Genomic DNA, 72,089 nt, shown 5'->3' on the forward strand with positions numbered 1-72,089 from the left:
TCCTACACATTAACTACACAACAAACCGTGTGCCAAAAGTTTGAACACAAAAACAAGAGGCCGTCGCCCATTGACTCTCTTTCCTCCTCACTTATAAATATCCATCCTTTCTTTATCTTTCTTCCCGTCTTCTCAACATATATTCTTCCTTCCAACTCTTCTTCTAAAGCCGTCTATCTTCTATTTCTTCTTCATCCATCAAAACAAAAATAATGTCCGGAATCCAAACTCTTCCGATGAAATCTTCATTTCAGTTTTCTACAGAGTGTTACTTATCAAACAAATCCCCTAATCACAACAAGTCCCAGAGTTCAATGTCTTTTCCACTTAGAAACTCTTTAAAGAAATTCACAATTATATCTTCTTTTTACTCGGAAACTCTACCAAGAACCAACAGAAGATCATCACCGGCGGCATCCAGTCTGTATGAGATTCTTAGAGTGAAAGAAAACGCGTCAGCAGTTGAAATTAAGACAGCTTACCGAAACTTAGCAAAGAAAGTTCATCCAGATGTAGCCACTTCTGAATCGGACAGCCGTGATTTCATGGAAATTCACAAAGCTTATACGACTTTATCTGATCCTACGGCCAGAGCTAATTATGATCTCTCTATTGCACGTAGCTCCGTTCGATATGGCTACGGTATCGGAATGACAAACCAATCTACACCATCCGATTTTATGGTTGTGGGCCAGATGAGAAGGTGGGAAACAGATCAATGCTGGTAGATAAGCTAGGTTTTAGGTAGGCCATAGGTTGGGGTGCTTTGGTTTTTTCACAAATGATCGACGTGGTTGTCTTTCATTGGTGCTCCTGTTTTACCTGAATTTTTGGATGACATGGGAAATGACTCTATCCTGTATCCTTTGATTTACTGTGTACTAACCTAATTAAGAGAGGGTCGAGTCTGATTCAATAGCTGAGATGAAGCTGAAAAAGAATGATTGGATGATGAGCAAATTGGAATGGAATCATTTGTAAATGAATGGAAAATATCTGTAATAATCTGTGAATTGGCTCGGAGACATTACTTTTTATTAACATCCGCTGTTTTAGAGGACTCTCTCCTTGTTGTTTTTTTTCTATTTTGTACCATGTCCATGTAAGAGGAATCCGCATTGTAGACTATGCAAAAACACAACAAAACAATGCAAATTTTGGAGATCGGAAACCCTGCATTGCCTACAGTTCGGTCCATCAAGATTCTTTTTTTCTTTCTTTGTATACATTTCTTTTAAATTTGTGAATAAAGTGTATGGTCGTATTTTTACCATAGTTTAATGCTGGACAACTACGAATTTTTCTACATCGTGCACGTAGTAATGCTGGACAACTACGAATTTTTGTCTTACACTTTCTTAGTTGTGATTCTTGTGAACATGTTGGCGAAAGGAGAGAGTGGGAGAACACAAAGACTTGATCTTATTTTCTTTCATTTTTCCTTTCTAGGATTCCATGCTCCAGAGTATTAAAAAATGAAATATACCCCCAACTCAAAAGACAACTCATTCATCGCAACTGTTTCTTGTACAGAAATGAGTTGCATTTTCAGAAGTGAGGCAGCTAAAATGACACTTTACTGTGTTGTTTAAAATCGACTTCAGTAATAGAGATATAGAAATAAAAGTAATCGTATGCGTATATGAAATATCATTAACACTAATAATCTAGGAAGAAAATTTTTCTTGAGTATTCTATCTCAAGTATACTACACATGACCTCAACCGCTAAACTGAACCAAACACACCAACAAGCCCATTCCGATGAAAACCAGAAAGAAACATAACAAAAATATCAGTGCAACTAAAACATTAATCCCAAAAGAAAGAAAGAAACCAACTCTTGGCCAAGTTCAACTAACCTACTTTACAGCACCACTAATGAACCCTCCATTTCTAGTCTCTTTTCTTCCCTTTTCTCTATACAACCAGATGTCTCCACTATCATAATTCTGCACACGATTTATACTGAAATAACATGAATCATTTACAGCTCATTAACATTGAGTTTATAACGTGCATGACAAGACGGATGTTGCTAGCATCTGCTGCAGTTGTGGTAGGTAGAGTGCGGTGGTGGCTTAATATCTGATACACCTGCTCGAAAATAGGCCTGACATGCATAGCAATCACTGGATCTGCAGGGTTTACCGCAACAGCTACATCCCTCATCCATGCCACCTTACGGCTTGGCTCCTTGGTGATATCACAGGCCAACTGCTGAAGTAGAGCAAGCAGAACTCCTTGGCTCAGAGGAAGGGGATTCATTGACAATATACCGTGTAAATCAACCTGGTAAAACCCAAAACAGAAAAAAGGAACAAACAAGCAGAAGATTAGTAAATAAGAAATCGATAAATTAGAAACAATAGTAGGAAAATGAAAAGTCTTTATGTGAGAGGAATCACAACAGGTTGGGACTTTAAACATACCAAAGTAAATTTTTAAGTTGAATCCAATATATGTCAGAAATTGAAACCCACCTGAGAGCACAGCCAAGATACAATTGAAACATCACTTCTTTGCAGAGCTCCAGTGAATGCTTCTTCAAACTTTTTCTCAGATATCAATCTGGATAGCTCCTTGGTCGGATCCAGTTGTGCCTCAACCTGTTGCAGAGGAAACAGAGGCTTGTTGAAATAAATGCATAGCAATTTCATCAAAAAACAGAATCGCCTTCTACAGTTGGAAAATCACAGACCATCTATCAAAAGGAAACAAAGTACACATGAGACAGCACATACCATCTCGTGAAGACCAATCATAGGTCCATTGCTTAACTGTGTTACCAAGGGATTCACTGCATTTGAGTTTGCACTTGCAGCAGCAAGAGCCAAAATGTTCCGCTGCCCTTCAGCCAATTCCTTATTAAGGGTTTGAGTCAATGATGTTGCGGAATTAATTGCATCCTGCAAAAACCACATTCAGTTGAACAGTCCAAAAATTACTACATGATATACACACACATTATATTTGTCGGTAAGATACTAAAGAACAGTCAAAGTCCATGAAAAGCCAAAAGGACCAGCTTCTAATATCAATAATCCAGTTGGAGAAGAAACATACCCTCAGCTGAAGTGCTAAAGGAGAATGTGTGGACTCTAATTGCTGTTGTGCAGCAGATGTATGCTCAGACATCCCTTTCTGAAATGCAGCATCAACTTGCTCAAACATGGCTTTGCATGACATCTCGAATGCAGGAACAACAGAAGCTTCCAAGCTAGACCTTAACGAGTCCTGAATAAAATAACCCAAAAAACGATTTTATGACAATTGATTTAGAGACGCGAACAAGATAGATCAACCAAGAAGAATTTGCACTCACCTGAATAACTTGTTTGCCAGAAGTTTGGAACTGTGCTTGAATTTGTCTTACGACAGTAGCTTCTAGTTTTGTATAAACTGACTTCTCCAACTGATTCACTGCCTTGTCCCCAACCCCTCTCTGCACAGTATGTAGAATAACATTCCAGTAAGAAAGCCATCTAATAGAAAAGCAAATAGCAAATAAGTGAGCCTAAAGAAGCAAACCTGGAATGACTCCATAATGGCTAAGGAAATGGATTTTTCCAAAGCTGGAGTAATTAAACGGGCCAGGGATTGCGCTAAAGAAGCGACTTCTTTCTTCAACAACTTCTCTAATATGACAGGCAGCTCCTTATTACAGTTTGTAATCACACTTGTTATCTGCTGCATACGTTCTCGTTCTGATTTCTCATTCTTTGCAATCTCTTCTTGAAGCCGTGCCCATACAGCATCAACATTAGCTTTGTTGGTTCTCTCCATTTGTTTGCCTAGAGAGGTTTCTATTCTTTTGCATTCTTTAGTAACCTGGACAGATATTGTTGCCGCCATCTGCTTCTGCATATCTTTTTGCATGGTCATAAACTGCAAGGTAAGGAACAAAATTAACATGTACCCTAGGCCACAAGGAACTGCCGCCGCTGGCTATGGATTAACCTACAAATATCCCCATTGCTGAAGCATAACTCTTACCTGATTAAATGACTCCTGAAAAGACATAATCTGTGCAGTATCCATAGAGGGTACAATCATACTGCTTCCTGGAACATCCAAAGAATCTGCAGAATTAAACGGGCTTGGAGAAGCAGATGATGGACCAGTTACATTAGAGCTCTTCCCCTTCTGTTTCTTCCCTTTTGTCGCCAAGGAAGGGGACTGTGGAACTGATGCCAATATGGCCGACTCAGAATCCTTCCGGGACAAAGTTTCTGAAGAGTCTTGGGCATCTTCTTCAGACGGATTTGCAGGCTGGTCCATTGACCCGGTAACAGCAGCATCTTGCCGAGACTCGTGGTTAAGAGATCCAGTTTCTCTGGCCATATCAACACTAAGATCTGAAGCCTGTGAACAAAAATATTTCTCTTTCCTCTCAGGAGTATAGGATTCCCTCTGATAGTCAGCAATATCACGCTGATTTGATCCATTTTCACCCACAACTTTAACCTCCACTTCAGCATTTTCCACATCATTGCTGACAGCCACATCTTGGATCTTAGCTTCTACTGCTTTTGAATCCTGAGAAAACTGAGAAGTCTCGGAGGATGAAACTGCCCTAGACAATATCTCTGCCGGGGTTATCAGATGAGTAGGGTGCTTGAACGCAACAGGGGGATTCGGTGCCATAGAAATTTCCGCTTGCGGAACCATGTTTCCACTCTTTCTGGTGCAATCATTTGAGGAAGGAACATCTGCCATGTTTGGAGGAATATCTACTCTCCTGTCAACATAATCAAGAACTGATTGGTCAACACCACGATCACTACGCGGGGAACCTGGCTCAAAGCTGTTTGATGGACTTCTGAAACCAGATAGGTTTCTGGACAACCTTGGACTCAAAGGACGGGATTCAACGCGACCACCATCACCAACTGAAGTTGTTGGCAAAAGAATTTGCTTAGATTCCATACCTGGAGTAACCAATTCGTGCAACCTAGAATCAGAACTTCCAGAATTTATTTGGTATCTAGCTGCTGGTACAGTCTCAGGACTAGTTGATAGTAAAGCGGGATTTGTTGCTGGTGTATTTGTATGTCCACTTCCCTGAGATGCCTCAAAAGTAGCAAGTCCATCTGAAGTAGAAGCTTCAAATGTTCGAGTAACATTGGAGTCTGTCTTCTCTAATCCCATATTTTCCATCGGTGGTGGTAAGCATTGAGACAGCTCCAAAGCATATTGTTGGATAGCCTGTGTTTGAACACAGTACACTTGAACCGCATGGTCCCCATCAGGTAAGGTGTCACTTGTTCCAGTAAGACTCAGTATTGGCATTGTCACAGTAAACTCTGCTATGTAATCCATACGAGTTGCTGCTGGATAAGGACCATATTCAACATGCACAGCATATATCGCATTTTTTTTCGCATTTGCAAGTAAAATAAGCCCTGCGCGGGGCAATGCTATAACTTGATTGAAAAATGCATCATCAACTCGGGGTTCAGCCGAACTCCTCAAATCCAGAGTCTGGGTACACTGCCAAGACTCGGCATCACTAGGCAGCAGCCAGCCTTCATCACTTGCTGAGGACCACATTTTAACTTCCCGATTAAGTGGCCCCTGCAGAAACAACGTATAATATTTAATTTACTTACAGACCATTTCTTTTTTGCATATAATCACCACAGAGAAAAATGCTTGAAGATAGTTACTGCACTGTTACATTTTCAGTACTAACAGAAGACATACCGCTGTGATAAGAATAATGTGATCTGGACGGTGAGGTGAGGTCAAGAAAGTAACCGAATTAACGGGTTGACCATCATGAGGCTTAAATACGGCAAGGGGTGATGGCTTACGATCTTCCCATATTTTTACCTGTAATCAAGTCAAATGGTATAGCAAACATTAGACCTTAAGAAAAGAAAGCCTAAGAAGAACAATCGAGCATATTAGTTAAAAACACATACCATGCCATCTGTTGATGCTGAAGCTAGACGAGTTGTCATCCACTGACACATTGATAAGTCGGTTACTTCAGTTTCATGTTTACCGACCAATTGGACACCATCCAGCAATTTTTCAACAGGACACTTGAGAGGTTCGTCGGACGAAATTGTTTGACCCTTTCCAACTCTAGTTGTATCTATTTTTAGGATATGCTTACCAATTGCAACAACCAAAACCTCCTGTGGAACAATCCAAACAAATAAAATACCAAACCAGCTGGATAAACTAATATGCAACTTACTCTAAAGTTGCAAAATACATGCTTAAAAGATCCCAATTCTAGAAAACTAAATTTTGAAACACCATTGCAGTTTTTAGGAATACAATTCTAAATGCATGACATTACTTGTTTATGGGAGTGCCAGCAAACTCGTGGATGAACTGATTCCCCCTCGCCCATTATCTGGATGGCAGTGACAAGTTTCCATGTTATTTGTGGCTTATTTTCTTCATCAGTACCTTCGTTAATCTTCCACACAAAAACCCTTCCGTCTACGCTTGCACTGTACAAGAAAACATACCAAAAAAAATCAAGGACCCCATATAAGCAAATCAAATCCATATTAAATAATAACATTAAAAAAAGAAGTATTACCTAGCCAAAAGATGCACATCTTCAGCAAAGAAAGCCATGTCTGTCACCCTCTGAAAGTAAAACATTATTTAAGATGATCATTGGAGATTGTGCAGAGAAGACTTGATAAGAAACCTTTATGCGTAGCTTTTCCAAGATTGCTACTTATTCCTACTCTAACATGAGAACGCTACATTTTCTCTCAAACCAGAAAAGGGAGAGATTGAAGAAACGAAAGACCTAATACGCACAACTAATTATAACTCTCAGCTAACCAATTCAAATGTGTGTACCCAATTAGATTAAGTAGCATGGTTTTCAAATCGGTCTGTTGACTCTCGTCTAGAATCAAAAGCAAAAAAATGAAAAACATTATGGACTTTATACGGCCCTGTGGTTTCAATTCCCGCCTTAGTGCGTCATTAGGAATGGTGAACTATGGGCCAACAAATGTATTATGGGTTTTGTTCTAATCAGTAGATTATATCAGCAGTAAATTATCTCAGAAATCACTAAGCAGTTTAATGCAACCACAATGATCCAACTCAATAATAACAAAAATTCTTTAAGCAGTTTGACGTATTTTGAGTTCTGTTCTAATCAACGGATTATCTCAGAATTCATTAAGCAGTTGAATGTATGTTGAGTTCTGTTCTAATCACCGGCTTATCTCAAGCAATTCAATCAACCGATTCAACAGTAAACCAAAACAAAATAGCAAGCAAGACATGTAAAACATTTTGAATAATTCAATGAGATATACAGTGACATAATGCGTTAAAACAACCACTTGCGCCTACAGTTATCAATCTATTTAAAAACAGATTACTACGACATAAACCAAAACATATAGCATTCATAGTTAAGGTTCCGCTTAGTCTTATGAAGAACACAACTAACCTGCGTGTGTCCACGAAGCAAAGCTCTTGAAGCAGTATTTATGTTGAGAACCCGAATATTCCCCATCTTTAATCCATAACATATATATGTCCTACTAACCGCAATCTGCCGACCCACAACAAGCCCAGGATCTGAACCATACTTGGTAATTGGTGTGACCTCAAGCTGAGGTTGTACCTCACCAGGAAACCTAACACTAACGTCATAAACAACATGATCCCCAATCAAATGCCTCCCTTTGGGAGGTTTCCTACTAGGCAATCGTGCAGGAGATGATGGCGAGATGGCCATGTTAACAGGTGTTGCAGACGGAATAATTGGTGGATTCAAAGGCATCATATATTCAGAAGTTACTGATGATGATGGTGATGGTGCTGAAGAAGGTGGTGGAGGAATTGAAGTTGAAGACGGCAATTCAACATTGGAAGCCGGATTTGAACCTAACAAAGCCATTATTCTAGCACTAGAGTTAGGGTTTGGATTGGAACCATGAGAAGGAGATTGTAATGGAGGCGGAGGTGGTACAGAATAAGAAATAGGTCTTTGATGGTGAACGTTGGCCATCATTTGTTGTTGTTGGTCTTGCGGGTAAGGATAGTATTGCTGCTGCTGCTGTTGCTGCAGTTGATGATGGTACGGTGAAGTTTGAGGAGGGTATGCGAAAGTAGGTGGAGGATAAGAAGCTGGTGGCGGTGCAGGATAAGAAGATTGTTGTGGGTATGGTAATGGTGGATTTTGATTATTAGGGTTCGGTGATGAACCTGAAGGGTTTTTGAATAACTTCTGCATATCTAATGTTATACCAACTTGATTTTGATTCCCACCAGAAGCCATAACAAATCGAATACAGTAAATCTAGAAATATAGAGTTAAATCTCTATATACCTAAGATTTGATTTGCAACAACAAGTAAAGAGAGAAGAGGAAAGAAGCTTACGAGATCGATATGTGAGGGTTTGAGCAGAAAAGAGGGATCTGATTGATGAATTCGAAGCATCCACCAAAAACCCTAATTACTCTTCTCTCTATCAACTGGAAGAAGCGAAGCAGCAAAAGAGAGAAAGTATTAGTATTATTTTGTTATGGAAAATAAAGGAGAGAGAGAAAATGGATCATACTTTTTATCATTAAAAAAAAACAAATAGTTAACTGGCCCAGTCTAAATTTTTTTTGCCCATTTGCCCATATTTTTTTTACTTTAACCCTTGCGATTAAAACTAGGAGTAACAAGGGATGGATTTATAGCCTGTTTCGATTCCGGAAACAGGCCAGAATGTTTTTGCTTCACAAAAAAGTTAATTCTCTGACTTCTAGAAGTCATTCGGAAATAGTATACCCAACAGGCTATTAATCGGCTTCTCCAGGCTACGGGTAACAGGAACAGGAACAACTAGAGCTGCTATCAAGTTCCGCTCATCGCTCACGGTTCATATTTTATCACGAGATGACCAGAGCTTATATTTCCATTGCTTGACATCGTCGCCAATGGAGAAAATTTCAATGCCATCGACCAAACTAGACACTTAGCTACATACACTAGACTAGATCAGAACAGCAATCAACCACACAGCAGCATACTATACTAGTTTTGTTGCCCATGGTATTTGGAAACAGATGGTCGGTCCCTGTGTAGTGGGTCGCATTCAATTATTAACATAGTACTCCGACTGAGATATTTTCAAGTACTTAATATTTTTTCTACTAGTAGATGACGAGTTTAAGTTAATTAATGATGTGAGGAAGATGTGGATCTAATAATAATAATAAGATTAGATCGGGTTAGGAAATAAAAAAAGTTCTGTATTTGACATTGCATTTTAATTAGAGAAAGGCAAATACAATGTTACTTTAATCTTCTTAGCCTTTTCACATGATCACAGCTGAAGTGTTTGATCGATTTTAAAGGATAATAATTAGATGAAGACCCAGAAGAGAAAAAAATAAATGAAAACTGGTTGGAATGAACAAAATTTATCAAATTTAAAACAAGGGGATAATCTCACATCTGTTACCTCAAACTATTCGTGTTAGAAAGGTGATTATTTTTCTTATTAAAACGAGTAAATAGACCACTGGAGAGAAAGATGAACGACACTGTGTTGGTGTGGAACCAGGGTTCCAAAAATTGTTAGAATAGTATATACATTTACTGTAGAAGGGGACAAAAAGTTCGGCCTTAAATGTGACCAATGTTTATTGTGAAAGGAAAAGGAAAGAATTATATGATACGGATTTCAGAGCTCTTTAAAGTTGGCATGTAATTTGGTGTCGGCGGTGATGTGAGATGGACAGGGAAAGAAGCTTTAAGTAAAATTCAGCACATGTTCCGCTACCTCTCTCAATTTAGTATTCGTAATGATTCGACAATTGCTCCCTGTCCAAACTTCTGTTTGCTCTGTCTTCCTGCACAAACCTTAAACCCGTTTAAACCCTGTCAGAAGCTAAACAGAGAAGCATGATTTGCCGAGGACATCCCGTTCAAAAAGCCAAGAATGCAGATATTATCAAACTATTATTTACAGCACATGTCCAGCTTTTCTTCACGTGAATATGGAAGGCATGATTTGCTAAGGATGTGAAATTAGTGCTAGCGCAAATGGCCATCCAGTGAGTCTCCACGTAATAAATGATCTCCTATAGAAATTTGTTTAAGGTCCAGACAAGGGTCATAAATTCAAGAGCTTCTTATTTGATAACCATGCACCTTATACTCCCCATTTTCTTTCACATATTTCTATAGTAGAATACGAGCGGAAGTAAAAAAAGTTGGATTTGATATCAGAAGCAACTTTGGAATGAGGTGAAAGTTCAAATTAAACATGGAAGACCAATGAGGAGTGTACGTAGCTTACCTTGTATTGTACATCATCGGATGATTAAATTGCATGGTATGTAATTTCGCGAAGTAAAATATGTTCATGTTGTTGGCCGTGTTACCATTGATCGGCCACGTCCACTAGGAAGAACGCCTGGATGTCCAATATCTGATTCCTCCTCCTCTAACAGCTCTGAGAAGCAATACATTTTGGGTAAATGAGAGGATGAATAGAAAGGGTAAACAAAAACAAAAAACAATTGAAACTAAGGGGGAAAACTGGTGCAGCAAGGATTTAATCAGTTTCAGCTGACTCTAGGTTTGGAGTCTATTGACAATGCATAAACGCTTCACTTAACGAAATGAATAATTTTTGATTGAGTTACATGCTTAAAGAAAAAATTCCTCCCACTAAATGTGCTTTCAGCTTATAGTTTTTTTTAGTCCCACACTCCCACTAGATTTTCTCTACAACCTTCTACTGTTCTTAAAGGTGGATCTAGTCACTTTTTACTTGTACAAGTACTCCAAAGTTTGAGCACATCTTTTCAGCTTTAACTTGTAAATTCATCATCTTTTATTAAAGTTCTGTTCCTCGATATCTCTATGTTAAAATGTGTTTTCCTTTCAGCAACTTTTCCTCATATATACAACAATCTACCTAGCCATTATTAGCATGGATTAAGAAAATTCTGGTTTACATTCCTTATGTTTGTGTCAGTTGGATGGGTTATATTGGATACTAAATGCTTACATATTGCATAGAAGCAAGGGGGTGGAAAACAAATAACTTACCGAGCTAAGATGCTAATTTCTGAACACTAAATGAACTATCACTATTCAGTAAAGCTACTCTAAATTGCTCAGTTGAGATATATCTTACCAGAGACATCTTTGCCTAACTGAGGCCCAGCAACCCCAATACACGAAAACAATGAATCCTCATCTATCTTCAACTGATCATATGCTTGGTATATATCCTCAATAGTAGCGGCCTCATACAGCGAAGGTAGGTCTTTAATGCATGAAATGTCCTGAAAATCATTGGAGCACACAATAATATAACATACCATTCACTCGCCACCCAGGAAGAATTTCACAGTCAACGACATCTTCCATTTTTAAGAGGTCAGATCTACCAGTAATTATTTTCTATGTTGCTTTTATCATTTTTCATTTGACAATTTTTTTTCCTAATTATGGTCAAAGCCTATTAAAAAGATTTGAGTACCCTCAAACAACATAACTGAATTAGGAAAATGTTATAGAGAGCAACTAATATTGAGGTCTAAGGATAAGGTACCTTTCTTGGAACAGAAGATGCCTGCAAGTGAGCTAACAATCCCAGCCAATAAGCATTTTGTTTGGTCTCAGCTTCATGTCTCATTAGAAGTGTCCGCTTCGCCTGCCAGAGATTAACAATTAATGCACCAACGCGTCCACAATAGTAACTTTTACCAATAGCCCTTAACTAACACAATAGATCAAATATGAAACTGAATATTGAAATCGAGAAAAGTAACTAACCCTGTCCAGCTCCCTTGGGGCAATCTTGCTGCTCCGCAAACCTCTAAGAACATTCTTACATGCATCAACAGCTTTGTATACCTTCAAGTATAATCCAACCATGAAGAGTAAGGGAAAAGAAATAATAAGCAGTAGCAGATCACAGATATAGACACCATGGCATAAATAAATAATAGGTTGAGGTGCACCTTGCCAGGAGTTGACGTCACTGAAATCACATACCACCCGAGATTCAGCCTATCAAACAGGTTTAACTCAAACGAAACATCGTACGTCAACCCCAAAGAATCCCTCACCGTCGTAAATAACCTGCACCAAGAACCATACTCAGGGTAACAGATAGCCATAGCGAACCCACACTATCCTATAGAACATCTTCCACCAAAACATTCAGAAAACAAATTGACAATTGCACACTGAGTTCGCTGATTGTTCCAGTTCCAGCCATCTGATAATAATAATAGAGACCAAGTTCTGAAACTGGAACTACATGTGGAACTCGATATTCACACAGATCTTAAAAGAGATATTAGCATGATTGTGTTCCAACACTGCAACTTGACATAAAACAGACTAGTGTGACATAAAATGTAAAGAATAACTGCAAGTCTGTAACTGCAGTTACAACTAAGATGAGGTGTAATTATACAGTCGTGGGAAGTGGTACTACTGTGGCCAATTTGAAAGTCAGCTGAAGATAAATCAGATCATCTAGTGGCAATTTAGGTGGCATGCAATCAACCTCACTAATTTTTAAATAAACAAATAATACCTAGAATTTATTATCTCTGCCAAAAGCCCCAGCGTGATACCAAAGAATAGTGGGTGACTCTGAAGTTTCGATGGAAGACCATTAGCAACTTCCTTCTTCTCCAGAGAGAGGAATTCCTCCGGATGTGACGGTGCAACTGAAAGCAACACTCAATCATTATAACCCTCACATAATAAAATAGTTTTGAAACTCACTATCAACAAAAACAACTTGCGACCAAAATTTAAAGAAAAGAGCATCACCCATGTTGCACGCCAGTAACTTACTCTCTACTGGTGTGCTATTATCAATAGACTGGAAAAGATCTTGTCCGTCAACAGTAAGTCCCCAGCGGTTTGGGGCAGGGCCAGCAATATACGCGCATGCTCTCTCATCAGTGTCTTTCAAGAATACCTACGAAGAAAATGAATTGAAACGCTAACAAAAGGATATCTAGAAAAATACCATTCAAAGATATGATTCTGATTAATAACACTGCCGTTTATTGCAGCATAGGCAGTGAAACAACAGAAGGTGACATAAGTTATATAGTAACATCAGGAAGAAGCACAAATAGTTGGACAAACTTAAGGAACGCATACACTCTTATGATCGCAGGAGCCACATCTTTGAGGTTGATAATACTGAAATCGCCCAAATTATTACATTCTAATGTGGAACTCTGTTGGCTCAATGATCTCTCTAGATCTAACTGATGTGACTATAAATATCTCTATGTGGATTCTGACAAGATCAAAACATGTGAGACTCATAGTTGTTTATTACTCCCTCCGTACAAAAAAATAGGCGGAAAATGCAAAGTCTCTTTTTTGGTTTCATAAATATTGATTATCTTTACTGTTTTGCCCTTATCCTATTTCCAGTGTTAAAAACATTATCTCAATTATGGTGATTCCAATGTATATTAAATAAGGGTAATATGTGGAAAAACTCATCTTGAAATTGGAGATCCGCCTATCTAATGGGACAACCAAAATGTAAAACTCCGCCTATATATGTGGTACGAGGGAGTAGTAAGTAGCTTTTAGGCCATATAGTATAAAACTAATAAAGACATTTAGAATACGTTTGAACTCTAAACTAGCAATTTCAAGTAAAGTTCAGTGAAAGGGGGCATTACAATCAACCTTACTTACCTTATGTTTCACACATTATGGTTGAAAGGTAATCCGGACACGGCTAGGAGGCATTATAAATAACTACTAGAGTACTAAGTATCCGGTATCCCACATTCCCACTTCACTTACTAGGCATAAGTATGAATATTTATCTTCAGCACAAGATCTATGAAGACCGAGATTCCGGACAACCAACTATGTGTTCAGTCAGACAGTAGACATGACTGATACAAATACATCCAACACCTGCTAGCAGGTTCCTATCTTGATGGAGGGAAAAAGGAAAACTAAGGTAGACCAATACCAACAATATTTCAGAAGAACCCAGAGAACCAATATTCATAAATAAAAGTAATAGAGCATAAAGCAATAATATAGCATGCAAGGATTGGTTCCTCACTTGTTGAAACATCAGATCAGATGGAGAACGTCGAAACATGATAGGATTGAAGCCATCCACTACCCCCTCCCTTCTCGTTACTCCGACAGTCCCCAGGTAGTCAAGAATACAAGACTCGATATCATCCTCGGTGAAATCTCCAACAATACTTACCTGCAATGTTTTCACAATCGGAAGGGCAATGTGATATAAGGCAGATAAAAGCATAGACAAAGAAAGCAATTATATACATATAGATAGATATAGATATCACTATGAATGCATGAAAACTTTTGCAGGTAGAAATGGTCTCACACCTCCATATTATCCCCAAAGAATTGACTCATGACTGCATCTTTGACTGTCTGCAGAGTCAGCTTTTGTAACGATTGGGGTGTCGGCTCAACGAAACGTTCATCTCCGTTCAACATTGCTAACATAATCTTGTGAGCAGTTGATCTCTCTAAGCTTTTAGGAATGGATCTATAATATGAAAAATATAACTGTCTTGCTCTATCAAATGCATCCTCCAACCAGACACTACGCTGCATTTCAGAAAATTCCATAAGAATCAGGAAGGTAATGATAATTGTCGTAATAGTAGTAGTACTAGTAATAATAGCAATTAGAGTCATTGTTAGTTGGTAACACATCATCGTAAATTGAAGCTCCTTGAAACATTCCAAATTTTAAAACAACTGAAACTTGGAACTACTACAAAGTCTGTACACCAGGAGACAGGAGGAAAGATATTAGAAAATGGTTCTACATATCGTCAATAAATAACTCGGTACTTCTTGATGATGCAACTAGGAAATTAACACTAGACGACAATGAAATTACTACAGCTTACCTATCATCGGAATGTGACTAGAAAAACTAGCTTACACATAAAATAATACAACAGAATAAGACAAATAAAAAAATAAAGAATTAGTTAGGGAAGATTGAGATACCTCGAGTACCATATGAAGTAATTGGAATGCCGCACGCATTCCACCATCTCTACGTGTGAATCGAAATTCCATGCAAATAAACTCCTCTGAGGACTCCAACGAGCAATTTATTAGGTGGTTCACACAGAACAGCTCTACCTGGAAAAGGGAGACTAAAAGGTAAAGAAACACAACCACAAGAATATCTTCGAGAACAAAAATTGACAAAAGGACCATCAGATCATCTATGCGGAAGCAGGTTAGAGCTTGTTATTTCAACGCAATCTCCTTAAAAAACTAAAAAACCTATTTTTGCTATTTGGCTACTACAAGGGATCCACTAACAAGCACAGATGATTGGTGTTGAAAATGGCTTAACAGGAGTAGCTAAACGTAGTTAAATATGAATAGTTAGCATGAGCATATTTGTAAGTACAAACAATTAGACAAGTAGCTAAGCAGGCTGTCAATTTCAAGGAAAGAGATAACCAAAACTAATTAGAAGAACTTGGTGCAGTCGATATACTACTGAAAAAAGTTATCTGCGAGATTAGTTAATCAAGACTAACAAGCATCAGAATTATAGCACAACTATAAAGCATACCTGCTCCCTCGAAAAGTTTCCAACACGACCTCCTTCGCTAAGAGTTCGAACTCCCACAATAACAGCTCCTTTTAAATTGGAATCTTCTTGCGCTCTTCCACCACCAACTATCAGCCGCATGACACCAGCCTTAGACTCATGCTCTGTAATCTGCAATAATTCGAAGAATAGGCCTTCCGTACTGTAAGTAAACAAACAGAGAATATAACAACCCAAAAGTACCACAAAAACCTATAGGAAGCTTATGGGGTTAGGATGTGCCTAGTGAGCAAGTCACGTGAAGGGATGACATATAAGAGATTATTACCTTGTAATTAACAGAAATCCCATTTGAAAGGCGGCATTGTGTAATGCCTGTTTCTTCATCATACAATTTAGTGGTATTAACTCCTTCACTTAATGGGACGAAGGATGGTGCACGTTGTAACCTTAGTTCCTGCAATTGTGATGATGATACCAATTCTTTGGGCACCTCAAGCTGCACATACAAGCAAAACATAGAAAATTCCCTATCAGAAGAAAATTAAATAAATAAATCAGCGAATGTCCCAATTATTAAAACTTTAAAAGCCCCGAGATTGCCAAAATAAAATAGAATATTATTGGCGTGTTTGACAACGTGAGCAGAATATGAATCATAACAGAAGTCCTTCCTGGGCTAAGGAATCTGTAGTTTAAACTATGACAACATGAAGTGGCGCAATCAAGATAAATTCCTGGATTGAGGAAATCAAAGTTTAAACTTAAAAGAAAGCATACCTCTAGTTCAGCTTCAATGGGTGTCTCCAGACCTTGTTTAATAGCAGTTGTAATTTCTGTAGGTAGAATTTTAAATTCTGCTTCACCAATCCCATCAATATGAATTTTTTTAGGAACACATGCAACAATTGCTGCAGGAAGCGGTGCAGTAGGCTTTCCGAAGTCAGATATAAACTCCAGCACCTCAGCACCAATTGAGTTAACCTGGCAACACAGAACAAAAACATATGGGAAACCTAATGATATAATGCAGTAAATTGGAATTCTATTAGAGTGTCACTAAGTTAAGGTGTGGTATGTCAACAGAAGCAAGTGCCATAAAAGAGGATCAACAGAACGGTACTTAATTTCAATTTTTCAAAATATATCTAACCAGGTTTCAATTTTTGAGTTATAGCAAACACGGGAAAATCACGGAATAGAAATTACTTCTTCGAGTGTAACAGTTTCAGCAACAGCCACCAAACATTCATGTCCCTGTCTTTGGTCTGTAACGGTATGGCCAAGCGCATCAGTCTCCATGATAGAATCTAGGTGATCTACTGACTGGATATTATCAATCATTGCTGCTGAATGTTCACTATCTTTTATTAGTGCATCCAAGTAACGAGCCAGTTCACCTTTCGTCACTCCAAACTCTTTAAGTCGTCGAACCTGCAGCCAACATAAGAATGTAAGATGCTGAATGCTGATCAGCACATACTTCTTGTAAACTTTTCGACTATTACCAACAAGTAATGGTTGACCTAACAATCTAGTTATTGGAATTAAAATAAGCTAATTTAGTTAGAGAGTGTAGATGATAAAAAGAAAAGCACCTCGTGGACTGCAACTTTAATCGCACTGTCCCAGTTCTTAGGTTCTGCAGTTACAGTGAGAGTGGTAACAGTACAACCTTCTCTTCCAGAATCACTGTGATCCAATTCAATTGATGTGAAAGGAGGATTTGAACTCTGCACAATTTACAAATCAAAATTAATTCGACACGTGCATATAATTTCCAACAATTAATAGGTCGGTCTAGGGCTTACTGACCAACAAAATACATCGCCAGCACCGACTGGAATTTACACTTGGTCATCTATTCTAGCCAATCTAAGTAAGATATACAAACTAAATTGCTTCACAGAAATCGAAGTCAATTCTGCCCACAGCCCACACATAATTTCAGCATCCAAATTAATATAATCTACTCTATAATATACAGCTAGAAATCTATAACTGTAACCGAGTAAAAAAAAAATAGAAATCTATAACTGTAGACAACTCATTATAGGTTTTCCTAATTCTATCATTCTTTTTCTAATCTTTTTCCCTTTGTATTCTTATATGCGATTAATAGGGAGCACTTTGTAATGCCCAATAATTTCAAACTTCGTAATACCCTATGCCCAAGATATGACCACTAATTAAAGTTGAGACATGTGCAAAATTAAACAAGCTGGGGTATAAAGTGTTGATAGTCGATGAAATTTCCTGAAGATTTCTATCCGATTCGGATACTTCATCATCAAAACGTCTTGTATATACATGTTAAACCTACCTTGTATCTGGTGTTAATCCGGAAATGCAAAGCTGAGAGGAATATTCTCTTCATCAGAACATTTCGCAAATCTCCATATGTTTGAACCTTGCTCACAGGAATCTGTGAAAAAGAAAAACAGTAGATCAGGCAAGTAGAACACTTGAAGAGGGTATGAATGTGGAAAAATTAAGATTAATCTGACGAGTTTGGGAAGACTACTAAAAGACAACAAGACCCTTTACCTTGCAGAACATACTGAAAGAGAAGTTCTGCAGCAACTCGTGTTGGAAAATCTCCGGTGGATTAGCATCCATGCCAGCACCAGGAAGAGACCATTCATGCTTGACTGGAGGACGAACAGCATGCCTCTCCTTCTTCAAAGCTTTTGATTGATCCATGGAAAGAGATGACTTTTCATTTGATAAGCTTGCCGCCAGCCCCACTGGAAGTTTTGGAACAAGAAAGCTCGCCATAGCGCCGAAAGCACTAGGAGCTGGAGCTGGAGCTGGGGCTGTGTCATTTTCTATACCTGTTCGTCCGAAAACAGCCTGTGTGATACTAGATTTGTAAGTTAATCAACCCCTTAAAATTTCTAAGGTGCATTTAGTAACACTGCTCCTATAAAATTCACAAGCTCAAAACTCACATGGTGGACATAACAAAGTAATATGTAATGAACAAAGTTTAGAGGAGTGAAGATATACCTCAATCTGATATTCTATCTTGGAAATGTTATCAACATCCCCAACTATATATAAGGTGGCATTTGCAGGGAAGTACCAGCGCTCGTGAAATTTCCTAATTTTATCTGAATCCCACTTCTTAATTTGTTCCTCTAATCCAATTGGAAATCTTTTACTCAACTTATTTTCTGAATGCAAATGCTGAAGCAACTGCAACCAGCCCAAAAATAAATACCAAAATAAGAGCTTTTTATCCGAAACACTTGTCATTTTACCTCGTAATAGAGAAAAAGGTACTCACCTGACAATCAACGCGATACTCTATGGTGTTCATCATCTGCAGTTCTGAAAGGATTGCCAATTTCTCTTTCTCAATCCGACTAGCAAGAAATTGAGGGTGGAAAGCTATCTGCACTCGTGAAAGAAAGGTGGGATTCAATTAGTCACTACCATGCATTGTTTAACCCCAAGTGGTTACTGTGAAAGGGAGCATCATCAACCCAGAAGCTGACTCTTTTTACAACAGAAGCTGATTCATTTAAGTAATCAGCATAGACAAATCCAACAAAAGAAGAGCAAAGAACAACATCTAAATTCTACTTCCGGAACCTGTATAATTCAGCGGTTGAAAAATTCAAAAAATAAACTGGAGTATGATGAAAATCCCCCAAAAAATTCATAGGCATACCTCATTTAGAGCATCCAGTACAAATGGAAGTAGATCCCCATCGGAGTCCTAACAAGCAAAGCTTAACATCAATATTTAGAAGCAAATAACTTAAACAGCTCAAGGTAGCTTTTTAGACAATAGATGTACCCAGTTAAGCTTCATGTGCTTCAAAGAATATACATTATGGTACAAGTCCATTTAGAATATAAGCATATAAGTGTGGCATAGTGTCCTTTTATCAAAAACTCACACATGGAAGGATAGATGCATGTGAATGACTAAACTTAGAGATGCTACATAAACCCATCTCGAAGGCACAAAAGCTGAATTCAGTTCTGCAATCCAACTAAAATCGCTACGGTAAAATTAACTTTAGTTTATTTATGTTGGTCGCAAAGATAGACTAACCAAAGCATGAGCTCAAAAATGACTACTAACATTATGTAAACTGGCAATCCATTCAGAACCGCAGGTGACGAATACCATAGAGTATCATATTGCCAAGTGTGTACTTTGTTCTTTACTAGAAGTGATGGGTCAGATAAACTGATTTGCACAATAAATCTCATCAACATTAAGGCATGTGTATGGAATGTTGATAATGCAACTACCTGGTCCATTCACTAAAGCTATATATCTCAAAAATTACAAACACTCATGTGTAAGGTGTGAGATTAAGGTCCAATTCATAAATAAAATACCTAGATCAATTGTAGTAAAGAAGATATTTCAGGATTTAACCAAAACTCTAATGATCAAGTGAGGCTGACACTCTCATAGGTGCAACCCCCCAAAAAATGGAGTGTATATTTGTATTGCACTTTAGTATGCTGTAAATGAGTGAAAGGAGAAAAAAGTAGAAATTTCTACAACAGAGAAAAGAAAAAGTTTCAGCTTTCATGTGACGCGGAACAAAATGTATCAGACCTTTGTACTAGTAGGAGCATGAATATGGAACACTGTATGATGGAAATCTGTGTAAGCATTTGAGCGTGCTCCTGTCCCAAGTAGCTTCTCACGCTTCTTGCTTCCCAGGAACGCCACATGTTCAATCATATGAGCCATTCCTTGCTCATCTTCTTCCTCATCTACGGATCCAACATGGACCTCCATGTGTGCTTCAAATCTGAAACCCAAAATTTTAACTTAAATATTAAAGCTGAATATACATGTGAATTTATTTAGATAGTAAGCAATATATATAAAGACGACTAAGAAGAAGACCAAAAATCAATGATCGGACTTGGCGTGACTTCTAATCCCCAATAAAGAGATATATCAAAAACTAGTTAGCAAGATCATCGAATGCACTATTCCCACATGAAATTGTAGATGCACCAAATTGCATAAAATATCTCGACAAAGTCTCTATATGCCATTCTAAAATTTCCTGCTTTAGCCATGCTCAGGTGTTCCATTCAAAAGGCCTCTGACAAGATTAGAGAGCAAACTCACACTGAAGAATATTTGCCACAACTCTACCTTAGGTAAAGTGAGACTTTAACAACCATGCATAACCATCCCTGATCTAGCACATAGACCTAGTAAATGCTCAAATCCAACACACAGGCGTGCAGATTGTTACATTATTTCATTCTGCCAAATTACCTTTCTCCTGGAACCTTGTTTGGCAAAATAATATAGCGAAGACCATTTTTCAGTTGCCCCCGGTGTAACTTAGGGTGAGATGGAAGCTGGTATCCCAAAAAACCCTCTAACTCTGCTCTTGCTGCTTCGGGATCCATGAAATCCACCCCTTCTTTATCTATAATGGCGTCTGTCCAAGTTGGGCTGGCAACATGTGGCTCTTCTCGACCCGGGGTTGCATATGGTACATGAGCTGGATTAACCTAAAAGACATTCAAGCTACCATTAGCCAAACTAAACTGCATTGGTGAATAAAGTTCCACTAATAATAAGATGCAGTAGAATGGGACAGTCGAAAACTGATATCAGAGTCTAACTTCCTGAAACCCTTCAAACATTCAGCACTGAAAACTGCCCTGGTTTGATATCACAGTCCAACTAAACTGAAAATTGAGCATTGAGAACTGCACAGCTTAGATATCACAGTCTAACTAGAGTGAGCATTTCAAACATCGAGCATTGAGAAAATCTATACTAACATGAATCATCGAATTAAGTTTATGCACCTATACCATGAACGTCAAAACCAGTGAGTATATTTTACTTTTTTGATCAGTAGAAAGAGAAAACCAGACAGTTAACTTGTCTATAACCGAAATGCATAGCACCATTTTCGAGACACGGATCTTCCATTAGTTGTGACAACAGAAATAGCTGTAACTTACTGATAGTTTGCTTGATGATAACTTTGATAAATGGAAATTCGACTTGTCTTGTAAGATTCTCCCTGGGAATAACTTAGCACTGCACCTATGCCTATGATGGTCCCGGAAACAAGAAATGCACGTTGTTGTTTTCTGTAAGCTTGTTGCACTGACTGGTTCACTGAAAAAGGAATTAAATTGCTTCCATGCATCTTTCCTTTGAGATTGTAACTTTCCACTTCCACCTTCCTGCAGCCGCTTCTGGCCAACAAAACTACTGGAAAGGGGAAAAAGAGAGGAAAAAAAAACTTATCATGATCCATAATATACACATGTTGAGATGCCCATCAAACTAGTATTATCCAAAATCTGAATAACAAACCTATTTAGACAAAACTTTTACAAGTATTACTCCTCAATTAAAATTAAATCCAAAAAAACACAAAAAATCCATCTTTTAACTACCTAAATGAAAAATTCAGCAACAAAAAGACCTCCCAATTCTCTAAAACAACAAAAGAAATTCTCATACAAATTACATTCAAACCAGAAACAAAGTTATGAGTCAATCAAAATTAACAAATCCAGGAACTAAGAGAAGAAAAAAAACGGAAATTCTTATGAAAATCTTCAGCAACTGTTTTAGACAGCTGATTTTTCTATAGATAAGAACACAAGAACAACGATGTCAAATAAAACAAGTACAAAATCAAATAGAGACCTCACTGAAAACCCTAGAATTGATTAAAAAATCATAAAAGGTTTTACCTTTGACGGAAAGATATGGATTGCCCCCGTGGAGTGAAACCAGAAGACGCTCTGGTACTGAGAGAAGTACGAGGAAGAATAAGATTCGAGCGTCTTCTTGAAGAAGAATCACCTCTGGTTATAATAGAAGAAGAAGATAAGTGAGGGAGAGTCGCCATTAGTGATGACGATGATGCCATATTTCTCTGTAAGAACGAAGGCAGGGAAAAACGCGATGCGATACAAAACTACAAAGGTTGAAGCTCTAGGGGATAAGTTAATGTACGCCCACAACTATTACTTCTTTCCTTGTGAGCGGCCAAAAAACCTAACGCTCTAACAGAAAACCTAAGTAACAATATGGTGGCGGTTGGGTGGTTCACAATTTTGCGGGTGATCTTCAACTGTCAAGCTTGAGTAGCCGGGCAAGGGTTTTCTTCGGGGCTGGCCTTGAGTTGAAGGTCAATTGCGGAGCTTGATAGGAATTGCTTGAGCCTTTGAACTTAGGTTTGAGCCCTAGCAGTGTCTTCAGGATTGTCTGAGCCTTTCAACTTTAAAATCAAGCTTATTATAGGGGCGGCATGATTTATTAGAGGGGCGGCATTGTGATAGTAATGTCCCTTTAGTTGGTTAGGGGATGTTCTAAAGGGGATGTAAATTGACTAGATTACCCTTTTCACCTTAAATCAACCAAAATCAAATCAATTTTTTTTAAACCTAATGAATCAGAAAAAATCAAATCAGTTTTTTTTCATCATCTTCTCTTCTCCTACATCAACTGTAACCTCCATTAAAACTGAAAATTCCATCGTCTTCGATTAATCGACGATTCGAAAAATGTTTGGAAAAACCCAGTTAAGGTTTAGTTTATCGTGTTGGATTTAAGTTAATTTTGTATCAAAAATTAGGGTTTTGTATGAAAATTGAAATTGAAATTTCTGGTTGCATGTGAGTTACGGTTGGTAATAACTCAAATACGAACGGTAACTGTAGATTGGGTTGATGTTACGGTTGGTTTTAACTCAAATACCAACCGTAAGTTCTTAGTTTTGAGAAATATGTTCAGTTACGGTTTGTATTTGCATCATATTTATCAACCGTAATTGAGTTATGGTTTGTTACTCAAACAATCATACCAACCATAAATCATCATGTGTCTTAAGAATTTATCAAATAATGATTTACGGTTCAAAAGTTAAGTTGACACACCAACCGTAGGGTAGTTACGGTTGGTCTCGATTCATTAGTTACCAACCGTAATTTAGTTACGGTTGTTGTCCAAATTTAATTACCAACCGTAACTGGTTTTACAATTGGATCTTCCCCAAATTTAACCAGTTACAGTTGGTATTCGATAACTTACGAACCGTAACTAAGGTCACGAGCAAAATTGCAACCGTAAGTTCTTTTGAAAATTTAAAAGTTTTGATTTTGTTACGTATTTTAGATAATTTTGAGCGAGAAAAAGCTAATGGGAACTAATTTAGAAGTATATTGGGTCACTGGAATCACTCATTTTGGTTAAGTGAATCAAAATCTAGGGTTTCACAAATATCACAAAAGTTTTTCTTTTTCTTCTCCTCTAAACTTTTTTCTTTTTAACTCTAAAAATCTGATTTTGTTTTGATTTTGAGTAAGTGAAATTAATCATTAACACTAAACTTGATTATCATCATTAAATTAGGTTATCAATAATGAGGGTTAATTTATCATTTCCCAAAAAAAAATTGATAAGGGACACCTTGAATGATCATGTAATGACCCTTTTTGTCCTATTAGAATGCCGCCCCTCTAATAAAACATGCCGCCCCTACAATAATATTGTTTAAAATATGGTCAATTGTTTTCAACGTTTAATACCAGGCGATCTCAATTTTTGCTCAATTATTTGGAATGAGGTGGCTAATGCTTCAGCTAAGCAAGTTGTCATGCTCATGTAATGACTGGTTTCAGTGAAACCAGAGCCTCGATGACAAGATTCACAAATCCGCCATGATAATGGGGAAGGAGCTGAGGCATCACAGATAGGACAACTATAGAGCAATATACATTTCATATACGAAGGTATGTTAAAGACTCCTGAGAGAACTTTTGCACATAGGTAATTCAAGCATAGACACACGAGAGATGCAACAACTTCGGAACCAAGAAAAATAAATCTTTAAAGCACAAAGGAATTTACAAGTGATAGAGATCCGGGGATATTACAAATACTTTCACAATTTTGTATAATTGCATAAATGAGTAGTCCAAGTTTCAGCTAGCAAAGATCAACCAACTAATATTGAATATAGGGAGTTGAGAAGAGTAGAGAAGCACAAGAAGAAACGTAAACTTGCTGCGTAGCAACTGATACACAGGACTTCAATTGCAACAACCCCCACCTTGAGAAGCAGCCCCGCTGTTTCCTCCAGACGTCCCTGGAACTCCTCCATATCCCACTTTTATTCCATAGGACTGCACGAAAAGTTGAAAGCAGAATGTTACAGAAAATACAGCATCTTCGGAAAACCAACCATGCGTAACAAGTTACAATCACTCCTTTTATTTTTCGTGGGATAGGATCTAGTCACATTAACAAGTTGCATAATTGTAACTCAAAACATGCACAAATTCAGATTCGTTATGTTCATAGGACGGGACTTCTGACACCCACTGTTGGTTGATCAGGGCCTAAAGCAAATATCATCCTGACCCTAAGCAGTTGCCCACACATACTCCCTTTAGAATTAATTTCTAAGAAGAACTAGGGAACTAAAATAATCACTTTAGGAAAGTCAAAACTAACCTCATTTGATACATCAAAGACACCATCCTGAATCTTCTTGTATATTGTGGCAGCTGTGCTTATGAACGCCTATCAAAACATTTTCATTTTCATTAAGGAAAATAATGGGAATTATTACAAAAGAACTAGGAAACAAAGTTGAAAAAGGTAGGAAACTCTTTTGCATAGTAGTAGGGCCCTCACCTCCTCAACATTTTGAGCAGTCTTTGCTGAGGCCTCCATAAATATCAATCCATTCTCCTTGGCAAATTGTTCACCTTCCTCGGTGCTAACTGCTCTTCTATGAGCAAGATCACACTTATTGCCAATAAGCATAATTGTCATGTTTGCATTCGCATGCTGCCTTGCATCTTCCAGCCAGCTAGCCAGGTGATTGAAAGTTTCCCTCCTGAAAACGTAGAGATATGACTAAGACAGGCCACTCTTATAACCATATCAAATTATCTAAAACAACTGAACTATAATGCCGCAAAATTACATCCGTTATTTTCTCACAACTTTGATATTAGAAAGATCCTCTTAATTTTCTGATCAATCTGTGAAATCGAAATTAAATTTTGAGTTATCACTCGAATTCAAGAATTGTACCTTGTGATATCATAAACCAGCAAAGCACCAGCAGCACCTCTGTAATAGGATCTTGTAATCGAGCGGAAAGATTCTTGACCAGCCTGATAACAAGGTGCCGTCATCAAACACAATGCACAGAGAAAAAAAAAGAAAAAAAAGAAAGAAAGAAAAAACAGAACACACAAACTAGAAGGAGAAGTGTACAAACCGTATCCCATATTTGGAGCTTTATTGGCTTGTTGTCAATTGTGATCATTCTCGCCCCAAACTCAACACCTATGGTTAAGTCATGCACCGGCTGGAACCGCTTGTCAGTAAACTGCAGAAGGAGGCATGACTTTCCAACTCCTACAGAACAAAAAATCAAATGAACCTAATCAGCATTCTTCTTTTTTCCACAGCAACAAGCAATTGTTCTAACCTCATATTGGTCGATTAAGAGAACCGTAACACATAAATTTGTCACAATCCACAGGAAATTATAAAACACCAAAACTCTGAATGTTATTACACTAACTCATGCTGGCAGCATAGGGGTTACACCAGGGGGGGATTTCAACTATGGCTCCGCCACTGGGTTTCACCTAATACTAATACATGTCTGAAACCGAAATCTCTCTAGCAGGGCTCAAAGGTTAAGATAGATGACTACACTAATTTAAGGATCAAAGAGAAATTCGTCACAACTCACAACCTAGGGATCCTGGAAATCTGAATCAGGAAAACCAGAAACAACCAATACGGCAACAAAAAAGAAAAACGCGTACATCATCGGATTCCATCAATAAGATCACATGAGAAACTTATATCACAATAGCAGAAACATCTACAGAAAAATGCAATTGAAACAAATTACATAATAAATGGTTTCCGAAATTGATCATCAAAAAGCCAAAAACATGGCATACGTTATAAATCAGAAGTTAAAAACCTAGGTCATATTCATGAGAAAAGAAATCTGAGAAACTGGGTCCCATTCCATGACCGAATCAGGAAAAACCCCAATTACAAGCAATTCAAACAGACATAAATAAATAGAAGAAGATGAAGCAGAAAATCCAGATAAAATTACCAGTATCTCCGATAATAATATACTTGAAGAGGTAAGCATAAGACATCTCTTTAGTTTTAGGAATTCCAAAAGTGAGATTATATGAACACAAACAAACCTGGAGAAAAAGAGAAGGAAGGAAGAAGGTTTGTTTTGATGAAGCGAAGCAATAGAGGAACTTTGCTGGATCTATAAGTTATTGAAAAACAATGACATCTGGAATGTTAGCTGGCAGGACAGGTGGTAATTGAAGTTTGACCTCGATGTTCCGATAAACAACGAGACTGAATTTCTTAGGACACCTACGGGGTCCTGTACCGACAAATATAGAAGGCCCATTCGGTTCCGCAGAGGCAATTGAATGGGCTTATTGAAGGGATAAAAACCAACCTGTCAAATAGTTTGGTACTATCCACTTTTTTCCCTTTTTTTTTTTTAATTTAGGCATGCCTAAGGCCGGTTCCAATAGGTGTTGGCTAAACCTCCCATTTCCCACGCCAGCTGGCCTGGCAAACTGGCCGCGTTATTATGGGAAAAATGTTAACCGATCAAGTCTCCACCGAACGGATGAGACTAGACCGCTAGCAGTCTACATAAGACCGGTCGGTCTTGTAATCGTCGGTTAAATAGTGAAGTAACGGTTATCCCACTCCCTATAAATTCACCCCGTTCAATTCAATTTCATTACACCTCATTTTCTCATTAACTCTATCATCTTACTCTTTTGTACCTTTAATCATCTGTTGAGTTCTTATTTTCAACTCAATGGATTCTTCTGACGAAGAAGTTCGTATTCATACGGATCGATTTGAAGAACAAAAACGAATATTCGTTCAGGAGTTGAAACAAATTGATGATGAGGCAGATGAAGATAAAGATCTAACCAACAACTTGTTGCAACTATATTCATCGGGGCAAATACCTAGAGATCCAGAGCCAAAAGAAGTGTTCACAAGAAGATATACGTACCGGGGTCGGGATGAATGGCACGAGAAGCTGATGCACGATTATTTTCTTCCCGACTGTGTGTTCTCTGATGAAAATTTCCAAGGCCGATTTCGCATGCCCCGACATTTGGTGCTAAAGATTATTGGCGAGCTTTGTCAGGTAGAACCTCAATTTAATTATCAGTATGATGCACTGAATATTAGGGGTCATAGCCCTGAACAAAAGGTTACTTCGGCCTTAAGGATTCTAGGATATGGCAGACCTCCAGATTCAAATGATGAGTACCTTCGCATTGGAAAAACAACCGCATAGAAGTATCTTTCGTTGTTTTGTGAAACAATGATTAATCATTTTGGTCCAACCTATTTACGAAAACCAACTGACGCAGATATTAGAGAAATATTAAAGCAAAATCAGGAAAGGCGATTTCCCGGAATGCTGGGTAGTCTTGACTGCATGCATTGGATATGGACCGGATGCCATACCTATTGGTCCGGTCAGTATAAGGGTCACTACGCAAAACCAACGGTTATCCTTGAGGCTGCTACTTCTTATGATTGTTGGATATGGAACGCTTTTTTTGGTCTCCCGGGATCTCAAAACGATATAAATGTTTTACACAAATCGCCTTTGTTTGATGATGTAAAGTATGGAATTTCTCCTCAGGTAAATTTCAGTATCAACGGGAATCACTACACTCATGGTTATTATCTTGCAGATGGAATTTATACAAAATGGTCAACTTTAGTTCAATGTTACAGTCAGCCACCTACCGGAGAAATGGGTCGTTCATACTCATATTTCAATAGTAGACAAATGGATCTGAGAAAGGATGTGGAACGGTCTTTTGGAATTCTGAAGCGGAATTTTTCAATCATTTGTGGGCCTTATCGTAGTCTAAGTACTCGTGAAATGCATAAGACTACGCTGACTTGCATCATTATGCATAACATGGTAATCCAGGAAACTCGTCGTAATAAGAATTGGACTAACCATCAAGATGAAGACTTAAGGCCTGAGATTATAGCTATGAAAAGGATTGTCACTCAATATCGTCTTAGAGGTGACACCAATGTTGAATTTGGAATACGAGTGGCGAAGATGGAGAGGAAAATTTTTCGAATACGAAGCGCAGTACCAAATTCTTAAGGAGTTTCTAATAACTCGTATGGGATGTTAGGCTTAATATTAGTTTTCATGGATGTTGTCAAGTTTAAGTTTTAATGTAATGAAAAACTAGTTTAAGTTTTAATGTAATGAAAAAACTAGAACAATTTGTAATGAAAAAACTAGAACAATTTCATTCACCATAACTACTACATCTTCATTAAAATTAAAGCTGATACATTAATTAATTAAGTGGCACTACTTCATCGTGGTCTTCATCTTCCTCATCTTCAGCAACTTGAACTCCAAATTATTTTTCCAAATTTCTCTTGCTTCGTTTTTCTTCCAACTCCTCTGCTAACATGTCCATCTCCATCTCCCATATCGTATATTGTCTGGGATTCATTGTTGTGGTGTTTGCATTTAGAGTCTTATTCTTCTCATAGTCTGAAACAAATTTCTCTTGAGTTTTTCGATGTTTTTTCATCTCCCTAGTCAAGAACTGACGGTCTACAACTCTTTGTTTTTCGGCAATCTTCTGATGCTCCATCAAAGTATCAAAAACACCTCCTTCACTTGCTTCTCCTTCTTGGGAAGCTTTTCTTGCTGCTCTTGCATGATTTCTTCCTAATAATTTTCTCTTTATCGCAGCATTGACATTCAAGTAGGAATTGTTGCTTGTTGTGGTTTTTGGTGAAGAAAATGGATTATTCGAAGGGGGATGAGATGATTGAGATGGTTGTGAAGCTGGCGTTGAAGGTGAAGAAGTGTATGGTGAACTTGCAGGCATATTCTGCATGTTTGCTAACACTTAAAGGTTATATTTAGGCAACACTTTCAGAATACGATAACAACTTTCATAAGAAATTTTTTTCCCATGTTTATGGTGCCAATCAGTTCGACACTTTCGTTCGACATCGACAAGACCGCTCGCTCGAGCATGAGCAACTTGTATTAGAGCAGCGACATACAAGGAAACTTGGGGGTTGATTATAACGAAGCGACCAGACAATCCATTTGCATCACGGTCGTTGATGTTCATAGTTTCTTCATGAAATTTAGCAAATAGTTATCCCACAACTTGGTAAATTGTTGATGGGCACCATCGACACTATCTTGTGTATAGAATACATAGTTTCTGCAAATGCTTTCATCTTCGGCTATGGTAAATTTTGCACCCCTAATCTTCTTAGTTTTATTAAATTGAGTATTAGATTGAGACATATTAAAGAAATTATACAATACTAGTGAATGAAAGAGTTGGATGATGAAATTTGTTTTAGATTAACAAATGTGAAGAGTAGAGAAGAGAAGGTGTGAGTTAAAATGGTAAAGGAATGTGATATTTATAGGAGGAAGATTTATGGCCGTTGGATCAGATTCTACTTAGCGGTGTAAACTAGACCGACCGGTCTTATAAGAGCCACTAACAGTGTAGTAAACACCTAACTGTGTATCCTTGACCGAGCAGTCGAGTCTCAACCGCTCGGTAGAAACTTGACCTGGCCTGGCTAAGTGGAAAATTTGCCTCTTATCCAGGCCGGTTTGCCCGTTTTCCAGCTCCATAGTGGATGGAAAAATGGCAAACTCTCAAGTTTGCCACACCCATAGGAACCAGCCTAAAAGGAGTACAAATTAAAATTAGTGGCATAATGGCGTCCACTATTCCTATGATTAAGATTTTACATGTCACTGCTAAATTGAAAGTTTCCAGTTTAAGTTTTGTGAATACTTTTAAGCATAATATAATAAAAGAAATGGTATTGTTCTTTCCTTTATCATCATCATTTTTTCTTCTACTTCTTTCATGGTAATTGTGGTAGAATCTTCCTTGGACTATTGTTTTTCAGTTAATTAGGTGCGCGAAGCAACCCGTAGCCTTTTGTAAATCTGTATAGCCGATCAGACGTGCAGAGCAACCATTAGCCTTTTGTAAATTTGTATGTCAGCCGACCGGATGCGTGAAACAACCCGTAGCCTTTTATAAATTTGTATAGCCTTTGCTTGTCATTTGCAAAAAATTTCTTTATTATACGAAATAATTGATCATACATCAATTGAACTTATGCATAAAAACTTTGCAACCATTTTCATTGATGGTGGACTTGATCTTGGACCCATCCATCCGCTTTAGCTTGTAATACCCACTTTCGGCGGCATTTCGAACTCTAAACGGCTCTTCCCAGCTTGCTGCAAACTTCCCGGCGTTGGCGTTACTTTGCACATGCGAGGCGATCTTTAAAACTAACTCATAAATCTTAAAAACTCTTTCTTTAATGCTCTGGTTATAGTAGTTGGACGTATGTTTCCTATAGGCATATGCAAATCCTTTCGCACGAGCCCTTCTTTCTTCTGTTGTATCTGAGTGAGCAAAACGACTTACTTTATTTGGTGTAGTGTGGATTTCCTTCGCCACTCTCGTTGATGGGAAATCTATCTCCACTGGTAGTATGGCGTCTTCTCCATGGACTAAAGAATAGGGTGATGCTCCCGTTGAGCTACTCTTCAAGATCCTGTATGCCCATAACTTCAGAGGTAGCTGCTTGTGCCATCCTCTGTGACACTACACCAAATTCAGGGATTAGTAACTAGGAGTCGCAACAACTTATCTCATGTTGCAAATTTTTAGTTGCAAAATTCAGTTGCTAAATTTTTGTAACAATTCAGCACAGTTACAAAACTCGCAACTGTTTGATTCTGTTACAATTCTCAACTAAATTGGGTAGTACGCGTGCGACTCGTGTGTGTGGCTGCACACACATTTAAGCTGACTCGATTTCAACCCATTCAGATGTGAAACTGACTCGGGTTTATCCTATTATTATCATCGAACTCTATTTTATCTCATTCTTATCTCTCTTTCTCTCTCGTTCTCATCTCTCATTCTCTTCTGTCATGTATGAAATTCGAAGATTTCAGAGATATTAAATCGCAAATCAAGCCAACCTTTTTATTTTTCGCCTTAGGGTTTTGAGGTTTACATACAAAGTTGTTTTAGGGTTCAGTTTCTCTTATATAGTTTCCAAAAACTCTCAAGAGCAGCAACACAAAGAAGAATGAAAGCCCTAAACTTCTCATTTCCTTGTAAGTATAATAAAGTGTCTCGCTTGATTTCATCCCTGTGTTTGATCTTTGATTCCGGGCTTCATTAAATCTGATTTGTGTGAAATCCCCATGAAGAGGAATGACGTTTTCCTCGTCAAAGAGTTTGGAAATGGAAATCAAATGGTTCAGTTCAGTAAATAACCTAACAATCTCTACAACGTTAATGTTAGAGCGTAGCTCGGTTGAACCCACCAAGCGTTGGTATGTCAAGTTTGGTTGTCATATTTTAGTGAATCAAAACTCATGTTAAGAGTCGCTTGATTATGTAGTAGAGTCAATTTCATATAGGTTAGCTTGAAAGTATTAGGATATGAGACATTACAAGTATTGCGAAGTCTTGAAGATGTGAAGAAGCAAGGAGATACAACGACAACAATCATCCTTCCACTTGAGGTTAATGATATTTGACTTGAACTGTTTCATTCCCTAACGTATCTTTCAAGTCGTGCATATTGAAAACAAAATGTGAAGCATATTTGAACTCTAGATAGACATAGTATTAAGGAATACAATACGAGGTTTATTGCTTAACCATTAAACTTTGTAGATAAGACATCGCGGATAATCATTTTAATGTTATTGTGATTATGTATGGGTGTGAGGTGACGATTTCATCCTAGGGAACAATGTTTTACATGTGTTCTAAGGAAGTAAGTTCATAAACTTGTTTGTGAACCGAAAAGGAAATTTCCAGGTGTTATTGGTTTTGTTATTCATTGCATATCTTATGAACAACCAATATGTGTGATTGAATATAACCGCTCAAAACTTGTTTGTGTTCTTGGTAGAACTATTCATAAAGGCCTGACTTATGTATTGGTATGACTTTTATTAGTGAAACCAATCTTAAGTAATCACCTGAGATGGTATGATCGGGTTTGTGATTTTATTGTCTGAACAAATATGGGAAAGGGGAACCGATCCTAGTAAGAGGTGCAGTACATCACAAAGGGGAACAGATCCTTGTATGGGGTGCAACAAGGTTTATAGCATAAAGGGGAACCGATCTTATGGACATGCGCAACACGTTTTTAGGCAAAGGGGAACCGATCCTATGGACATGTGCAACACATATAAGTTATATACCATATATATGTGGGGAACCGATCCTAGTACCTAGTCAATCGAATTTTGGAAAGCTAGTGTGACTATGCACAATACTCACATGGAATGTAGAACCGAAACTTGTTTTGGTAGAATCGTTAAACCCGTGATTGTGATTGAATGTTTGTTTGATCAATCGCATAGTTCTTGAAAGTCAGATGAACCAATTCTAAACTTGTTTGGAAGTGTGGCAAATCGGTTTCAAGGTTGTAAGTGTGAAAGAGAACTTACAAAGTAAGGATGTCGACATACTTTGAACACGTGTTATGAATGTTTATTTCTTTAATTGTTCAAAGTTATTCCTTAATAACTAAGGGAAGAGAATCCCAGGATCAAAACATAAGTAAGTTAAGAATCTTTTAATTAAGGTTATTAATTTCATTTTGTAGGGAAATATAAGAATTAGTAATGTGCGTTTACTAATTAGATTTTCCGAGAGATTTCAATTATTATTTTTGGACAGAGCATTTCCAGGAATTATGGAAACCAAATTTGTGCTTTAATGAATATCTTGAGAACATTTTCGGTTTTGGAAATTCCTTGGTGTCCAAACTTCCTTGTCAATAAATACTTGAAGTTTGCCTTTCTAGCAAACTAATCCTTCGTAACAACAGACTCCCTCTTTTGTTGTTGCTACTGGTGTAGCCGCCTATTCGGAGAGGAGAGTAACCTAATTAGGCGAAATCTCTTACGTCCGCTCAGTTTAAAGTCTTCTTTGGGATTGAGAAGCTCTAGCGTATACCGTTGGTGGGAAACTAGATAATTGTGGTTTATCTTTTGTTTTCGATTGATTTGATTGACTAACGGTGGTTGAAATCTGATTGCACCTAGTTTGTTTATGCTTGAGAATCTTCTCTTATGATATAAGATTCACTCAAACTAGTTCAGAGTTTCGACAGGGATCTTTAGACTGTTGTTAGTTCTAAAGACGATCTTGTGATAATCCATTGTTAACAGACTCCGTTCTGTGCGTGATTGATCACAAGAGATTTAAGTGATTGTATGCAGGTTTTTATTGAAGATTTAATAAGATTTGAAGACAAAGAAGATATTGAAGATCTGACTTGGGTTTATAATCTTTGGTGTGCACAATTCTTGTTTCGGTAAAATAGGATCCAATTAATAATCGGTTTATCCTTGTGGTAGATTGGATTGATTAATTGAGTAGATCGGCATCAACACAATTCTTTGGATTAAGAGTGTTCTTGGCTTAATCTTAAACGATTACTTCGGTAATTGAACATAAGATAGATCTAAGGACCTGACGAAGGAGTTTATGTTAAGATAAACAGAAGAACTTTTGTCCGACTCATATCACTTGGTTGAAGAGAGTTGATACCAAACAGATTTGTTGTTCCTTTACTGTTTGGAATACGAACCAAAGGAATTGTTCCAAGTACGTGACTTATTTATAAGTTGGAGGCGTGGGAATACAGACGGAACTAGGTGAACTATAGGTTTAGTTGCTTGGTCTCAACTATACGAAGTTAGGTGTAATTTTGTGTAGCGGCTTAATCCTGAGAGTATTCAATTCTGGACAAGGTCCTAGAGTTTTTATGCATTTGCGGTTTCCTCGTTAACAAAATCTTGCTGTGTCATTTACTTTATATTTTCGCATTATAATTGTTTTATTATAATTAAAGTAAATCACACAAACGTTAATTCTTATTTACTTGATAAGTGAATCTTATTGTGTTTGGTTAAGTCTGAACCTTTTTATCAAGTAACATACTTCGTTGTTGTATTGTCTCGATCTCGTATCCATAGACGATCACACGAAGTGTGAACCGATTAGTTGTATTGTCTCGACTCTGTCCATAGATAATCACTTTCAGAGAAAGGACTTATAGGTAGGAAAAAGTTTTAGCTTGAGATATATTTAGGTACCCTCGCCTTTTCAGTTAACACCTTCAAATACTTTGGTGAGAAAAACAACAGCTGGTCTTGTACTTTTGAGTTCTCATTTGGGTTTTGTTTCGATTATGTTGTTTAGATTTTAGGGTTTTTATTAATGATTTTGTTGATGTTGGTGGTAATTTGGTGTATTGTAGGGTTATCTACTGCAAAGACTATTTCAGTTCAAGCTGGAAAAGATTCAGGTGTTGTTCTGGCTACTATCAAGACTAACAAACAGAAGTACCCTCCAGCTTTGGTGCACAAAACTATCATGAAGCTAGGAAACATACCTCTTCATCTCGTATCACCGAAATTCAGGTTTAATAATCATAATTCCTCCACATAATTTCAGCAATTCTAATCAAATGGTTTGATTTCATTTGTTAATTCTAGTCGATTTTATGGTGTAAAGGCAAAACTTTCTGAGAGGGTATTAGAGCTTGTTTTGTTGCCCGAGGATGATGTTCCGCCGCTGCTCCTTGATATTGGTAAGTTTATGTTTGATACTTAAATTTGTGATTTTATTAGTAGACGACTGAAGTTTGGAACTAGTTTTTGATTGTTTACTTTGTGTTTTGTTTTTAGGTTGTGGCTCTGGACTAAGCAAGGAAACATTATCTGAGAGTGGACACCAACGGATTGGTATAAACATATCCGATTCAATGCTAAGTGAAACTGTTAGTTTTTTTTTTTTTGTATAAATTTTATTTGCTTGTGTTAGATCTTCATTTGATTAATCTAATTCTTGTTTTGGTAATAGATGTTGCATTGGAGCGGGAAGTAGAAGGTGATCTTTTGCTAAGCGATATGGGTCAGGTAATTCTTCTTGTTTATTTTCGACTCAAATTATCGTCTTGATGATTTGTGAGTCATAGTTTGCAATTAATATTAATGATTAGGTAACTCAGGGCTGCAGATTGGACATAGGTGCCGAAACCTCAGTACAATCAGCCTTTAGTTTTCTCAAAGTTCATGATGATCGTGTACCGTTCTACTCAGGATTCGAAGAAGGGTCTTATTGGTGGCCTCCGCCTGCGCACTTGCTTGGGGATAGTAAGGAGTCGACGTGTGCAGTCTCATCTTGTATTACTGTAGCAGGTCCGTTACATCCTTATTCATGAATGACTTGGCGTCTAATTATCATTGGTGTGTCGAACCTACAGATGATGTGTTCCTTGATAAACGCGTCTGCCTTTCAGGGGTATTACTTCCACCCATTTGGATGAGTATTTTATCGCAATAATTATATATTTGTGGCGCTTCGAAGAATTTGGGTTTATTGGACCTATCAGATCTAACCCCCAACTGTGAAATGGCCATGGTGCTATTATGTTGTGCGGATGTGTGTCTGGCACTCAGATTAGCATTCTGTGCATCTTTCAGCTCAAATATTTTCTAACATGATTCGCAGTGTCGCTTTCCATAGTTGGCCAATAGAATCCCCCTTCATAGATTTGTAGAAATAATTTCCGCATTCCTTGGTGTTCAGCATCGTAGGACCTAGTCATGACTTCCGTTGCTTTCTGGGCGGATAAGCATCGTGGGATCGTGTTACCATAACTTATTCGATAAAGAACATTTTCGTTTATTAAACAAAGGGCCGCTTTCTTCTGTATCTTAAGCGATGTCTATCTTTGGGTAATTTACCATGCTGAAGATAATCGATGTACGGCTGCCTCCAACCGGCTTCTTCTACAATGCAAATTTCCGTAGGCTGCGGCGGAGCCTAGCAGTCAGCACAATTATCCTGGATAGGTGTCGCTTGTAATGACATGCTCGGTCAATATACTCTGAGTCGTTGGAGTTTTCTGTAGAGGCACACGGTACCGGTTTGTCCGCAGGTTTCTCCATGTAGTTCTTGCAGTATTTTTTCTGCTTCCCTCTTGTTTACACATCTGGCGAGTGATCCCCACGCTGATCTGTATTATAGTGCCCCTTGTATTACTAAAAATTGCTTCAGAACCTTGGTAGGTATGACCTGTCCCAACAGTGAAGCGCCAAGATGGCGCGAGACTTTAATTTGTGGCCTGGCCAATGGAGCTGCATAGTCCGACGACGCCAACAGAGCTGATACAAGAAAGGCTACTTAGTGTTAGAGCATTAAGTAGCCTAACACTAAGTAGGTACGGTTACTCAAACCTAAATGAATACATTTCATTTGTGTGTGAGACAAGCTAAGTTTCGATCCAACGGTTGAAAGATATTAGCTTGGATAAGTCAGGTTTTTCATCTAACGGTGAATATTGAATGCTTTGTTACCAAGGTAACTAAGATTGCAAACCCTGATTTGAAAACTATATAAGGGAGACGTCTAGAAACTGGAAAAACTAATTCCCACACCTCCTGTGTGATACTAGTTGGTTTTACAAGAGTTGATTCTCCTTTAACCGTAGGTTTCTTCTCGAGACCCTGTAGGTTAACGATTTAAAGACTTCATTGGGATTGTGAAGCCAGACGAAACTACTTCTCTTGTAGTTGAGCGATCTGATCTTGCCATTTTCTATCATACGAGTTCAATTGAAATAATTGACTCGAGATTATATCTCCGATAGGGAAAGATAAAAAGAAATCACAAACATCTTCGTCTCATCGTTTGTGATTCCACAATATCTAGTTTCGCTACCATAAGATTTAGATTATTGTGAAGTGATTGATAATACTAGGTTGTTCTTCGGGAATATAAGTTCGGTTTATCAATTAGTTCCTGTTCACCTTGATTTATCAAAAGACGGAACAAAACTCATAGGTTTATTTGTGGGAGACAGATTTATCTATCACCGTAGACTTTTATGTGTGATACAGATTTGTTTATTAAAGTCTTCGACTTTGGGTCGTAACAACTCTTGGTTGTGGGTGAGATCAGCTAAGGGAATCAAGTGCATAGTATCCTGCTGGGATCAGAGACGTAAGGAGCGCAACTGTACCTTGAATCAGTGTGATATTTATTAGGGTTCAACTACAGTCCATACTGAAGTTAGTTTGTAGTATGCTAGTGTCTGTAGCGGCTTAATACAGTGTGGTGTTCAATCTGGACTAGGTCCCGGGATTTTTCTGCTTTTGCGGTTTCCTCGTTAACAAAATTTCTGGTGTCTGTGTTATTTCTATTCCGCATTATATTTTGTTATATAATTGAAATATCACAGGTTGTGTGTTGCATCGATCAATTATGAAATCCAACCTTTGGTTGTTGATTGGAAATTGATTGATCCTTGGATATTGGTCTTTGGTACCATCCAAGTTTATTATCCTTGTATTTGATAAAGACTCGCAAATTCTTATTTGCTTGAGTAAAGATCAAATCAAATGAGAGAGATATTAACTCCTCGATATACTTTTCTCTAGATTGAGTCTGACTGTCTAGTTGATTCTCTAGAAAGTATATTGGAGTTAGTCCATACAGATTTCTAATCGAAATATTGGGTGTGGTTGTTAGACCCCCGCTTTTTCACTTAGCACATGCAATATTATGCGATAGTGTTGCATATCCTTGTTCAGAGTTAGCCCAGCTCAGGGAAGTAATGAAGGATGAAATGCAAGTCATGGAATGGCTTTGGCATTGTCCCAAGCATTGGACAAGTCTTGGAAAATGCAAATGCAACAGTGGCGTTACCAAATGCGACATTGTTGCCAATTGCTCTGGCCAAAAGAATGCAAGTTTGAGTGCAGTGCGATGTTGTCTGGATGTTGGCCAAAGCTGTCACATACGAAGTGTGTGTGCATCACATGCATGCCAGGGCCAAGAGAAAGTTAGAGACAGTTACAAAGGGGCTTTATAACCGAGTTTGCCATATCCTAACCGTCCAAGACAAGTGTGGCACAATTCTGCAAGCCAGCACTAAAGTTAGCAGTTAGAAAGGAAGGGTGGCGGTTAGGGAAACTGCCTATGGACAGATGGATGTTCATAGGCCGTGAAAATGAGTTGCACACGGATTAGCATGGTTCTTGGCATTATAAATAGGTCAGAGAACATTTGCAAATTGGAGTCTTCATGTGTAAAGGAACCACATTGTAGTAGAGAGTGTTTTTGTTGTAGGCTTAGAGAGAATAAGCTTGTAAGTCCATTGGTTGGACATAATTTTGTGATTTTCCCCTTAAGATAATGAAAGTGAGTTTGTTGGCTTAGATGTTTGCCTTAGTTTTCTGTTGATTCGAAAATACTCCCCAAATTCTGTGAAGCATAAGCATGACATTAACCCTATTTGTAGTATGGGTTGCAAGTGAAGGAAAAGAGAAAATCTAAGTAAGTCTTTCGTTGCATAACTCAGTGAAGTTGGATGTTTGCATAGGTGTAAACTTATAAGGCTGAAATATGAGTGGGTGATAAGAGATCACTGAACCACTGTATTGCGGGGTCATAGTTGCGCAAAAATTTGCTTGGAGCATTTACAGGTGTGACAGTTCGGGTGTCAGAGCACGAATTGCTCTGTTTTGGCTTTGTTTTGGAAGATTTTCTCTGTTTTGCTCGAGTTTTAGTTACTGAAATTGTTAGATCATAATGGCTGGTAAGAAAAGCGTGATGGGTACCTTAATTGATAGGGTAGCGGACTTAGAAGACATGATTGGTAATGAGGCGCGACATCATAACGATGCTAATTATGATCCTACAGTGATGGCTTGCATTCAAGCATTGGACACTTATGATGCTGATATGCTTGTCAGGCTGCAACTAAGAAGCATGACGATTTGGAAAGCCAAATCGTTGTTGTTAAGGCCATGTTCACAGACTCCATCAAAGAGCTAACTGATGAGTTAGGCGTCTTAAGAAAAATGGTGGGTATGATGAGTTCGGATCATGTTGCTATGAGTGGTAGTGGTAATGGAGACTTTACGAAGATTAAAGTCCCTGAATCTTAGGCGTTTTATGGTGAAAGAGATGTGAAGGCATTGGAGAATTTCATGTGGGATATGGACAAATACTTCAAGGCTGCCAGAACCCGGGAGACCAAAAGGTCACTCTCGTTAGCATGTACCTAGAAGGTGATGCGAAGTTGTGGTGGAGGACTAGAACTGATGATGACCTTACTACTGGTCGTCCATGCATCGTGACATGAGATGTCATGAAAGAAGAATTGAAGGGTCAATTATTACCAAGCAATGATGCTTGGCTAGCTAGAGAAAACTTGCATAAGCTACGGCACACCGGTACACCACGGGAATGCGTCAAGGAGTTCTCGTATCAGATGCTAGATATTCGCAGCATGTCTGAGGAAGATACGTTGTTTAATTTTACATCTGGTTTGCAAGCATGGTCTCAGGACGAAATAAGAAGGCAGGGTGCCAAATACCTACGTTCGTCCATTGGATAGTGGAAAGCCTTGCTGATTTTAGGTCAATTACCTCAACTAATGCTAAAAAGAAGGGCAATGATAAGAATAACCAGAAGTGTAAGGATAATGTAAGTAGGAAAAGTTCTGATTCTAAGGAGAAAAACTATCCAAGGGATGATAATTTACCTGCAAAGAACAAGGCTGGTGGTTGTTTCCCATACAAGGGTCCTCACCTTGCGCGTGATTGTCCTAAGAGAGAAAAATTATCCGCAATAGTCACTGAAGGCAGTGACGAGAAAGATGAGAATGATGAGGTAGTGCATGTTAATCCTATTCAACTATGCAACATAGTAGCACAAAAGAAAGCAACATAGCATGGGATGAGTTGCGCTGGCCTAGTTTATGTGAAGGTTGGCATTCACAACCATCAACTCTGGGGCATGGCCGATACGGGTGCTTCACACACTGTTATGATCTTGTCGATGGCAGATTGGGTTTGGAAGTATATCAGTCCGATCACTGCATGAAGACAGTGAATGATATAGCTAAGTGTTGATAGTGGATTTTTGACGAAGGATAAAATCGTAAAATCATAAGTTTGCATATTTCTGACCAGCTTCAGACACGTATGTGAAGTTCGTATTCCATAATTTAAGCATGAAATCTCATGCCACGATAATCTCTGACTGAGTGTACTGTCTCTCAAAGCATACATAAATAAACAATCATTAAGGTCTCTCAACTGAGATTTCAGCATATTTCATTAACTGAGCAATTTCAGTATTCACTTCTGTAAAGAATCGATAATGATTGGACGGCTCCTAGATGGATTAACCACTAGTATAGAGCAATAACGTCTTCATAATGTCGCAATGTTCCCTGACTATGCAGAATAAATATTCATAATGAGTATGACGCTTCTACTAGCTCATACCTCGACTCTCGAATAAATATAATGCTCCTAGACAGATGCTTGATAGTATAGATCCATCAATTAATTAATTCTAGTCGCAAAATTCATCAATTGAATTCCTAGGAATATATTCTACTTTCATCATAATATTTCATTACTTTAATTCATGGCTTTTCCCAGCAGAATTCCATGGTTAGTAATAAGTATTCAACGTACGGGCATCTGGGCCACCACCGAGTAAGCCCCAAGAAAATGGTGCAAGTGTACTTAACAATAATGTACGAACGAGCACCCAAATGCATAAATGAGCATTCAAAAATATGAACGAATGAGGAAACCTATGCAAAATAGGAAAGGAAAATAATAAAGAAAAATAAACAAGAGGCGTACACGGAACCGGGACCACCGGCCGGCCCCACGCCTCTCCCTTTTATTTTTCACCTTATTTTATTATTTTCCTCATCTCTTGAAAACTCCCTTGTTTGAGCAAACTTCCTCGTTTGAGCAAAACTCCTAGTTTATCCATATTTCTTCACACAAGGATAAAAAAATAATAATATAAAATAGGAAAGAGCATCACGGGATGGGTCCCAACAACCGGTCGGCAGTACCTTGCCCGTGGCCGGGCCCGCGCCTCCCTAGTTCCTATTTTATTATTATTTCTTTTCTCGTCTCATGAAATTCCCCTGTTTGAGCAAAAAACTAACTTTTCCATATTTCTTAATCATCCAAAAACCCAAAAGGTCAAATGGTTACATGATCGTCCGGGATTCTCAAGGGAAATATTAAAACATTATAATTTTTAATATTCTTAAAATATTGGTCGCACGAGCAAAGTCCTACTTGCTCATTCAAGCAAAATTGACAGTTTCAGCCAAGATCAAACTCTTCTGAAAATCTAAAATACTGCTCGAACGCACACCAGAAAATATCAAAATTCTCATAATTGAGCCACGAGCAACATGGTGACACGGGCATGCCACCTTGGTCGGCCAAGGTCGGCCCTTTGGCTTGCAAGAGCCCGTTTTCACCACTTTTGATATTTTGACCTAATTAATCTTCTACAGTTCATATTGGGTTCAAATTCTTTCAAACAACTTGAAATTTGATCCGTCGACCATCAACTGGTCCCACGACCATCAGCGGACGGTTCCATACCCCTTGGTCGGTCCCTCTTCTCTCCATAATTAGGTTTTACCACCTAATGCTTAGACGAACACTATTTTAATAATGATCAAACGAGCATTTAATCATCCTTTCACCAACTGGTCTACAAAGGACTTTGCTACATGGTCGTCCCTCTCTCATTGGTTGATTTTCAGTAAATCACTCATTGATCAATCAAAATTAGGGTTTTGAGCTTAATGCTCTGGAAAGCATAATTCTGAACAGGTTCAAACACCAATAATTGTATATTGATCCAAAAATCAACATTTTAATTAATTATATTCAGTCCAGCTACCAATATTTTAAATTAATATTTTATTTGGTCATGCTACCAATAATTCATTAATCGGGCAATATTTGTTCAAACGAGCAATGTTTGCCCAAACTCGCTGAAAACGCGGGGGTACAACAACCACACCCAACTATTTCGTTCGGAAATCTGTATGGACTAAACTCCAAAATAATTCTGAGAGCACCAAGTTACTGAGTCTCAATCAGGATATATATTAAAGACCTTTATCTCTTTCTCAACACAATCAGTAAATCAAATAGATAGAAATCCGTGAACCTGATTGTTATGAAAATAACTCGGATGGTACCAAATATCAATGTCCGAGTATCAATCAAGTCTTATCCAACAAACAAGGTCGTATTTATCAACTATGATTGAACTACGCACAACCTGTGATATTTCAATTATATAAAGAAAATATAATGCGGAAAAGAAATAACACAGACACCGGAAATTTTTTTAACGAGGAAACCGCAAATGCAGAATAACCTCGAGATATAGTCCAGACTTGAACACCACACTGTATTAAGCCGCTCCAAACTCTAGCCTACTACAAGTTAACTTTGGACTGGCATATAGTTGAGCCCTAACCAAATTTCACACTGATTAAGGTACAGTCGTGTTCCTTACGCCTCTAGAATCTCGCAAGACCCTGGGCACTTGATTCCCCTAGCTGACGTCGTTTACAACCTAGAAGTTGCTACGACCCAAAGTCGAAGATTTATAAACAAATTTGTTTCCCACGGATAAGTCTATTCTATTTGTTGTTTCCGTCTTAAGATGGAGATCAAGGTGAACAAGAAACAAATTTAATAATCCGGTCTTATACTCCCAAAGAGAAGCCTAGAAATATTAGTCACCTCACAATAACCTAACTGATTAACAGAAGAAGTTATTGCGGAATCACAAGAGTCTGAGATGAAGAAACTGTTGTTATTACTTTTTATATCTTACCTATCGGAGATAAATCTCGAGAAAATCTTAGAGAAGACTAAACTCAATACGATAGAAAAAGTAAGATCAGGATACGCAACTATAGAGAAAATAGTTGGACCTGGCTTCACGAATCCCAACTGAATTCTTCAAGTCGTTAACCCTAGAATGGTTTTCAGAAGAACTGTAAACCTGGGTTAATGGAGAATCAACTCTAGTTTGCAACTAGGACACACGAGAGTGTCGGTATTAGGTTTCCCAAATGCTAGAGTTCTCCCTTATATAGTCTTTCAAATCGGGGTTGCTTACAATCAAAGCTAAGATAGCTTAGTAACAAAGTAATCAATATTCACTTTTAGATGAACTCCTGATTTAAGATTCAAGCTAAGTCTGCTTAGAAAATAAGCAATCAATCTTGATCGTTAGATGGTATTAGCTTGATACACACAAATGAAATATACCTATATTTCGATATGGGTGAATGAAAAGACGAGGGTACCCAAATACACCACAAATTTGTTGTTTCAACCTATAAGTCCTCTACCGAATGTCTCAATAGAAAATCTCCAATTAGTAAATGCACATTACTAATTTTTATTCTCTAGAGCTATGCATTAATTGCTGGTAATTAAAGCATATAAAATCAAAAACCTTAACTAAAATATTGTTAATTTATTTTGGCACAGAATCACCTTAAGTACCAAAGAATATCTTTGAAAAATAAATGATAAGAGTTACGGCTCGTGTTCAAAGTATATTGACATCTTTTCACTTCAAATCCTTATTTCATATTTACATGGATTTGCTTTCTTGGAATCGTTTATACCACACTTCCAAACAAGTTTAGAATTGGTTTGCCAGTACTCCAAGACTACTATATGATTGGTTATACCAAATCACAATGGTTTGTTGTGATCGGTCCTTCCAAGTCACACACATGGGTTCAGATCGGTTATACCTAAATATGGTACCTACATGTGATCGGTCACACCAGTCACTAGGATCGGTTACACCAATTACAAGGAACGGTTCCATCTACACATGGTATCTACTTGTGATCGGTCACACCATTTACCAAGACCGGTTACACCAATTACAAGGATCAGTCACACAACACTTATGATTGGTCACACCAATTACTAGTATCGGTAACACCTTTTACAATGATCGATCATACCATCTCATGGTGATTACTTAGGATCGGTTACACCAATTACCAGGACCGGTCACACCAAATCATAAGCGTTAGAGCACTGCTCGGTCGAACTCGCATGCGTTGCTATCTCAAGCATGTTTGTCAATGTTATTGATTAAAACTATAAGTCTTGATTTCTAGTCTACTTATAGATATCTCGGACTAGGACATAAATTGTGTAGTTGATCCTTAGACTTCAAGGCGTTCATCATTTAAAGACGAAGAACTACAAAGGAGAGCTTGTGGAACTTCATCAACAAAAGGTATGTGGAGACTGAAACTCATCTATCACTTGGAAAGTCTATTTCTACTCTATCTCCTATACTGAGACATAAGTCGTGTTACGATATAGTTTTCTATTATACACATTTGAGACTTCGAGCTGAGTTTAACTCGCTTACATATTTCTCGGAATATGTGTTGGCAAGCTTTCGCTCCGACCAAGTTCATCTTATATTCTTGACGCAAGTCAAAAGATGATCATGTGAAAATTGCCGAGTAACATCTTACATGGTTTGTGTGATACAATCATTTGGTGTAGACTTGGAATGTTTCGTTATGATTATTTTAATAACTTGAAAATTGCTTTGATGCTAATAGTGTGTGAAAATGGCTATTGTCATCCTCTAAGAAAGTTTCAATGATTGAAATAAGAGTATAGAACACTTAACCATTATTGGATATGACATGTTGTGTACTCTTGCACATATGTAATCCATGTCCGAGAACCATAGTATGCGTACCTGTTAGCTTGCGAAATCCGGGAACCTAATTATGCGCACCCGTTCGCGTACTGGCGTAAGGTTCATGTCTGAATAATTCTGCTGGGATTGGAAGTACGCATACCCGTTTTCATTCTGGCGAAAACCAATCTTCGTCCGGGTATTTCAAGTATGTGTACCCATTTGCATAGTTGAAGGTTAAAGTTCTAAAATCGGTTATGTACATGAACTTAAACATTTATATAATAAGGAATGCAATCTTTGCAAACCGTGGCTATAATGTTCATGAATTGATTCGAGTGAATTAAACCGATTTTGCTTCAATTGTGTTCTTGTATACTCCTATGAGAATATAGCAATTGAATAACTCTTTAACTAGTTTCATTTGGGTCATTTGAATTAGTTATGGTTAAGATGAACAAGGTTGATATGATTGTTGAGCCAACATGGTGTACACTTTTAGGTACGGTTACATAAACCTAAATGAGGGTGCATTTCATTTGTGAGTAACAAGCTAAGTTCGATCTAACGGTTGAAAGATATTAGCTTGGTTGAATCAGGTTTTTCATCTAACGGTTAATATTGAATGCTTTGTTATCAAGGTAACTTAGATTACAAACCCTGATTTGAAAACTATATATGAGAGAACTCTAGCAACTGGGAAACCTAATCCCCGCACTTCTGTGTGTTACTAGTTGCATAGCTAGAGTCGATTCTCCTTTAACCTTAGGTTTCTCACGAGACCCTGTAGTTTAATAACGTGAAGACTTCATTGGGATTGTGAAGCCAAACCCAACTATTTTCTCTGTAGTTGCGTGATCTGATCTTGATGTTTCTATCGTGTTGAGTACAATTGTAATATTGGCTCGAGATTTATATCCCCGATAGAAAATATAGAAAAGTAGTCAGAAACACCTTCGTCTCATCATTTGTGATTCCACAATATCTTATTTCGTTAATCGATTAAGATTATTGTGAGGTGATTGATGATACTAGGCTGTTCTTCGGGAATATAAGACCGGCTTATCAACTGGTTCATGTTCACCTTAATTTATCAAAAGACGAAACAAAACTCATAGAGTATTTCTGTGGGAGATAGATTTATCTATTCCAATAGACTTTTCTGTGTGAGACAGATTTGTTTATCAGGTCTTCGACTTTGGGTCGTAGCAACTCTTGGTTGTGGGTGAGATCAGCTAAGGGAATCAAGTACGTAGTATCCTGCTGGGATCAGAGACGTAAGGAACACAACTGTACCTTGAATCAGTGTGAGATTGATTAGGATTCAACTACAGTCCAGTCCGAAGTTTATTGGTAGTAGGCTAGTGTCTGTAGCGGCTTAATACAGTGTGGTGTTCAAAGCTGGACTAGGTCCCGGGTTTTTTTTGCATTTGCGGTTTTCCTTGTTAACAAAATTCTGGTGTCTGTGTTATTTCTTTTCCGCATTATATTTTGTTATATAATTGAAATATCACAGGATGTGCGTTGTATCGATCAATTAGGAAATCCAACCTTTGGTTGTTGATTGAAATTGATTGATCCTTGAACATTGGTCTTTGGTACCGTTCAAGTTACTTCTCTTATATTCAATCGGGCTCGTAAATTTTTATTTGATGATTGCAGATTGAATTAAGAGTTAGAGATACAAACTCTTGTATATACTTTTCTCTAGATTGAGTCTAACTGTCTAGTTGATTCTCTAGAAAGTATATTGGAGTAAGTCCTCTCAGATTGCCAAACGAATTTTTGGGTGTGGTTGTTATACCCCCCGCATTTTCAATAAGTCTAGGCATTGTGATCGATTATACCAAGATACATAACCTGAGTTCAGATCGGTTCTACCAACTCACACATTTTAATCATCCAAAGTTATGCAATGAATAACAAGACCAATATTCCTATTGATTTCCCTTTCGATTCACAAAACAAGTTTATGAATGTATTTCCTTTAAACAAATGTAAAACATTGTTTCTTAGGATGAAATCTTCACCATAACCCATTCACATAATCATAATAGTATATACAAGATTATGTCGATGTCATATCTACGAAGTTCAAAAGATAAGTGTTATACTTCATATTCTAATTCCTTAATACTATGATCATACTATTATCATCATGTCACATTACTAAAGTATAATATACAATATATACAGCTTTGGAGTTTTGTTTTCAATATGCACGACTTGAAATATACGTTAGGAATGAAACAAGTTCAAGTCAGTATTACTAACCTCAAGTTATAGGATGATGTCGTCACTGTAGTTTGTTACTTTTCACATTCTTCAGGTCTTCGGAGTAATACTTGTATGTCTCAACATTCCTAGACTTTCTAGTCTAACCTAAATGAAATTGAATCTAGTATTTAATCAAGTGATTTTAAATAAGTTTTGATAGTAAAATATGACAACCAAACTTGACATACCAACGCTTGGTGAGTTCAACCGAGCTATGCTCTAACAGTGAACCGTACCTAAACGTGTATAACAAGTTAGCTCAATAACAGTTAACCGAAGTTAGCCATATGAACACTTTTAGCTTAGCCATATTCATCTAACACTTCTAGATCATATATGATGATCAATCAATCATGATAAATAATCAAATGAATCTAAATGTGCTTTAAGAGAGTTGTTCAAATGTTCACTATCTCATAAAGGTATCCATGAACAATTTGAAGCATATTCGGTTTGGTTTGTAATTGTACAGAATACTTGTACACGAACCAATTCATGAACATAATGCCATGGATTGTAAAGCAAGTCCGCATACCTTAATTCATTAAAGTTCCAGGGACTTTAGTTCGCAAACGAACCTGATCGTTCATGAGTATGAGTTGTCATACTTACCAATTTTAGAACCTAACCACTGAGTTCGCAAACTGAGTACGCAAACCACGGTTCCGTACTTTCCTAGTCTTGCCGTTTGCAAACACTGTTCGCAAACCTTTCACATGTAAATCCGTTCGCAAACACAGTTCGCGAACAAGAATTATGGAGATGAACTAGCACTTCACAGTTCGCATACTAGGTACGCATACTGTCATGTATCCTGACATTGGTAGTAGTTCTGAAACTCGCATTCAATCATTTGAAACATCCTTATAAGACAACAATGGTAATCTTACACATACCACTAGCTTCAAGTAATTTTCAAGTGATTAATTGATCAATACAAAACTTCCCAAGTTAACATCAAATGATTGTCTCACACAAATCATGTAAGATATTCAAGGTAATTTTCACATGATTATCTTGACTTAATATTTAGTTTCCAACAAATAAATTGTCTACCACTAAACTTGTCAAGTAGATGATGAAGCTTTCTAATCTTTAAACTTGTATTTCGAGAAATATATAAACGAGATAAACTCGGCTCAAAATTTCAAATGTGTATAACACAAAGTCTATATAGCTATACGACTTAGTCTCATTAGTAGATATAATTGAATAGAATTCTGAGTGATAGATAAGTTTTAGTCTCCACATACCTTTTGTCGACGAAGTTCCTCCAAGCTCTTCAGTAAATCTTCTTCTTCAATTAGTGAACGTCGTGAAGTGGAAAGCTCAACTACACACTTCTATCCTAATCCTAGACATAGCTATACGTAGACTAAAAATCAAGTATATAGTTTTGATCAACTAAACTTGACAAACAAGCTTGAGATAGCAACGCTTGCGAGTTCGACCGAGCAATGCTCTAACACTCGCAATATTTGGTCAGACTAGCAATATTGATTCAACTATCAATATTTAATTATTCAAACTAGCAATATTTTCTCAAACTAGCAATATTGATTCAACTATCAATATTTAGTTACTCGACCGAGCAATATTTTCTCATGATTGATTCAACTATCAATATTCGAATAACAATATTTCTCATGTTGATTCAACTATCAACATTCGAGGGTCCTAAACTATCCAGCTATCATATCTCATTGGTTCATCAACCAATATTTAATTCTTCAATCGACCACTGAAGTCTCTCTTCGTCATTTGACAATTCATGACACAGACGAGTGCTCAACAACATTTTCAATCAACGGGTCCATAATCGAGCAATCTCATTAGACCGACGTTTATTGAACCAAATCATCAAAGTATCAATATTTCAGCTGACGCATATATTTGATAAATACATTAGACATAACGTCTATACATCTGTCCCAGCAGACATGCTCAATCCATGAACCATAGAGCATTCATCAATCATGCTCGACTCACCAAGACTAAGACCCATCGTTTAGTCAAGTCAACAACTGACTAATTAAATACACGTCTTCCTTGCAGATTCCACATTCATGAGACATCAATCATATCACATGGGGGATATTCATTAGGATTTTGGTCTGGCGACCTACAACATGTGTGTACACCCACGATGAGAAATGTGAGTAAGTCGTGCAAGCAGTTGAGGGAGTTAGCAAAGTAGTGGATGGACAATCAACCAAGTCTCTGCACGACGTGGAACTGGTTTAACCACGATTTCCAACTTTCTCACTCTTTCACTCCAGCAACCGTCACACTTACTGGGATCAATGTGTCTACTATTCTTGCAATATAAATAAGTTTCTGAATCCACGATTGAAAAACAAGAATTCTCATCTGAACAAGAACTCTCAACATAGTAGAATTCAATCAATCAAAACTTACTCGAACTCAGCATTTCGCTTGAAGAAATCTCCAAACACATCCACCATCCTCGATCATCATTGGTCTCACACACTTCTCAGCTTTCCTCCTACAGATCCAACCTCATCTCTCTTTGTGATTGAATTGATTCTGGAACGACCATTGTCTTGGTTTAGGCCGGAGTCTTACAGATTGATCTCTCGAACTTAAAGCACTCCCATGCAGTGTATCTATTTGCAATTTGGTCGGTCGAGGAGTCCCCACCCGCACGCTCGAGACTCCACTTTCCTAAAAAATAGCAAATCGTTTTCACTCATCAACACTAATCCAATCAAGGGGATGGTTGTGGCAAATGTTGAAGTGGGAGAGTGGCGTGGTCGAGTCAATATTATGGTGATGCATCTCAATGATTTTGAAATGATCCTTGGTAACAATTTTTTCAAGATAGCAGAGGAAACAGTAATGCATTTCCTTAGCGGGATTTTCATACAAAGTCAAAAGCACCTTATTTCGTGAAAGGTGTAAGGAATGTCAGTACGTACGACATGAGGCGCGACAAAGGAAAGGAAAGTGAGTTTTCCCCTGTCCGCTCGTTCGAAGAAAGCTTAGCTATGATTCATGAGGAATTTGGGTATCATATGGATCTTAGTATCCCTTGTTCACCGTGACTGACCTATGTATGAAGCAGGGACATCGCAGTGCTATTTGCAAGTGCTTAAACTTGCAAGGTTGCTGAAGTATGGAGGCTTTAACATGTTCTGTTTGAATTTTAAGTTGGGTGTTGCTGATCTTATGGTCTTAAAAGATAGCACACTGTTGTTGGTGTATTTTCTTTGGTTATTTGCTTGCTTTCAGTAAGGTCGAGTGTTAGCCAGTGGTGTAAACGGGAAGGAGTCCCTAAGTTTCTTATGTAAGGATAGTGTAATGAATGAAGGTGGTGTTTAAGCAAAAAAAACTTGTCTCTTTTTGCTTAATGTAAAGCTAGTTCAGCGGGGAAGCACTACAACTATGCTTAGCCAAAGTATACAATAAGAAACGTTGAAAGAAAAACCAAGCAATAATTGAAGTTTACAGCATAGGCGAGTTTGATATTGGGAGAGTTATGTAGAAGTGCGACACTATTTGGCAGCGATAGCATAGATTAACGCAGGAAGAATGAAGATGTAAGTCCATCAAGCATATGAGCTGAGAGTAACTCATAGTTAGGAAGAACATGATGATGTTTTTCCCCCACATTAAAGCGTCAGTTTGAAAGAACAAGTGAGGCCTTGTTAGTTTCAAAGGCGCGTGAATAAAAGCCTTGTCCAAAGTGCTGGTGGGATGTCCCGGGTTTCCTAAAGTCATGCATTTCAGTGGTATTTGCATAAGAGGGTTGCAAAGTGATTGAAGAACACGTACTCTATAATAAGGCCCGTTGAGTTGCGAGAGTGCAATGTCAATCGGAGTTGGAGGCAATAAGATAAGTTTTTCATATCAGGATGATATGTTGGTCATCTGGCATGTATACTTAGGCACGGAATGGCTGAAGAAAAGATTTATGTGCTGATGCAAGGACATAGCAACAGATTGCAATATCTTTTAGGTGTTAAGATATGAATGAAGTAAAGCATAGTCGATGATGCAACAGTGAAGCTGAAATTCGTAGGCTTTATGGAAAAACACATAATCTAAGTGATGGCATATGATACTTGAAAAAGCGGGGGTCTAACAACCACACCCAATATTTCTCTTAGCAATCTGTATGGACAAACTCCAATACACTTTTATGAGAATCAACTAGACAGTTAGACTCAATCAATGAAAAGTATCTCAAAGAGTTTATATCGCAATCTCTCAATTTGATCTTTACTCAAGCAAATAGAAATCTGCGAGTCTCTATCAAAGAGAGATAACTTGGATGGTACCAAAGACCAATATCCAAGTGTCAATCAATTTAAATCAACAACCAAAAGGTCGGATATTCTAATTGATTGAACTTAATACACAACTTGTATTATTTCAATTATAAAGATAAAACAATATAATGTGGAAACTGAAATAACACAGACACCAGAAATTTTGTTAACGAGGAAACCGCAAATGCAGAAAAACTCAGGGACCTAGTCCAGATTGAACACGCTACAGACACTAGCCTACTCCAAATTAACTTCGGTATGGATTGTAGTTGAACCCCAACCAATATCACACTGATCCAAGGTACAGCAGGATACTGCGCACTTGATTCCCTTAGCTGATCTCACCCACAACTAAGAGTTGCTACGACCCAAAGTCGAATACTTTAATAAACAAATCTGTATCACACATAAAAGTCTACGGTAATAGATAAATCCGTCTCCTACGAATATACCTATGAGTTTTGTCCGTCTTTTGATAAATCAAGGTGAACAGGAACCAATCAACAATACCAGACTTACATTCCCGAAGAACAGCTTAGCATTATCAATCACCTCACAATAATCTTAATCGACGCAACGAAAAAAGATATTGTGGAATCACAAACGATGAGACGAAGATGTTTGTGACTTCTTTTCTATCTTGCCTATCAGAGATATAAAATCTCGAGCCAATTATTACAATTTTACTCGTAAAGATAGAAACAACAAGATCAGATCACACAACTACAAGAAAAGTAGTATCAGTCTGGCTTCACAATCCCAAATAAGTCATTAAGTCGTTAACCTAGTTTAGAAGAAGAAACCAAAGGTTAAAGGAGAATCGACTCTAGCTTAGCACAAATAGTATCACATAGAATGTGCGGGGATTAGGTTTCCCAGTTGCTAGAGTTCTCCCTTATATACACTTTCAAATCAGGGTTTGCAATCAATGTTAGCTTAGTAAAAAAGCATTCAATATTCACCGTTAGATGAAAACCTGATTAGATTCAAGCTAATATTTCTCAACCGTTAGATCGAAAACTTAGCTTGTCACACACAAATGAAATGTCCAATTTTGGGTTTATGAACCGTACCCAAACATTAACATTTGTTGGTTCAACAAGTCAACCAAATGGTTAGCCATATGATTACTTTCATATCAACCATATTCTTTTTCACCATAACTAGTTCAAATGACTCAAATGAACTAGTTTTGAACTAGTTAGAGAGTTGTTCAATTGGTTAGATCTTATGTAACTACACAAGGCACAATCGAAGCAAAAACGGTTTGATTCACTCAAATCGGTTCATGAACTTTATAGCCACGGTTTGCAAAAGCATTCCTTAGTTTAAATAAACATGAGTTCAAGAACAACCGGTTTTAGATACAACCTACTCAAGTTCGCGGACTGGGTTCTCGGATTTAAGCTCATGGAAGGAGTTCACAAACTCCAGCAGAAATTCTCGGGTCGAGAATTTCCGCCAGTTCCGGACTTGGCTCAGGCCACTTCCATTTCTCTTGATCAACAAAATTCGCAAACTTTGGTTCAAGGAATAAGGACTTATACATATATGTGTTTCCACAATAATGCTTATATCCTACCAATGGTTATGTAATCTAAACTCTCATTTCAATCATTGAAACATTCTCAGAGGACGGATATAGCCGTTATTCACAGACCATTTTTCGTCAGAGTAATTTTCAAAGTGATTGAAACATAACATGACTTTCGTCACTAGGTAAAGACGAATTCGGTTAAAGCGAAAGCTTACCAACACATATTTCGGGAAATAGATAGACGAGATAAACTCGGCTCCAAATAGCAAATGTGTATAATGAAAGTCTATATATCAAAACTACTTTTGTCTCAAGAGTAGGAGATAGAATAGATAGACTTTTGAGTGACAGATAAGTTCAAGTCTCCACACACCTTTTAGTAGATGAAGATCCACCAGTTCCTTGAGTAGTCCTTCGTCTTGTATGATGATTGCCATGGAGTTCTTGAGCTCAACTACACTTTCTATCCTAATCCGAGACCTTTAGCTATGTAGGCTAGAAATCAATACTTATAGTTTTGATCACTAACATTGACAAACATGCTTGAGATAGAAACACATGCGAGTTCGACCGAGCAATGCTCTAACAATCTCCCCCTTTGTAAATTTTAGTGGCAAACTATTAATACATATGGAATACAAAAAATAAATAAATTAACTTTTGTAGCTCCTATTCCACATGCCTAATCTTCAACATTACTCGAAATCTTCGTCACTTCCGAGTACTCCAATGATCCCAAAGATTGTAACTTTAGCATTATCGTTGTTGAAAATCCGTAGCTATAACAACAAGAAAACAATTGTGACGGACCAGAGAATCTGGACTTCCAAGGAACCGGGTTTCGGCTCGCTTGGCAAGCTCTGAGTCTCTGATACGCCACTCAAGAAACCGGAATTGCAAATTTTTGGAGCCAATTCGAATTAAACCTGTAAAATATTCATTGACTTATCCCACGAACAACATACTTTAGATCCTGCTAAACCGAAATCTTATTGGTCTCAAGGTTGGGATTCTATGAGCATATGTCCCATACCATAATGTTCATAAAATTCCACGAGGGTTCCAATATCCAAAAAAATAAATAAATGTAAGAATCGGCCAATTACCTAAATTAAGTCCAATTCTAAGAATTTCATGGCCAGTTGCCATCTAATAGTTTTCATGGCTGGTTGTCAATTCTAAGATTTCCATGGCCAGTTGCCATTTCTACCAATTTCATGGCCAGTTGCCACTTCCAATATTTCCATGGCCAGTTGCCACTTCTACTATTTTCATGGTCAGTTGTCACTTCTACTATTTCCATGGCCAGTTGCCACCCCAATATTTCCATGGCCAGTTGCCACTTCTATTATTCCCATGGCCAGTTGCCACTTCCAATATTTCCATGGCCAGTTGCCACCCCAATAATTCATACGGCCAGTTGCAAATTGTCAAGGTTGCAATCATCTCCGAATAGATGGTATGAACTGTTAAACAACAACCAACACTTTCAGATGATATGAACACCCTTGTAGAGTTGTGCTGAACCGCATATCGGCTGTCTACGTACCCTCTCCGTTGCTCGAAGGAATCAAGCACGACTGTAGTTCGTCATTTTAGTTTAGATAGTATGAACTACCCACATTAGCAATTATCTCTTATCATCTATCAAGTAAACTGATTCCACTTGCAGTATACATAATGAATTACGAACAAAGTACTACCCTGAGTAAGCCAGAGATGCCCAAAACAATCTACGCTTACCAAAATACCCAACCCAAGAAGTAAATCACATTCAGGTTAGCACTCAACTATGAAATAAATATTATATATCAACAACAAGAAAATGAATTCAAAAATTAATTCACAGACCGGGAGGGAATACTGCATTTCTATCAAAACGTATCACTTCTATCAAAATGTATCACGGATTCTCCAAAGCTACCCATATATTGGTGATATATAAGAAATCAACTTCCATAATAATTTTAGCGCATACTGCAAAAGAATATAATGGAGCACAAGAGTAATCACAAGCAGAAACAATTTTCCTCGCAAAGGGAATGTCACTTTAACTCTACATAGAAAGATATGAGAGCATTTCCCACGCGCTAGCTATACAGTAGCTAAGTTCCCAAATGAAAAATTAAAATACCATGAAGACAATCGGAAAACCGGAATGAAGAGAAATAAAACAATAATACCATTGATTTTCGCACTGGCATACCGTTCAGACAGCTGTTAGTTTTGTAAACTAAAGAAAAGATTTTAAATACTCGCCAAGCCCCTAGACGTTGCCAGCACATCCACTTGAGTGAGTGGGGAATGTCTTAGTTTAAGAAAAACAGAAGAGTATTTAGTGTCAACAAGAAGTTCATCTATATTAATATACAAGTGGAAAGTATACAATCCATCATCCAAAATCCAACGAAAATTGCCTAGTTAAATTCTACAGAGTTACACGTAAGGAACCAATCACATTACATATTGTTGATGGTGGATTTTAGTTCAGGGCAAAAATTGTAAAATCAAATTTATGCGTTGACATCCTGCAAAGGATAAAGCCACTGATAAGTGATGAATACTTCTTCACTTTACTAATTCATCTAGAATGGAGCATGTGGCAACAATCCCAGTATTCTGTGAATTAAATACACAAAATTCATCCAGGTTGGAGCATGTAGCAACAATCCCATATACCCTGTGAATTTATAACATTATTAATTAATGCGCGATTAGCCTTGTATTTCCTGTGTTGTTCCCACAGAACCCTCATTATTGATGTGGCATGACGACTGAATGTTGCTCTCAGCAGAGTGACACGAATCTCCAAGTATCGATAATGAGGCATGCACGAAATACCCGTACAAGCTACATCTGTCGATGTGTTATACTAGCCCGATTGAGCATCTGGGCTGTCCATGTCAGTCTGGGAAACGACCATGCAAGTTGGACGCATGTTTTAACCAACCTAGACGATCCTCAGCAGGAGCAGGTTACCACCTTAATGACTACCAGCGGGCCCGTTTTTGGCCTGGTCGGTCGAATACATACCACGCCACCCAAACAACCACCGAACGCCAGCCTAAAGTAGGATGGTTGGGATGGTGTGGAGCAGCTTGGAAAAGCTTGTACGCACAAGACTGCCAATGCCGGTCTCAAAACAGATCGCGGCCGTCCAACTTCGCCCGCATGGTTGGACGGCATAGATCGTCCCGTGACCGGTTGGACAAGCGTTGTCCTGTACACCGGCGGACCCTTCTCACGACCTAGCCAGGGAGGAGCAAACGCTTGCTCGAAGTTCGGCCGACGTGATGCTTTAAGGGTCACAGGAAAATCCACTAGTGTCTTAAATTGATCACGACCATCCAACTTCACATGCATGATTGGATGACTTAGATCAAGCCTATGACCATGAGACATGTACACACATGCTCACCACCAGCTCAATGTGGGCCCCACATGGTCGGCCTCCCCAAAGGAGGAGCATAGCTTGCCAAACCGTTAGGTTGAAGTCATGTACACACGACCGATCCAAAACCCTAATTAGGGTTTGCGGCATGTTACATGTGTCGTTAATCGATCACGAGCGTCCATCTTCGCAAGCTTGGACGGAGGGTGTAGATGTAGACTTAAAAGGTCCCGAGCATGTCAACATGATCACCGTGGGCCCATTTACACGCATGACCGATCGACCAAGGCCAACCATGGTCGGACGTCTCGAAACGCGCCCCCGAAGTAGGCATGTCGCGCGGTTTCCAACTCCTTTGCGGCATGGGATTTCTGTTGCAAACCGATCTCAACCACTCAACTTTGCCGGACAAATTGAGTGACTTAGATCACATCTTCATGGGACAGTGAGGAACGAACGTGTACACCGGAAATCCGTCTACACGCATGCCCGGTCAGTCCTGCCAAAAACGTCTCCCATGCTTGGATTCGACCAAACTGAAGAGTGATGCTTGCGCACCTCTTCAAAACCCTAAAACTTCATAAATGGTCGCAGATGAGCATCATATATCATCTCGTCTGTCCAACTCTACCAGCTTGGTTAGGCAGCCCAGGACAGGAGTTAGTCGACCAAAGAAGCATCCCCATGATCACCGTCTGCCACTCTTCCACATAGAGTGATCGGCCAAAGCAAGGCTCGCCCATGCAGCCTCCAAACGATCACTTGAAGACGGTTGGACGTGATGCTATTTTAAGACACTTGATCGTGACTTACTCCGTTATCGATGCTTCATACATGCTGAATATATTCGATGCATTACATGCATAAAATACACACGATATTTCATAAATATCGATTTCTCAAATAACTTAATTATTTAACCTAGCTCAGTATGCTACCTTTATGTGGGTCCCACGATCCACACAATCGAGACATCAAGCATGTCACAAACTGGGGGATACATACTGGGGTATTGGTCTGGCGGTTTACAACGTGCAGCGTGCAACGCGCCATCACAAGAACGTGCCAGGAAGACATGGACGGTGATGATGGGAGAAGTGGGCAAAGACTGATCGTGTGACACTAACACGACTCCACTACTCCATCACTCCACTTCCTCCACTTCCCACGAGAGATGAGGGTTGTGCTTTATGACTTGTATAAATAGGTTCTCCACCCTATTTCCAAGAGGGTCAGAGACAGAAACCAAGTGTGGATACAACGTATTCAAACACACGGAGCTTTGCTTACATTATTGCAAGCCAATTCGTATTCTAATACAAGTCATAAACATCTAACACCTTCACGATCTCAACACCTTCTTCGCTTCCCTCCCTAAGATCAACCCCATCTCCTTCACTTTGTGACCGAAGCAAGTCTGGAACGGCCATTTCTTGGTTTAGGCCAGAATTGTACAGTTTGATCTCTCGAATCAAAAGCACTCCCGTGTAGTGCATTTGTTTAGGGTTTAGATTCATTTCTCATCCACACACCCCAAATTACCAAAACCAGCGGAAATAATTTTTACCCATAAACACATATACTTAGTCTAATGCACGTGGTATCTTTGTTTCACTTGGGATTCAAAGCAAAATGCCTCCACTAATCAATTCCGTCACCTCCAACCAATTTCATGTTAAGCAAACTACCCGATAAAAATAGATATGTAAAATATAACTAGGGAGTACACATTTTTACTTAGCATAACAACGTTTGAATCCTAAAACTGATTAGAATCTTAAACGATATTAACATTTAATGGACAGTAGTACACTCGTAGTTGCAGCACACCAACACATTTTCGTACTTCACCAAACAGCCTACAATGTAAGCAAGAGGACTCGAGATCTTGACATAGTTGGGATAAAACTTAGTTTAACCAAATGAAAGACTAGCTTCATTACTTAAAGGTGCTAACTTAAGGCATTTAATAAGTGGTCGGATAGAATTCAAATCAGTAAGTGCTCCTACTGTAATACACAAAAGTGGTACCATTGGAGGTGAAAAGCTCATTAGACAAAAATTAAGGAGAAGATCTAGATACTAGCCAATCTTTAAACGTGTACTTCATTGGGACCTCAAGTAATTCCCCATAGGAAAATGCATCCATTTCATCCATATTCAAAGGAGGTTAATTAATCAAACATTTCAAATTTCTTTATTGCCGCAAACAGTCGACACTAATCGTTTCTCAAGACAATAAGCCAATTGTACTAGCTTTTCTAGATATCTCATAGTAGACGCTAAATGGGACGTCCTTATATTTCTACTACAAAATCTCATCCCAAATACATTCAGTTAGTCTAGCAAGCGAACTATGGCAAGAACAATACACCAACTACAATGGGTGTGACCAATTTAATGACATGGGTTCAAGTACATACACTACTCATGCAAACAGACGGGGGGTCAAAGTAATCAAATCAACGTAATTACATTTAGCCAATCCCTAAAATTCACATTTGAGAAATAGCACTACTGTATTACTATTAGATTCACAGACTTCTTTAATAATTTTCATTTCAAAATTAAACTCAACCCATAACAACAACCATAGCTCAAATCCAACGATTATGGCAATGAATTAGTGATTTTCAAAGAATATCGATGTAAAGGAATTAGTAATTTAACCACACCTAATATACATCATGATAATTTGGCTCATGGCATCACAAACTTACCTCAAGTTGCTAATATCAAATTCTTTCAGATATTCTGTCAAACAGATTGCATGCACGAAACCGGTAACGGTGAGACATACTTGGTGCTGCATTCTTAGCCCTTTACCCCTTCTCCTGAAACTTGTCTTGATCCTCAGTTTACTGTCTAGAAAATTCCCAATAACAACTTCATTTACTTCGACCAATTTATTGCCCATACTCCTGGGATACACTCCAGTATCGAACCAATTTCTATTTGGAACTTGAAAAAGAATTCTCTTAGTCATAAAATCTAGTATCATGACTCAATTTACACATGCAAAGACAATTGATCAACACAGAAATACATCAAATTCCCTAATAACTGAATCTAAAAGAAATACCCAATTCCAACAAGATTCAATATCTCACTCAATGTAGAATTAGTAAAGCAAAAAGAATTAAAGTAATACCAAACCTCCAAAATTTACTTTGTACTCTCATCGTTTTTCCCTGCGAATCTCTAGTGACCAAAGATTGTTGAAATATACACTGTATCTTTGAATTATTCTCATATATTTTGCGTATTCATTAGGTTAAATTTTCAGTTATTTTGTTTCCTTTTATTATGGCTGTAATCTTATATAAGAGTCTGTTGTAATCTCTTGATTTGATACAATTGAATATAGAGAAAACCATTCCAGAATCATCTGTGTCATGACAAACTTTGTCATGGCATCAGAGCCAAAATCGATCTGAAATCCATTTCCGCTACAAATCAAAACCAGAGTTGTGAGGTATCCTTTTTCATATTGATCCTTTTTTTTTATTTACATATCCTAGTTCAGAAATCCTGTTTTTTTCTATCATGTCTCATGAAGATATCCAACCCATTACTGTCAAGCTAGATGGTACCAACTATAATCATTGGTCCTTTTTGATGAGAAGTTTTCTCAAAGGCAAGAGTTTGTGGAAGTATATTGATGGCAAAGAGAAGTGTCCTGAACCAAGCAGCACTCAGAGTAAGGATCCGCCATCAAAAGATCCTATGGAAGAATGGGAAATCAACAATCATAGGATCCTCACTTGGATTGGCAACACGGTGATCACTTCTATTAGTATGCAGTTAACCAGCTTTGACGTAGCAAAAGAAGCGTGGGATTTTCTCGAGAAGAGGTATACCCAAATCAATTTTGCTCAAAGGTATAAGCTCTAACAAGACATTCGTTTGTTGAAACAACAACATGATCAGACTGTGACTGACTTTCATTCAGAGATGTCACTCATTTGGAACCAAAATGGACAGCTGACATAGAGTTATGGCAGAAATATAGAGAAGAGTCTCGGCTTGTCCAATTGTTGATGGCGTTAACAGAAGAATTTGAATCATCCAGAGCGTCAATTCTCCATCGATCTCCTCTTCCAACAGTTGAAGTTGCACTTTCTGAACTTATTGCTGAAGAAACTCGTAAAGGAATCAAACCAGATGTTGCAACCGTGCTTGATGTTCCTTCAAGTTTTAATTTTCAAAGAAATTCTTCATCCTATCGTGACTTGTCTCAAGTGCAGTGTCACAGCTGTAAGAATTTCGTACATTTCGCAAAGAACTGCACACTACAACCAAGTGTACCAGCACAAAACCTTGCTCAGAGTCTAACAAGTCAGAAGAGCATACCAGCAGGCACACCTCAATGCAAGTATTGCAAGGCTTTCGGACATACTGTGCATAATTATACGTCTCTATCATCTAGAAATATGAGAGAAAGGAGAAGAACAAATGTTTCTCCTTCACAATTTGCTGGTCCTATCACTGCTGCACCAGTATTGGAGCAATCACATGAACCAAACAACAACCTTGCTGAGATTCAGGAGATGCTTAAACAAGCACTCTCAATTGGTAACAATTCTACAACAGTTGCTGCTCTCTCGGCTCCCTCAGGTATATTTACAACCGATTGGTTTCTAGATTCTGGTGCCTCAAATCATATGACATTCAATTCTACATTTTTTAAGAGCATGCATCTTATTGTAACACAGAAAATTCACACAACAGATGGATCAAAATTAACTGCCAGCCATATTGGGCATGTTAAGGTTACAGATAAGATACAAATACCAGATGTTCTATTTGTTCCTCAAATCAAGATGAACTTTATTTCCATTGGTCAGCTATGTAATCAAGGGTTTAACATCTTCTTTTTTTTCATTTGGCTGTGTTATACAGGATTCCAAGACAAAGAAGGCAGTTGGGATAGGCCGTAGAGTTGGTCGCTTGTACCTGCTAGAATCTTTTGCTATTCCCAGACAATCTAAGAACTCTATTGTTGCAGTTATTGCGTCCACTTCTTCCACTTCAGATTCCTCTCCTTTTATTTCTTGGCACACTAAGTTAGGCCATGTCTCTTTTTCCCGTCTCACATATATGATCAATAAAGGATTATTAGGCAGTGTTCCTATACACAGAGATCCATATTGCATTGCTTGTAAACTTGGTAAACAATCTGCTCTTCCATTTAATAAAAGTAATTCTGCTTCTCATGCACCTTTTGACCTTGTTCACTCTGATGTTTGGGGAAAAGCTCTCATTTCTACTAAGGGAGGAACTCTTTATTATGTCATATTCATTGATGACTTTACTCGCTATACTTGGGTATATTTGTTTAGCTCAAGATCAGACTTCTTAAGAATATATACTGAATTCTCTCAAATGATTAAAACTCAGTTTGCAAAAACCATCAAAGTCTTTCGTGCAGATCAAGGAGGTGAATACATATCCAACCCCTTCAAAGATTTTCTCAAATCTCAAGGTACTCTTCTTCACCTATCTTGTACTGAAACCCCTGAGAAAAATGGTATTGCTGAACGAAAACATCGACACATTGTAGAAACTACTAGAACCCAACTCTTATCCTCTTCCGTTCCCTCCAACTTTTGGGGAGAGTCTGTCCTCACTGCAGTATACACAATCAATCGAGTTCCAACTGTTGTTATAGGAGGAATATCTCCGTATGAGCGTTTGTTCAAGAAGAAACCAAATTACTCTGAGTTACGTGTCTTTGGATCCACCTGTTTTGTTCTTCTCACAGACCGTGAACGCAGTAAGCTTAGCAAAAAGAATACAATGTCTGTGTTTTTAGGATATGGAATTGAGCAAAAGGGTTACCGGTGTTATGACCCTGAGAGTCGTAAGTTAAGGGTTTCTCGTCATGTTACGTTTTTGGAAAAAATACCATTTTGGTCACTTCCTAATAGTAAGTCATCTTCCTTTGAAAATTTCACTTATATAGATCCTTTTGATGATTCAGCTTCTCCCAATATAGCTTTCTCACCATCAGATTCCTCTATCTCAGTTCCAAACTCAGCTAATCCTGAATCGACTTCTCAAACCACTCCAAGTACTGATGATGTTATCTATGATCACTCTATGGCACATCATGACAATGCAACTTTGAATATGGATCCTGTGAATGAAGTAGAGCAACTGCCTCCTCGTAATCGACGGCCGCCAGCTAAGTTTTCTGACTATCATTGTTCATTAACAACTATTCTTTATGTTTATGAACCAAAGAACTACAGGGAAGCAGCAACAATTCCAGAATGGCAATATTCTATGGGAGATGAATTGACTCAACACAAGAATGTTGGTACATGGGATATGGTCGATTTACCTCCAGGGAAGCCTGTAGTAGGAGCAAATGGGTTTTCAAGGTGAAAAGCAAGTCAGATGGTACACTAGATCGATGTAAGTCTAGTGTTGTTGCTCAAGGTTTCACCCAAGAATATGAAATTGATTACGAAGAAACCTTTTCCCTAGTTTCTCGTATGACTACTCTTCATGCTCTTATATCTGTTGCTTCAGCTCGTAACTGGAACCTTCACCAAATGGACGTTAAGAATGCATTTCTATATGGAGAACTTCAAGAAGAAGTTTATATGAGACCACCTTCAGGACTTGCTCATCTGCCAAATCAAGTTTGCAGGCTACGCAAAGCATTATACGGGCTCAAACAAGCACCACGTGCTTGGTTTGAAAAATTCTCCACTGCTGTTATTAGACATGGTTACACTCAAAGTCCATATGATTCATCACTATTCACAAAGTCCTCAGACAAGGGTATGGTTCTTCTACTCATATATGTCGATGATATGGTAATTACTGGTGATGACACAGATGGTATCACTGCCTTGAAATCTTACTTGAGTTCATGTTTCGAGATGAAAGATCTCGGCCCATTAAGATATTTCCTTGGTATCGAAGTTGATAAATCTCCAGCTGGGTACTTCATTTCTCAAGTCAAATATGCTTCAGACATTATTTCTCGTGCCGGGTTAACTGACAGTAAGATAGTTGATACTCCTCTAGAGATGAATGTCAAGTTCAGTCCTACTGATGGCAAAGATTTTCCCAATCCAACTTTGTATCGTCAACTTGTGGGCAGTCTCAACTATTTGACTATCACCAGGCCAGATATCAGTTACGCTGTTCATGTCGTTAGTCAGTTTATGGATGCTCCTCGTACCTCTCATTTTGATGCAGTTTTTCGTATTCTACGATATGTGAAGGGAACACTATATCAAGGATTGAATTTTTCCTCCACATCATACCTTTGTCTCCGTGCCTATACTGACTTAGACTGGGCTGGGGATATCACTGAAAGACGGTCAACAACAGGTTACTGCTTGTTCTTAGGCAACTCTCCTATTTCTTGGAGAAGCAAGAAACAATCAGTTGTTTCTCGTTCTAGTGCCGAGGCTGAATATCGGGCAATGACTCACACCACTTCAGAAATAGTTTGGTTAAGATGGCTCCTTAGTGATATGGGAATTCATATGATAGGCTCTACTCCACTTTACTGTGACAACAAAGCAGCCATTCATATTGCACATAATGATGTGTTTCATGAGCGTACAAAACACATCGAAATCGACTTCCATTTCGAACTCCATCACTTCAAGCAACAGACAAATAAGCTCCCTTATGTTTCTTCTGAATTTCAGCTTGCTGATCTCTTAACGAAGTCATTACCCTCACCCAGGCTTCGTTTTTTGGTTAACAACCTCAAGATGTGTTCAGCACCATCTTGAGGTTGCGGGGGTGGGGTGGGGGTGGGGGGGTGTTGAAATATACACCGTATCTTTGATATCTTAGATATTATTCTCATATATTTTGTGTATTCATTAGGTTATATTTTCAGTTATTCTGTTTCCTTTTATTATGGTTGTAATCTTGTATAAGAGTCTGTTGTAATCTCTTGGTATGATACAATTGAATATAGAGAAAACCATTCCAGAATCATCTGTGTCATGACAAACTTTGTCATATTCATTTCTCTGCTTCTTCTCCACTTGTTCACGAATGTTTTTAGGAGATAATGTGGTAGTAAAATTCTCAGAAGAACATATGTATCTACAAATGAGTATGGATTAAATATCCACCTTGAAATGAAATTCAATTTCAAGGTGCAGAAATCACCAGAGTTATAGGAGACAAAGTGAAAGAAGATCCCCAATTGAAAAATAGGTAAAGGAATTTCTCTATTTCGTTTATGAAACTAAACAACCTCATCGACATCTGCAACACAATTTACAATAATTCCACGATCTCACTCATGCATAATTCTAGTTGGCTTAGAGAAAGGGAAAGGAAAGGGAAAAAGAAGACCGAAAGGAAATTCTTCAGATCCCCTTCTCTTCTGGATTTTTATAAAATCGTGTACACCCGTTTCTTATGTCTGACAGGCGTCAAGCATGCTCCATGTATCCATAGCATCTACTAATCACACTTCCTAATATTACTAAAGGGTCACTATTTATATGAAAACACACATACTGGACCAAGGGTGTAGAGCTTTACTATTGGGTTTGGACCAAGAAAAGATACGAGTTTCACACCACTTGTCAAGCATTCTGTGTTTTGTGGTGTCCACTAGGCATGCACATCAATATTACTAAGGGACAACCTAAGAGTGTTGAAAGCACTTGGAGTACTAAAATTGGGTTATTTTGCTTTTGGTACTCATGTTTTGTCTAACTTTAGAGTTTGGTCTAACATTTGTCCAGCTTGGTGTTTGGTAACTGGACTTCATCTTGACCCATGTTGACTGTTTATAACTAGACTTTACTTAATTTTATAAAATAAAAATATTAAAAAAATACTAAATTACAAGGATACCCCTCGTTGACTATTTATGACTATGCTATGACCCAATCTTATCCCAATCCGACGGCCATGCTATATTAGATCGAGTTGATGTAGATAGAACTCTAAAATTCTTCCTCCGTCTTCATCTTCCTTTCACTCCCCTGTAATTCTTTGAAACCCGTGCAATCATCATGACAATGAACAAAATGAAACTAATGTTCATCCAAAATCAGCAATCAACTAAATCCATTATGAAAACCTAATGCACCCAAACACCCAGCTTCTTATGAATTCCATGACTGAATCTTCTTTTGATTTCCCGATCTGAATCATCAGGAATTTCTGGTCGGCCAACAAAAAGGTCATAAACATAAATCTATTTCATTCACAATCCAAATCAACTAACTTCCCCTACGTTTGGTACAATAACTACTAAATCAAAAACATAAGAAAACAAACTCATTGAGTATAATAGTTCTATCAATTTCATCATTATCGGAGAGGAAAATTAATTCCGGCGGTAACTTCAATAGGAATTGGTTGAAAAAATTATCAGTATCTTTTTAATATAGTTAACGCATTATATTATTTCCAGTCTTTCCTCTTTTTCGCCGAGATGAACAAGTAATTCTGGTGGTGGTGGAATAGGTGGTCGACGCAAAGAAACACAGATGGCTATAGGGGTGATGGTTGAGAATTGAGATGGTCGAGACTCAAGGAAAAGTTCATACGAAGAGGAAGATGAAATATTTAGGGTTTAAATCGTAGTCGTCGGGTTGATGGCTTAGAGCAACTGCAATGGACGAGTAAACCCAAATTTTCAGTCGAGTGGGCTGGTGTAGTGGAACGGACCATCGATCAAAATTTGATCAAAGAGTAAAATCCAGACCAAATTTGGTCTGCGATCAAGATCAAATCCAAATATAGTCGGGCGTTGATATGATCTCCGCCATTCATGGGGCGTTGATATAATGTCCGCTACACAAGGGGCGTTGATATAATGTACGTCTGAAACGGGGAGTTGGTTAAATGTACGCCCGATGGGGCGTTCATAAACTTAACGCGCGAAATGGGGCGTTCATATACTTAACGCCCCACTCCATTTTCAACTTATGAAACTTGCATGGGGCGGGCTTTATACCTCCGCCCCATTTTTTTTTTTTTTTTTTTTTTTCTGAAGCGTATACTATACCAACGCCCCACTCGGGCGTTATCTTTACCAACGCTCCACTCGGGCGTTATCTTTACCAACGCCTGATCCCAGGCGTAATGTTTATCAACGCGCGACCAAATATACTCTTTCCCACTACGCCACATGACGGACTAAACCCAAATTTGGTCTTTTTTTTTTAGTCTTTGGTCTTTGGTTATACTCGCACCACTGCGGACGCTCTTAGAGCCATTTGATTAAAAGAATAAAAATCAAGTATTAATAAATACTTTAGCTTTTACTTAATTATTATTTTGTAAAAAAATATATTATTTTTTTACTAATTATTAGACGGAAGTCAAAATTTAACTTAGTCAACACAAGTCAACGTCATTTCCAAGTACCAAACACCAAGCTGGACAAATGTTAGACCAAACTCAAAAGTTGGACAAAACCTAAGTACCAAAAACAAAATAACCCACTAAAATTTTAGGCACTCTTGTAGCAGAAATTGGATTATGGGTTTAGCTAAACCCAAGAAAAACAGTTTGGACTCTCACAACAATAGTTCGCAATCATTGTTATACAGTGTCATAGTATCATTACACGGCGTCAAAGTTCAATTGTATCACACTTCAACAACAATACAATGGTGATATGTATCACTCCCCTTAGTCAATACTCCATCTCACATGGAAACCACTCCCCCTTACATAATGATCCGAAAACCATATGTATTTGTAGTGTGAACTACATATTAATTCTCCCCCTTTTTGTCAATAAAATTGGTAAAGGTACAAGAACGGGATCCTAATGAAATTTCCGAAAGAGACATTTCTTGACCAAAAGAAAGCAAAAATATCAACTTGTTCTTTAGATGCAATCATAAAGCCGAAGCTGAATGCATTCATCAAGGAGTTTATAAAGATACAAGATAACCCCTATAATATTTCACAGCCGCACTCCCCACAAAGATTTGGCAATTAAGCGCAAGTTCAAAAAGAACTCACCCTCATAAAATGTCATTCCCGGAAGAACAACAAGAGCGACCTTAATTTTGAAGGAAAAGAAGGATTTCTTTGGACATAACAAATCACGTACAAGTATGAATTTGAATCCAAAATATTAAATTAACCACAAGAAGTTCATGATTAATTTAACCAAAAATGCTCAACACAAGTAAACTTATGGAGACTTAAAAGAGCTCAATTAGATTAATCACAAGAAAATCCATAATTAATCTAATCGAAATACACAACCAAACTAATCACAAAAGTAATCAATTTAATTGGCCATGCTCGACATAAGAAAACTTACGGAGCAACAACTAAACAACCACACAAGATGATTAATTTAGTTGAAAATGCTCGACATAAAGTACCTCACGGAACAACAACATAGCTAATAAAAAATAATCAACTTGGTTGTATAACGCTCAACATAAGACACTTTACAGAGCCTTACAGTAATACATAAAATATGGATCAGGGAAAATCAATTACTGCAGAATACACAAGGATTCATTCTATTTTCCATCACTATTTGCATTATAACATTTAATAGACATAATCCTTGCAAACAAAAGATTTTAACCTATCTTCCATCGAAGATTGACAATATAGGCTTAACTTTTGTATTTATCAAAATTCCATTCATTCTTTCATCAATACATGCATACCAATTCATGAATGACTTTCTTTTTGACAAGATATGGGACAATCAAGTTCACGGACGCAAAGACACATATCCTATAAACAATTGCAATATATAAAACCATAAAGATTAATACTGCAAAAATCATCTTCCAAACAAGTTTAGGATTTAAACCAATAAATCTAAAAACATGAAGATGAAAATGTTGGACATAGCTATGGGTAATCACAATAATGGCTTTTCCAAACTCTAGTTATTCTTCTAATGAAAACAAGGAAAATAGAAGATTTACCAGGCAAATAAGAACACAAATTACTCATCTTCCTCCTCATCGGAGACACTCCAAGATGCTTGAATTGTGTTCAATTCTTCCTTGAGCTCGGGAAACTTCGTTGCAACCAAAGACAATTGTTCTTGGACACACTTCACCCTTGAATCGACCTTACACACATCCTTATGAATATTTTGAAGAAGACTCAAAGTGGTAGGGTCACAATCGTTAAGTGAAGCATCTCTTTGTCTTTTGCACACATTCTCCCTTATGCGTCTGAAGGTACACGGACGAACCGGTTTGGGAACTCCAAGAGAGTTGCCAATCGAATCAAGACCACGATCACGGCAAATTTGTCCAATCAAGCAAGGGTAACCTAACATTTTGATGGGTGAAGTCATCGAAGTCTATTGATAAATGATAAAACCACAAATATCGAGACTTTGAACACCCGAATCAAGGAAATAGACTAATTCCGCAAACTCATGACTCCACCAAGAGTTCTCAATTGTGGAGGGACAAAGATTGGGGATACCAAGTTTCCCAAATGCCAACAACGGGATACTAAGATCATTATAAGGAAATTTTCCTTGATTCCAAGCCACCTTCTTGCCACAAAGCCCAAGAGAGATTTCATCACATGATGAACATTCTTCACTTGGTCTAGGAAGACGCACGTTTCCCAACGGAATGTTGGTAATCCGTGAAATTAATTCTCTATCAACAAGAAATCTTTCTTTATTTACCATGGATTTGAATTCCATCTTATCAAGATCAACATCATGAATGTTGGCATAGAAAATTCTTGTGAGAGAATCAAAACCTTGACCATAACCATCAAAGATATTTCCAAGCTTGAATTTTTTGAAGCAAGCTAAATCCTCTTTATGCCCACTAGATATATCCAATTTATTTTCTAGAATAAAACCTTTAGATGAAATCCTTTCAAAAATTCTAGCACAAGAATCATCCACAAACCTAATCCTAAGAGAATTTTGGTCACAAGGAAAATCCATGCTAGAGGTATTTGAGCTTTTGGAGCTTCTTTTTGAGCTCTTAGAATTCATCATGAGATCTAAGAAATTGAAAGGAACTAGAGGAATTTACTTACTTGTAGTGAAACTTGAACACCCTTTCTTTCAATTTCTCCAAGGAGGCTTCAAAGAAGGAAAACACAAAACCCTAGAGGTTCACGTACGCGGACTGGTGATGAAGAAGAAGAGGGTGTGCAAACTTCTTCTTTATAAGACCAAAAATGGGCTTGGACCCGTTTGTGAATCGCGACCCAGACAAGAAAAGTGGGGTTTTCTTTTTCACAACAAAGGTTATGCATCATGTGACAACACACTTTGTGAGAGACGATGGATGCAGTAGAAAGCTTTATTTGGTATTCTAACAAAGAATAACAAAACTTACAAGATATATACAAATGGGGTAGTGCCAAGCTTGTTACCAAGAGGCATAATGTGCAGAGGAATTCTCATGCAACATTTCTGGTTGATAAGTGTGAACAGTCCCCGTTATGTAATCAAAATAATGATGATAATCAGGGCAGTCAAAGATTTATCTCCTTTGTTTAATCTGGTAAGAAGGAAGATTCTTCCGATTCCTAGGTTGTACAAAACCCTTTTCGGAATGATTCTTAGACTTGACAGAATTAAGTTTTTCTAAGAGATTAAAAACGCCTTCGAATGCTCTGAATAGATCTTTGTCAATTGATCCATTATGATAGTATTCCTAAAAGAGATCAAGAGTTAATCTTGTGAGGGTCCATATCCTTGAGCGTGACGAACGTTTTCTCAATATGTCATTTTTTTTAATTTTTCCTTTAGATTGATACTTATCATCTAAATCTTCGTTTTTAGATGAAGAGAGACTATCGTGAGAGACCAGAGGTTTTGACCATAATAATCTGGAAGCAATCTTTAAGGATTTCTGGCGTGCGTTACAGATGCCAAGAGCAAGTTTTCCAAAGAAATTTCCCATGGGACAATTTTTAAGGAACGAACAAACACAAACTTGTTAGGATTAAAGTGTTTGCCTGCTCTGATACCAATTGAAAAAGCGGGGGTCTAACAACCACACCCAATATTTCGCTTAGCAATCTGTATGGACAAACTCCAATATACTTTTATGAGAATCAACTAGACAGTTAGACTCAATCAATGAAAAGTATCTCAAATAGTTTATATCTCAATCTCTCAGTTTGATCTTTACTCAAGCAAATAGAAATCTGCGAGTCTTTATCAAAGAGAGATAACTTGGATGGTACCAAAGACCAATATCCAAGTGTCAATCAATTTAAATCAACAACCAAAAGGTCGGATATTCTAATTGATTGAACTTAACGCACAACCTGTATTATTTCAATTATAAAGATAAAAAAATATAATGCGGAAACTGAAATAACATAGACACCAGAAATTTTGTTAACGAGGAAGCCGCTACAGACACTAGCCTACTCCAAATTAACTTCGGTCTAGACTGTAGTTGAACCCCAACCAATCTCACACTGATCCAAGGTACAGTTATGCTCCTACTCCTCTGATCCCAGCAGGATATTGCGCACTTGATTCCCTTAGCTGATCTCACCCACAACTAAGAGTTTCTACGACCCAAAGTCGAAGACTTTATTAAACAAATCTGTATCACACAGAAAGTCTACGGTAATAGATAAATCCGTCTCCCACGAATATACCTATGAGTTTTTTTGCGTCTTTTGATAAATCAAGGTGAACATGAACCAATCAACAATACCAGACTTATATTCCCGAAGAACAGCTTAGTATTATCAATCACCTCACAATAATCTTAATCGACGCAACAAAAAAAGATATTGTGAAATCACAAACGATGAGACGAAGATATTTTTGACTTCTTTTCTATCTTGCATATCGGAGATATAAAATCTCTAGCGATTTATTATAATCGTACTCGTAACGATAGAAACAACAAGATCAGATCATACAACTACAAGAAAAGTAGTATCGGCCTGGCTTCACAATCCCAATGAAGTCTTTAAGTCGTTAATCTGGTTTAGAAGAAGGAACCAAAGGTTAAAGGAGAATCGACTCTAGCTTAGCACAACTAGTATCACTCAGAATGTGTGGGGATTAGGTTTCCCAGTTGCTAGAGTTCTCCCTTTTATACACTTTCAAATCAGGTTTGCAATCAATGTTAGCTTAGTAACAAAGCATTCAATATTCGCCGTTAGATGAAAACCTGATTAGATTCAATCTAATATTTCTCAACCGTTATATCGAAAACTTAGCTTGTCACACACAAATGAAATGTCCAATATTGGGTTTATGAACCGTACCCAAACATTAATATTTGTTGGTTCAACAAGTCAACCAAATGGTTAGCCATATGATTACTTTCATATCAACCATATTCTTCTTCACCATAACTAGT

The 72,089-nt window shown here is 37.9% G+C and overlaps 7 protein-coding genes across 8 annotated transcripts; 4 read left to right on the forward strand and 3 right to left on the reverse strand.

The window, feature by feature from the left end:
* The first annotated feature begins 212 nt into the window (after positions 1–212).
* Positions 213–728, forward strand: LOC113350989 (chaperone protein dnaJ 11, chloroplastic-like). The gene has a single exon (XM_026595079.1). The coding sequence runs from the start codon at positions 213–215 to the stop codon at positions 726–728; it is 516 nt and encodes a 171-aa protein (XP_026450864.1).
* An 893-nt stretch (positions 729–1,621) lies between these two features.
* On the reverse strand, positions 1,622–8,513 carry LOC113301497 (enhancer of mRNA-decapping protein 4-like). The gene is made up of 12 exons (XM_026550269.1): positions 7,441–8,513; positions 6,562–6,611; positions 6,313–6,469; positions 5,927–6,145; positions 5,706–5,834; positions 3,996–5,576; positions 3,531–3,887; positions 3,325–3,444; positions 3,066–3,236; positions 2,744–2,908; positions 2,483–2,608; positions 1,622–2,291 (listed from the first exon to the last, which is right to left on the reverse strand). The coding sequence occupies exons 1-12, from the start codon at positions 8,272–8,274 to the stop codon at positions 1,983–1,985; spliced, it is 4,218 nt and encodes a 1,405-aa protein (XP_026406054.1). The 5' UTR covers positions 8,275–8,513; the 3' UTR covers positions 1,622–1,982.
* Positions 8,514–9,419: 906 nt separating this feature from the next.
* LOC113301508 (stromal processing peptidase, chloroplastic-like) lies at positions 9,420–22,627 on the reverse strand. Its single transcript, XM_026550278.1, has 25 exons — positions 22,287–22,627; positions 21,540–21,795; positions 20,836–21,077; positions 20,155–20,353; positions 19,246–19,293; positions 18,859–18,966; positions 18,579–18,767; positions 18,117–18,422; positions 17,893–17,994; positions 17,168–17,302; positions 16,779–17,003; positions 16,350–16,553; positions 15,898–16,068; positions 15,591–15,740; positions 15,008–15,145; positions 14,369–14,596; positions 14,073–14,225; positions 12,821–12,947; positions 12,555–12,690; positions 11,971–12,091; positions 11,783–11,863; positions 11,559–11,660; positions 11,139–11,289; positions 10,293–10,448; positions 9,420–9,853 (listed from the first exon to the last, which is right to left on the reverse strand). Exons 1-24 carry the CDS (start codon positions 22,463–22,465, stop codon positions 10,357–10,359), a joined length of 3,843 nt encoding a protein of 1,280 aa, XP_026406063.1. The 5' UTR covers positions 22,466–22,627; the 3' UTR covers positions 9,420–9,853; positions 10,293–10,356.
* A 1,775-nt stretch (positions 22,628–24,402) lies between these two features.
* LOC113301515 (ras-related protein RABB1c) lies at positions 24,403–26,852 on the reverse strand. Of its 2 annotated transcripts, none has more exons than XM_026550290.1 (6): positions 26,696–26,852; positions 25,832–25,971; positions 25,642–25,724; positions 25,237–25,441; positions 25,054–25,122; positions 24,403–24,722 (listed from the first exon to the last, which is right to left on the reverse strand). In XM_026550290.1, the coding sequence occupies exons 1-6, from the start codon at positions 26,739–26,741 to the stop codon at positions 24,630–24,632; spliced, it is 636 nt and encodes a 211-aa protein (XP_026406075.1). In that variant the 5' UTR covers positions 26,742–26,852; the 3' UTR covers positions 24,403–24,629. The 2 variants fall into 2 exon arrangements, with proteins under 2 accessions (XP_026406075.1, XP_026406080.1); XM_026550295.1 differs by having other exon boundaries at positions 26,793–26,814.
* A 587-nt stretch (positions 26,853–27,439) lies between these two features.
* On the forward strand, positions 27,440–27,934 carry LOC113350995. Its single transcript, XM_026595083.1, has one exon. The coding sequence runs from the start codon at positions 27,440–27,442 to the stop codon at positions 27,932–27,934; it is 495 nt and encodes a 164-aa protein (XP_026450868.1).
* Positions 27,935–27,961: 27 nt separating this feature from the next.
* LOC113351004 lies at positions 27,962–28,771 on the forward strand. Its single transcript, XM_026595090.1, has one exon. The coding sequence runs from the start codon at positions 27,962–27,964 to the stop codon at positions 28,769–28,771; it is 810 nt and encodes a 269-aa protein (XP_026450875.1).
* A 34,510-nt stretch (positions 28,772–63,281) lies between these two features.
* Positions 63,282–64,544, forward strand: LOC113351015 (uncharacterized mitochondrial protein AtMg00810-like). Its single transcript, XM_026595099.1, has one exon. The coding sequence runs from the start codon at positions 63,282–63,284 to the stop codon at positions 64,542–64,544; it is 1,263 nt and encodes a 420-aa protein (XP_026450884.1).
* Positions 64,545–72,089: the final 7,545 nt, after the last annotated feature.

This window comes from Papaver somniferum, chromosome 1 (genome assembly GCF_003573695.1).
Source record: "Papaver somniferum cultivar HN1 chromosome 1, ASM357369v1, whole genome shotgun sequence".
Lineage (NCBI taxonomy): Eukaryota > Viridiplantae > Streptophyta > Magnoliopsida > Ranunculales > Papaveraceae > Papaver > Papaver somniferum.

Excerpts from the sequence above, each read along its gene's own strand:
- LOC113350995 (XM_026595083.1), top strand. The coding sequence starts at position 27,440 with ATGGATTCTTCTGACGAAGAAGTTCGTATTCATACGGATCGATTTGAA.
- LOC113351015 (XM_026595099.1), top strand. The coding sequence starts at position 63,282 with ATGACTACTCTTCATGCTCTTATATCTGTTGCTTCAGCTCGTAACTGG.
- LOC113351004 (XM_026595090.1), top strand. The coding sequence starts at position 27,962 with ATGATTAATCATTTTGGTCCAACCTATTTACGAAAACCAACTGACGCA.
- LOC113350989 (XM_026595079.1), top strand. The coding sequence starts at position 213 with ATGTCCGGAATCCAAACTCTTCCGATGAAATCTTCATTTCAGTTTTCT.
- LOC113301515 (XM_026550290.1), bottom strand. The coding sequence starts at position 26,741 with ATGTCTTATGCTTACCTCTTCAAGTATATTATTATCGGAGATACTG. Across the intron at positions 25,442-25,641 it reads CTGGTTTATGATATCACAAG|GAGGGAAACTTTCAATCACC; the intron begins GTACAATTCTTG and ends CTACGTTTTCAG. Across the intron at positions 24,723-25,053 it reads TCTTTGATGTATCAAATGAG|TCCTATGGAATAAAAGTGGG; the intron begins GTTAGTTTTGAC and ends CTTTTCGTGCAG.
- LOC113301497 (XM_026550269.1), bottom strand. The coding sequence starts at position 8,274 with ATGGCTTCTGGTGGGAATCAAAATCAAGTTGGTATAACATTAGATATG. Across the intron at positions 5,577-5,705 it reads ACATTATTCTTATCACAGCG|GGGCCACTTAATCGGGAAGT; the intron begins GTATGTCTTCTG and ends TTGTTTCTGCAG. Across the intron at positions 3,445-3,530 it reads CCATTATGGAGTCATTCCAG|AGAGGGGTTGGGGACAAGGC; the intron begins GTTTGCTTCTTT and ends CATACTGTGCAG.
- LOC113301508 (XM_026550278.1), bottom strand. The coding sequence starts at position 22,465 with ATGGCATCATCGTCATCACTAATGGCGACTCTCCCTCACTTATCTTCT. Across the intron at positions 18,967-19,245 it reads TACTGGATGCTCTAAATGAG|ATAGCTTTCCACCCTCAATT; the intron begins GTATGCCTATGA and ends TCACGAGTGCAG. Across the intron at positions 18,768-18,858 it reads AGTATCGCGTTGATTGTCAG|TTGCTTCAGCATTTGCATTC; the intron begins GTGAGTACCTTT and ends GGCTGGTTGCAG.